Source organism: Pipistrellus kuhlii, unplaced genomic scaffold (genome assembly GCF_014108245.1).
Source record: "Pipistrellus kuhlii isolate mPipKuh1 unplaced genomic scaffold, mPipKuh1.p scaffold_m20_p_4, whole genome shotgun sequence".
Lineage (NCBI taxonomy): Eukaryota > Metazoa > Chordata > Mammalia > Chiroptera > Vespertilionidae > Pipistrellus > Pipistrellus kuhlii.
The window spans coordinates 65805068-65877156 of record NW_023425540.1 but is presented as its reverse complement, the minus strand read 5'-3'; the positions used below and the strand labels follow the sequence as shown (position 1 = coordinate 65877156).

Here is a 72089-nt window from a genome sequence, read left to right as displayed (position 1 = left end):
TCCCTACTCACTCCCCCACTGTTTTGCTAAACAAACAGCAATCAGGCCTCAAGCTCAAGGTAGGCAACAGCATCTAGTCCCGAGGAAATACTATTTTGGTTGCTTGTTTGCTATCATTGAATTCATGCGGTCACCCACCATTTTCATTTGCAGTGATTTTGTTTGTCAATTAAAATTGTGATATTTTATTTAAAATGAAATATTTAGGTTAAGAAAAAATAAGTTGCAAGGAAAGTACTAATGATAACATGAGTGGTAGGCAGATATGGAAAAATCATGAAGGTGGTCTATGAGGGATCTGAAGTCTTGGAAATGCTGCTTTTGAGTGTAAGATAAGCAGAAATATTGGTCTTACTGACTCAGAGCTGTTCACTCCTCAGATCAATAACACTTCTAAGTCTACCCTGAGCCATCACTCTCAGCACTATTTCATCAAAATATTTTTATTGATTTCAGAGAGGAAAGGAGAAGGTGAGAGAGTTAGAAACATCAATGATGAGAGAGAATAATTGGTCGGTTGACTCTTGCACGCCCCCTACTGGGCACTGAGCCTGCTACCTGGCATGTGCCTGGACAGGGAATCAAACCATGACCTCGTGGTTTATAGGTTGAAGCTCAACCACTGAGCCACACTGGCCAGCTTTCAGTACTATTGTGGTCAACACTACTTCCAGGAAGCTGGCTCACTCCCAGAGTGGCAGGCCTTCTCCACTAAGGAGGAGCGTGGGACAGAGCTGCCTTCCCCTTTTGTTCTCCTGAAAACTGCCATTTAAAGTATCTACTGTCCACAGGGCAGGGCTCACTCTTTGGGTCCTTTCCCTTTTCCTTCAGTTCCAACCTTGACATGAGTAAGTCTTTCATCTTAATAAAGGAGCAGCTAAACATAAGTTTAGTCCAGACACTTGTAGACAAAACAACATTTCTGACTTGGATATGAAAACTTCCAGGAAATCCCAGCACATATCTGACTCATACTTATTTCCCAGTCTTGTTCTCTATCTTTGTCACAGTTCTATTTTCTAATTTAAGGCTTTGTTCCTTGCTTCCCTACTGAATTTCTGATTTAATGCTAACTTTAGGACTCAGGTAGCTCAAATAAGAGGCTAGGCTTATATTTGCATTGGACATTCTAGCTTTGTGAAACGTTTTATCCCCAAGAGTAAAATATATCCGTAATCAAAATTGGTTAAATAATCTATAATATAACTATATGGTGGCTTTAGAAAAATTATTAATACATTTAATATTATACAAAGAAAGCAGTTTACAAGACAGCATTCTGGTGAAGTACTACTTTTAAAAAGCATTATATATACATATTGCAATTGACTCATATATAATTGGAAGTTATGACATAATGTTATCAATGATTAGCTGGAGAGATTATGAACATTTTTAACTTAAGTGTTTATACTTTTCTATATGCTCTTAATTGTCTACATTTACTTTTTATTTTGTTTAAAATTCTAAAAAAAATATTAAATTTAAAATAGAGCTCATGTTTAAAATAAAAAAATTTTTTTTCTTCAAATGCTTCCAAGATGAGTCTCTATCATTTAAAATAGTGACCCCTGCTGCCCAGGACTCTGAGAGAAATTCCTTAGCCCTCAGCAGAGGTGCTGAGAAAGGGATAGTAATGCTACATTATTCCTGAACCATTCTCTACCAAGGGACACTGTCCTAGGTGAGATACAGGATCAACAAAACAAGTTTGGCTGATTTCCTTAGTTCTGGGTTAGTGAAATCTCCCTCTCCTTCCTTCTCCCCCCTTCACCCACACCTTGAAGAGATTGAAAAACAATAGTTTTTCTCACAGGATTGTGAAACCAAACAGCAAGTGAAAAGAGGCTGACACCAGGTTGGAATTTCAATAACTGGATACTTTATTTTATTCTTTTACAGCCATTTATTTTGGCTTCTCAATTATAAAGCTTTCTGTATGGCAATGGTTCTCAATCTTTTTAACACTATCACCCATCAGATCCAGCAAGGCTCCTAAAAGAACTAATTTTCAAAGGGATAAGGAAGCTAGCTAGCCTCATGCAGGTGCAAATCAGAAGGGAATTTTACTTGGATTAAAAATGCTCCTCAATGTTTCTAGTCCGCTCCCACACACACTTGGATAATTACTACTCTATAATATTTTATTGCTTTTTATTGAATATTTAGATCAACATCATAGACAACTATGTACTTAAAACAGCTTTACCATATTCTGCTAAACATTGATAGAGCTCCTCCCTTCTCCCTCTGCCTTCCTATATATACCCTAACTTTCTTTTATGTTTTTAAAACCCATGTGCTTCAGAGGAAGATATATTTCCTCTTCAGCTACAGAGCTAGGTCTGGTTGATTTGTAGGTTATCTCAACCCCTTGAAGCAATGACTGGTTTTGAAATAGGGCCCAGGCAAATCTAGCATTCCCCTGGCCATAGGACTGTTCAGAGATGAGCATGAGAACCAATGGGAGCCAATGAGATGCCAGCTGCTTAGAAAGAAAAGTCCTTGCTTCTAGGGTAAAACCCCTGGAAGAGACACACTCTTTCTCTGGAAGTCACTTTGAACTATGGGGAAGCCTGGGACTGTCACAGCCTCTCCCCACTGAGGGAAGCTGCCCTGAGAATGAAACAACTCCATATAAATGGGGGATTTGCAGAGACTGCCCCAACCAGGAAACCCTTCCTACTGCTAAAGGGCCAAGTGCATACATTTCCTTCTTCAGTAAACCAGTTGGGGTAAAGTGTTCCATTTTTTTTGCAGTTGAAAGGATACTAATACTGACACAACATACGTTACATTAAAGATTTCCTCAAAATACAGATTTATGATCTTAGTGTGAACTGAGTTTCACTTCATAGGTTGGAGTGAATAGGGAAAGAAAAGTTGCTTTAGTCTCTGTAATTGTTGATTTAAGTGAATTGCCTCAAATAGCATCTAAAATATGAATTCTAAAGTTTCCATTAAATGCAGCATAATAATATGGTTGGTTACAAGAGTTGAAGGCTTTCAGCAATCACAAAATGCCAATGACCTTAAAGCAAATTTCAATAAGAGAATTTGTGCTTAAACTGTTTTTACCTGTCTTGTCCTTGAGATCTAATCCTAAAATATCAATGCTGATAAAAAGTAATCAAGATACATTTCTTTGTGAATAATTTATGTATCATAGCATCAGGTTGAAGAATGGCATTAAGAGAGATTTCAATAACTATTTATAGTATTATAAAAAGAATCCCAATACTTTTTAAAAGTGGTGCTTTTTCAGACAAGTCATTCCTTTAAATAAATTGAAATATTTTAAAATTACAACATTAAAATTATAAAAATCAAAGTAGGGCAACTTTGAAAAAAACTCATCTTCTTCCTTCTCCGGTGAAATCATTTTAAAATATATATATATATTTTTTTTTTATTGATTTTTTACAGAGAGGAAGGGAGAGGGAGAGAGAGTCAGAAACATCGATGAGACAGAATCATCGATCAGCTGCCTCTTGCACACCTTCTACTGGGGATGTGCCCGCAACCAAGGTATATGCCCCTGACCCGAATAGAACCTGGGACCTTTCAGTCCGCAGACCGACGCTCTATCCATTGAGCCAAACCGGTTTCGGCTGGCGAAATCATTTTATATTTTGTTTTGTAGCTGGTATGTTTAGGAAATCAATACATTTAGGGGTGTAGGGAGAGGAGCTGGATATAAAAAGAGATGCAAGATAATCCACATGATTATTTTCTAGGAGAAATGTAACTGCATTGGAAGTGAATGTTTCTGAAGATTACTTAGGTACCAAAATAATTTTGGGAAACCTGTGTTACATTTTGATAGAAAAACCTCCTGCCCTTCAAATATATTCATTTTGGGGTTTCTACTTTTTCTCCATTAAATCCAGCAGTATTTATTTTGCAGAATACAGATCCATAGGCACTTTGCTATCCATCCTCCATTATTTACTTATATTTAATTTGTTATTTTCACACATTCCTACACCTTATCATAGCATGTGGCCACAGAGAAAATAATTGGTCACTTAAATTTAAATTGATTTCTATTTCTCTTCCATAGGAAAATAGGAAAGAGAAATAGATATACCAAAATAGAAAACTCTTAAATTAAGGGAAAATGTACTAAATTAACTCTGTTCTTTTTGTGTGTATGTGGATGTTTATGTTTGAGACTTTAGAATGGAAAGGGAGTATGTGATAAGGTCCAAACAAACCATTTGAGACAATTTGTAGGTTCTATTTCTAAATATTCAAAACATTTTAATCAAATAAGAATGTTTTGAGGGGAAGATAACTCATTAACAAAATATCTTAACGAGTGAAATTTTGACCAAAATAAATGACATCTCTTTGAATATAGCCATGGTTGGTTTGAGGGGACTGGGAGAAAAAGGAACATGAAATAACTTTGTCTGATTACTGGGTGCCAGATTGAAGTATGTTCTTTGATTTAAATGGATTTAAAGTTAATGAATTCAAGGGAACTGCTATGTGGTTCCACCTTTTCATATCAAAATGATAACATTAGGCACCCATACTCTTGAGAACCAGGTTTGGTAGGGAGAAAGCTAATTGATCTAGGTAGAAACACTTTAGGGAAAAGGATGAGAAGAAAAGAAACCTGACCGTGTATGTAAAACGAGCACTCCCTAAGCTCTACTCTTAGAAGTGGCAAGTTACCTATTTAGATGGGATGATAGTTGGGTTCAATGCATTTGTTATATCATTTAATACTTTTTAAATGGAAGCAAACTCAAGTTCTGGAATGTCTGCTCAGTTGTCCTAAACTTTGAAGCTTACTTTAATTTAAAAAGAAAGATAGAAAGAAAGAAAAATCACCAGCATACTTGACTGAACATAGATATATGATAAATTTATTCAATTCCTCTTATTAAGTTCGGAGGTAAATTTTCCAAGGTAGATAGCAAGGTTAATTTGGGTATTTGAAATTTAAAGAAACTCCTAGGAAATTATGGTTCTATTTTGGTCCAGGTAAGAAATAGGAGAAAGTCCTTGAAAACTTCTGATTTCTACATTTAGAAAAAAATTGAAGTATACAGTTTGGCAAAAGTAGAAAGCTACTAGCCAAATATAACAAAATAATATTATAGCATTTTATTTTAAAGAAATGAATATTCCAGTAAATTATTTAATATCTTGATAAATCTACTCAATAATAGTGTTTTCCCCTTTCATTGCTGCAAACAGCTTTTAAGGTGGATCTGGCTCAAGGATATAAGTGAGGAACTTTACAAAGGGCCCACTATGTGGCCTTTTAACTGGGGAGGAGTTAAGGGGTCACACGAATTGGGTTTGAGTGAGGTGAAAACTGAAGATAATCCAAAACAAAGTTCTTTGAAGGGTTATATTTTATCTTTAAATTCATGCTATTGTATCTATATTGCTTCAAGTTTGTTTTAATATAAAAACAATGTTTTAGTTTATTACTATTGACTAACTAGAGGTCATATGAGTACCCCAGCTTGAGAGTCACTGGGGAAGCTTAATACAACACTCAGAAGACCTGAGCTCTCTTACCAAACTGCCCACACTCCACAACTTCAGTTTTCTCCTCTCTTAAACAGTCTACAATTCCTGATTTTCTCTCCACAGTTTTGCTGGAAAAGTTGGAAGTCAATAAGGCATCACTATTATTATTAATAATAAATAACTTGTTTGTTCAACAATCTGAACTTGGGTCAGTACAAATAAGAAATGGTTCAATTTTTCTCCAATTACTGCTTTCAACTGTGCTTCATTGAGTGTCCTTCTCCCACCCCTTAGACAGCTGAGTCAGATTCCACATCTTTCTGATCTGTTCAGGCCCATTTAATCCAATTTAAAATTCCACCTTGTTTCTGTTTGAAATCTCTTCTTTTCCTATCCTCCTTGTTCCAGCAAAGTTCCCATCTAAGAGATTGAAGATTAGGAAACAAATGAGACCAACTTTTTTACTCCCTCTCCTCTCTTTCTCTTGGGACCCTACTCTTCCAAATTGGGGTCAGATGTGGAGAAAGACTGCAAAAAATCCCTACTTGGCAGGGGTAGGTGTGGTTCTTTATTGCCTGTTGCTCTTTTTCTGTTCAAGATCCATTGGCCTCTGATGCACGTTGAATGGCTCCCAGCCAAATGCTGAGTCTCCCCTGGAACACACGTGTGAGTTATTTCTGTGGGCAATGCTGGTGGAAGGGTCATGGGAGTGGTGGGCCCCCAAGGAAATTTGTTCTGTTCTGGGAATCCTGCCTAACTCACTCACTTTTTACACCTCCTAATCAACAGCTTCTGAAACCAGATCCACTTCCATCTTGGATTCTATTCCCCCTCAGCATCTTACTGCTGCAATCTCTGCTCCTGGTGGCCTGTCCTCTTGGAAGTTCCTTGGGATCACTCCCTTTCACTCAGCTTGGGGTGAGGAGGAGAAGCCTGCCACGCTCTATAACAGGAAAAAGCTCAGGCTTATCATCTTAAAATATAGCGTTAAGTGGGCTGATGGTTGTGGGTAGCAAAGCCAGTGTGGTCACCTTCTACAAGCCCAGAGATGAGTCTGGGCCTTAGCGGGTGTTCCTCCTCATGAGGAAGACATGACACCTTATTTTTCATCCTTTGGGTCATGGGTGATGACTCCAAGGCTGAACAAAGTCCATGTTCAACATCCTGTTGCCTGTTACAGGTTCCTTAACCTGCCGGGAACTGTACACACTTATGCAAATAAAAAGCATTATGTTGGCAGCACAAACACATGCAATCATTTGGGAAAGACAGTTTGTGATGTACGCCACCGTCAAGGCGTAACAGCTTGGCTTTCTCATATCACTCGTCAAAATGTGCAACTAAGCTGCTGCCAGGGGAGCTGTTAGTACTATCACTGCGGGGGAAATGAGTGAGAAGTGGAGAGAGGCTTCTATCTTCTCTGAGTCTGGGCCATATATTTAGAGCCTTTCTTTACATTCAAGGGAAGTTTTGTTTGTTTGTTTGTTTGTTTGTTTTGTGTGGGGTTTTTTTTTTGTGCCTATTGTTGTCATTATTGTTATAACATAGAGGTAGGGAAGCGTTTTATACCCTTTGGGTGTGCTTGGAATATCAGCATTAAATAGAACCAGGGGTATCCTGTGTTACAGCAAACTCTGTGTTTCCATTTGGCAGGGTCAGACCTCCATGCACCAAAACGCTCCCCCAGAAGCTGGGGAATTTCTCCAGCAGACAGCTGAGTAGGCTGGCACCAGCTCTTCCTCCACCATTGGCTTCAGTATTTCAAAGGGAAGCTTTTAAAAGGAGGGAAAATCGACACACTTCAGACATTGCGTAATAGGTGAATCAAAGTCCCACAACCTCACGTAGTGTTTCTCAATGTCACAGTGGCAGGTCTTCTGTTTGAGCATCTACTGTCAGTTATATCTTCTCCCCCGGAAAGGAAGCCCTCTCAAAAGCTCCTGCAGGTACTGTGCCCATGGCCTAGTCTTTCCAAAGCAGCAGAGCAGCCTTGTCTGATGGCCTGCAGCCCTTTCCCACAGTTCCAGGATTGTCCCCAACTCTGTTCTCTGTGGAGTGGAGGGCATTCTCACACCCTCTATCCAGTACCTTGCCTCAGAGAGAGCCACTGTGACACACTGATGGGACAGCAAAGAGCTCATCCCAGCCCACGGTAACCCCATGAAGCTTAGGCCTCAGGGGAGGGAGTGCAAGAAACGCTGCTTTTCTGCCTGGCCAGTGTGGCTCAGTGGTTGAGCATTGACCCTATGAACCTGTTTAATTTCTGGTCTGGGTTTTGGCTCCATCCCTAGTGGGAGGAGTGCAGGAGATAGCCAATGATGTTTCTCTCTCATTGATGTTTCTCTCACTCTCCCTACCTTTCTCTAAAACAAACAAACAAACAAACAAACAAATAAATAAATAAATAAAATCATATAATTATATATATATACTAGAGGTCTGATGCATGAAAATTTGTGCAAGAGTAGGCCTTCCTTTCACTGGCTTCTGGCACCAGCGTCCTTCCGGCACCCGGGACCCAGGCTTGCCTCCTCCAGCTGCCTGCAGGCACCCAGAACCCGGGCTGGGTTCCCTTTGGCCCAGATTCACCAGGAAGGACGTCCAGCAGACATCCTTATTATGCTATTTAGACCAGACGTCCTTCCAGACAACCTTCCAGATGAAGCCAAGGCTGAGAGGGAAGCTCAGGTCCCGGATGCCAGAGGGAAGTGGGTGCCAGCAACCAGGGGAAGGAAGGCCTATTCTTGCATGAATTTCACTCATTGGGCCTCTAGTGTGTGTGTGTGTGTGTGTGTGTGTGTGTGTGTGTGTGTGTGTGTGTATATATATATATATATATATATATATATATATATATATATATGAAATGCTGGTTTTCTTTTCACCATTAAATTCAACCCAAGTGCCTTCTGCGAGGCAACAGGTGACTAAATCTCACTCATCAATGAGGCTCCCTCCTCCACACACACAGTGCTGTTCCAGGTGCTGTGTCTGATGTGGAGCAAATATTTGGGAAGGCCTTCCACATTTCTGCCCGGGCTGGTCACTGACAAGCTGCCCATCATCTGTGCCACCATAGCCCCCTGAAGTCTAGTGAGCCTGTGAATTCTGTGTCAAATTAGAGGCATAAGAACCTACCTAAAGTCTCACTAGGGATCCCATGGGGCCAGTACCCAACTCTGTCCCCTCCCAGATGTTCTCCAGGAAGTGAAACATGGGTCCTCGTCTCTCTCCTTCCCAGTTGTAGGCATTCTCTATTTCTTACCTTACTACTCTCAATTCTCTACCCTTCAAGGGGATATAAACACTTTAATGAATTTAAGTCGGAGGTCACTAACCTGTGGCTGGCGGAAGTTTTGGTTTGATTCATGCAGTATTTTTTGTTTGTTTAAATGAAATTAGTTACCAGCATTTAAAAATTGGATGAGTTCACATAAAAATCTATCATTCTAATTTCCTGTGGAAATTTGGCAAAAACTGGCTTTTACTGCATGGCAATTACCAGTTGGGACGGAGAAGGGCTGTCCCACCAGGAGCTCTGTCCCTGCTCAGGCCTGGCCCCGCCCACGTAACCAATTGGTTAACAGCACCTGCCTGACCCGAAGAGCATTAGACTTAGGGGTGCTTGGCTGTGGTCTTTCTCAAGAGCCAGGGAGAGGGGCTGTTTGCCCCTAGAACATGTGTATAGGCCAAGGTGAGGGAGTATAAAGTATGGCTATCTTTGCTCCACATTAACAATAAAAAATAGCTACCACATCCAGGAATTGCATCGCAGCCTAGCCCCCTCCCAGAAGCAATGCCACTTAATCCTTACAGAAACCCTGTGACAGAAGGACTATTAATCCGATTTTATGGATGGGAAGACTGAGGTTCTGAGGGGAAAAAAATGACTTGGCCAAGTCATAAAACTAATAAATAGTGGACCTTGAAATGCAAGTATATGTGACCCTGCTACTGGGTTGTATGGCCTTTCCTACCATTGACATCTGTGGCTCTTCTACAAAGGATTAAAGGCACGGAAATTAACTGCCGAGTCGAATGAGATCATATCCTGAATCAGAAGTCAACCCAGCTTGGCACTAAGTGAAAACTAGTGCCTTCCTTCACTCCTGCACCCTCTTCCAGAAGGAGGTTATTTTCTAAACACCTCTTGAATAACAGCAGTTATTCAGCAGATGTGTGAATTTTATTAACCCTGGGTGCTTGCCTTAAATTTTATTTTATTTTATTATTTGAAAAATATTTTTATTGATTTCAGAGAGGAAGGGAGAGGGAGAGAGAGATGGAAACATCAATGATGGGGGAGAGAATCATTGACCCGCTGCCTCCCGCACGCCCCCTACTAGGGATAGAGCTTGCAACCTGGGCATGTGCCCTTGACTGAAGTGAACCCAGGACCCTTCAGTCCGCAGGCTAATGCTCTATCCACTGAGCCAAACCAGCTAGGGCAGCCTTAAATTTTAAAGTGAATACTCATGATTCCTCTTATGGTGGGCAACAGCGCTGTTGAAAAGATAAACATACACATACTACAAGAAAAGTGTTTTCCAAAATGTAAATTAGCTACTAGAAAAGAAAGCCTTAAAATGAGTCCAAATGCTTTGGGTTTTGCCTTAGCCAGTTGCTCAGTGGTTAGAGCGCTGGCCATGTATTTTGATTAGGATCAAGGGCACCTACCTGTTGCAGGCTCCATCCCAGCCCGCGGGGGCATGTGGGAGGCAACCAACTGAGGTGTCTCTTTCACATTGATGTTTCTCTCTCTGTCTCTGGCCCTCCCTTCCATTCTCTCTAAAAATCAATGGGCTCTAACCTGTTTTGGCTCAGTAGATAGAGTGTCGGTCTGCGGACTAAGGGTCCCAGGTTAATTCTGGTCAAGGGCATGTGCCTGAGTTGCAGGGTTGATCCCCAGTAGGGGGCCTGCAGGAGGCAGCCAAACAATGATTTTCATCATTGATCTTTCTATTTCTCTCTCCCTCTCCCTTCCTCTCTGAAATCAATAAAAACATATTTTTTTAAAATCAAAGGGAAAAAATATCCTTGAGTCAGGGTTAACAACAACAACAAAAAGCTTTGAGATTTTTAATTTGTTTGTTTGTTTTTTGGTATGTATGTAAATTCACAGAAGTAGAATGCTATCTAATATGATAAGCTGTAAGGTTGACAAACTAATGAATTCAGAATCAAGCATTTAATCAAACTTGAAGGTTTAAATTTGCATATTTATAGTGTAATGAATCTCACACTGTCTAATGGACTAAAATTTATTTTATTAGCATTTAGTTATATATTTTTAAACAATAATTGATGCTTCATAAACTTATAATGAAATTTTCTCTGATGAATTTAAGCTAAAATATAATGAACTATGTTGTGGTTAAGTAATATGTTATGATATTTTTTAAATTGTTTTTTTTAGAGGTACATATTGAAAGAGATAAATTGATATGCTATTAAATTGATATCCTTCAAAACAGTGCAACTGTTTAGTATCACACATAAAAGAAAATTAGATTATTGAATAACAGATAAGGAGGCTATAGATGCTGATGGAATTATAATTCCATTTCTAGATGAGATAGATGGGAAACTTCATGCAACTAATTTTGTACAGCCTGTAAAAAACAACAACAACCTAACAACACCCTGACAACTAGATTGATTTTTTTCAGTACCTATAAATGAGGTGATTTTAGAAGTACAGCAATAGTGTGTCCTTTTTTACTATGTGAAAAAGTTCCTTAGTTAATTTCAATGATTTGTCAGTTGTTGTTTTTTCTGACTGAGGTTATTCTCTGTTATTGAATGAATCTAGATTTTAAGCTCTGTTGGATATCCTAAAGCAAAACAACCAGGTCTATTGATGGCAGTTCCTAGTTCTTTTATAACAACTACGAAGGTCTAATATTGGTCATATAAAAAGATAATAACTAAATGGTATTTACTACATTCATGTATATTACCATTGCATACCAGAAACTGAGGCTCGGAGAGGTAAATGACTTGCCTAAAGTCACCCAGCACGTAACTGGCTGAGGTCGGTCCCAAACCTTGAGCTCCTGGAGCAGCGGTCGACAAACTCATTAGTGAACAGAGCCAAATATCAACAGTACAACAATTGAAATTTCTTTTGAGAGCCAAATTTTTTAAATTTAAACTTCTTCTAACGGTACTTCTTCAAAATAGACTCGCTCAGGCCGTGGTATTTTGTGGAAGAGCCACACTCAAGGGGCCAAAGAGCCGCATGTGGCTCATGAGCCTCAGTTTGCCGACCACTGCCCTGGAGTATTCTTTCCACTGGAGACACTGGTCTCATTGCTTTGGCCTCCCTTTGCCTAGCAGCATCAAATGCCAACTAATGTTTTACACCACTGATATCCTTGTATTTTGCTTATTGCTAATCTTTAGTGTTGTCTATGTGGACATATTTACCAGAACTCTCAACAAAGGACATGTTAAGTAACAACACTAGTATGGGATCAACAAAATTTAGACTGTGATAAATTCTACATGACCAGTTGCTTCAATAAAGTTTTAAGGAAAACTAAATAGGAGTGAGTGCCTATAGATGAAAAGAGACAAGAGACAGACCAACCAAATGCATTGTGTTTTGAAACTTGTTTGAATCCTGATTCAAATAAAACAACTGAAAAAATAATTATTAACCAACCAGGAAAAGTTAGATAATGGACATTTAACGGTATCAAGGAATTATTGTTAACTATTACATGTGATGCTGGTATTGTGTGTGGTTAAGTATCTAATAGGTTAAGGTATTTTTAAAAGTCGTTATTTATTAAAGGTAGATATTGAAAGAGATAAATTGATATGCTGTTAGGGAGTGCCTTCAAAACAGTGCATCAGGTGGCAATGATTGGTCTTTAGTTGGTAATTGTTGAAGCTGTGCTTGCGGCACTTGAGGATTCATTATGCTATCCTGCCTCCTTTTGAGTCTGTTTCACATCTTCCACAAAAGAATGCATTGCAGCCCCACTGGTGTGGCTCAGTGGTTGACGGTGGACCCACGAACTGGAAGGCCAGTGGTTCAGTTCTGGTCAGGGCACATGCCCGGTTGCAGACTCACCCCCGATCAATGATTCTCATCCTTGATGCTTCCATCTCTTCTCCCTCTCTTTTCCTCTCTGAAATAAATAAAAACATATAAATTTTGTTTTTAAAGACTGCATTGTTTAACTATGAACCCAAAGCAGATCATTCCTTTGACTTTAAATTGTATAATGCCTCATTTCAGGAATGCCTCTGAGGGGCTCTGGAAGTAATCTAGTCCAATCTCCACGTCCCCTTCCCTTACTTTTGGGCACGAAGTGGGAGGTGAGGGAGTGGTGATGGGGAGTGGAAGCTGTCCTCTCCTCTTCCTCCCTCCAGGCTCCAGTTTCAGGCTGGATAACCTCCAAAAGATTTCTCATCTTTCCTAAACTAAAGCCTGAATGAGGGGGCAGGAGGGGAGGTGGTCGATGCCAAGGGGGAAATGTCGGTAGACGGCTTTTAGATGCCTTGTTTCATCTTTGGTCTTGGCTTTGCTAATTAATCACTTTGTGGTCACTGCTCCCGACGAACGTGTACCTTTAACGTTCCTGCTCACGTGACAATGTTTTTGTTTTAGAATCCCTTCTGCTGCAACAGGAAATTCTCGGGGAGCTGACGTCACCGCCACCGGTTACAGTTATTACTGTATTGACGGCAACTTGTTTTCAAAAACATTGCAACGCTGAGGTGCCGCGTCAGGACAATTTTAGAGTTCAGACTTAAGCCAGTATTTTCCTGTGATGTAATCTTTAGGCACTATTGACCCTGGAGCCCTGAAAAAGAGCTGGATTTTTTTTTTTTTTAATTTTTTTTAGATCTCTGTTGATAAATTTCCCAGGTTGTGCCCGGGGCATAAAGCAGAGCATGCAGTACCCACCCACCGCCGGTAGGGGCACCCCTGGCAACGTTTGCTGCCGCGGTGCGCCTGCGCAGCTGGTCCCCACCAACTCGCCCGTCGTCCCCCGACCGACTAGCAGGGGGCGCTGTGAGGTAACGGGCCAGGCCTCTCTGCCTAGCGTTCTGGAACCGAGTGCAAAAGGGCACGGCATGCGGCGGGCGGAGGGGCGATCTAGCCCCTGACTGCCGGTCTCTATCGCCCTTTGTCCTCCAGCCTCCCCGGGCGCTGGGCCTGCGGGCCTGGTTGCTAGGCGGAAGCGGGACGCGGCGGCGGCGGCCGCGGCAGTAGCGGCCCGGGCGTTTGAAAAGCGGCTACGCCGGCGGCAAAAGGTCCTCAGGCGGCGGGGCGGCCCTGGCTGCGGACTGGCCCGGCGGGCGCGGGGCAGAGCCGCAGTTTGCCTGGAGTCGGGCAGGGTTAGGAGCCGGGGAGCCGGGCAGCGGGGCCGGGCCGCGGAGCGGGGGCCGGGCGGCGGGGTCGGGAGCGGGCGGTGGGGGTCCCGCCGGAGTGGGGGGTGTCGCGGGTTCCCCGAAACTCACCCGGGCCCCTTCCCTCCCGCAGACCCCGCCTGCGGGCCGCAGACCGCGACCATGGTCTCCAAGTCCGACCAGCTGCTCATCGTGGTGTCCATCCTGGAAGGTGAGCGGCCCGGGACTGCCTCCGGCCAGCGCTGCCTCCTGAGCGGTCACTGCGGTGGTGCGAACCCCCAGGACCTTGTCCTCCCCGCGTCCGCGGGCCCCAAAGGCTTCGGAGAGTCGTACGTGCCGAGGCCCGTTAGGCCTTGGCTTGGAAGGCGCCCGGGGCGGCCGGGGCTCTGCCCAGGAGGTGGCATTTAGCGCGCCGCCCCGGCCCCGGAGCGGGGGAGGAAGCCGATTTCCAGCCGCAGCCTGTCGGTGAACAGGCGGGAGAGGGCGCCGGGAAAGCACTCTGTTCAGCTACCTCCCGGTGAAGGCTTTTTTTTTTTTTTTTTTCCCCCCCGCAAGAATAATCTCCCTTTGACGCGTTCCTGCCGATTCCGAGCATTGCGGAGGCCGCTGCCTTTGCAGGTCTTGCTGGAGGACCTGGAGGTTGTCTGGAGGGCCCGGTGCTTGTTGGGGAGTCCTTGAGTGCCAGGCTCTGGGCTGGGGATGGGAGGGTCCACTAGGGCTGGTTCTGAAAGCTTAGGGATGGAAGGTGTGTCAACGAATAATTCACGGGGTAAGGAAGAGGGAGTGACCACCTTCTGGGGAAGCGGGGGGACGGAACCGGGGGTGGGGGGTGGGGGGTTCCCTGAAGAAGGTGAAGCTTACTTGGTTCCTAAAGGGTGGTTAGGGATTTGTCAGGTGAAAAATGGAAGGAAGGAAGGGGCCTTCCGGGCAAAGGGAAGCGCCAAGTGCACCTGAGGTGTCGAAAAGCAAGGCATGTTCTGTGATTTTTTTTTGGGGGGGGGGGGGATAGGGGGTGAGAGGAAAGTAAACACTGTAAACCCCCGATTTTTGAGTTTTGGAACAGGAGGATGACAAACCATAAAGAGCTGGGATAGTTTTAACTGTCAGGTTACTGTTGAAAGTCACAGGACTAAAATCCCATTGTCGTTTTGTCGAAAGCTTTTGGATTTAGCGCTGTATCCCATGCAATGAGGAAATGGAAATAGAAGGCACCCTCTTTCCATTCAAGGATGCGGGGGTCTTGTCTACTTGGGAGTATCAAATCAGTGTGCAGGCAGGACACGGTGTGTTGGGGTATATACTATATTGAACATGTATGATATGAGCTATAAACATAGGCTTGGGGGATGGGTGGGAAGGATGGCTGAAGTGCTCTGGATGGTAAGCTTTAGATAGGTGGACAGAAGAGTCATTCCAGGCGATTGGACAGCCGGGGCGATGAGGGCCTGAGCATGGCAGGTGGGACGGTGAAGAGGTAGCAGACGAGCAGGGTAGTAAGGGAAGGTGAATATTGAAGAATGTGGTGAGAAAGAAGCTTGTGTAACTAGAGCGAACAGGCCTTGAAGGATCTTGAAAGGCAAATAGTTTGATGTGCCTAAATAACAGAGAGGCGTGATATATTCCCAGACAGGATAAAGTTTTTTACAAGTTTAGTAGCAGCGTGCGGGATCGAGAACCTGGACTCAGGGATGTCAGTTAGGTGTTGCCACAAACAAACCGAAAGCTGGCATTTGGTCCTCCCTCCAAACTGTTCCTCTTGTGTTTGTATTTCTATTCATCATAACCACGCCACAACCACGCCGTTGCCCAAGCCCAGAGCCTGCGAGTCACCCTCTTCCTCCCTCTCCCAACTTCCAAATGGTCACCAAGAGTTGTTGCTTTTATTTTTTAAAATAATAGCAGATGGTTCATAGAAACTTTGAATAAACGAACTTCCATTGTGAGTGCCCTGCTTTGGGGTCCTCATTATCTAATCTGTTGTAATATTTCATAAGTGTTTCCTTCCTTTCTAGAAAATATCTCCTGTCCACCTTACTACCTGGGGATACTCTTTCTGAAATGCATATCCCATTTTCTTAAAATCCCTCGCTGTCCTAAAGGATAATGTCTGTATTTCTTAGAATAGCACACCCTTTATGGAAGACCACTTGCATTCCTTTCCACCTTCTCCCTCCCTGCCACCTATTCATGTGTTCCCTGCCCTTCCACTGTATGTATTGAACTGCTTGCAATTTTTTGACGACACTTCTAGAAATGCCCTTTCTTCAAAAGAAAATGACTGGGTTTCTACCACGAGCAGAATTTGGGCCATGTACTGAATTTTAAGGATGAGAAAGACAGGGTTTCTGTTCTCAGGGTGTTCCTTGTCTTTGGGGTGAGGCAGGCACCTAGTTATTGTACTGCATAGCCTCTGTTCTCAAGCTTATTGGAGGTCATCCTTATGATAGTCTGAAAATATAGGTTTTTTTGACACGTGAAATTCATTTGGGGAACCTAGTGATATTTTAGAGCAACTGAAAATGAGGTCCAGAGAGAAACCTGTGAGTGCTAATTGGGAGAGCCAGGCCATATGTAGCAAGATTTCTACTGGGGAGTTCAGTGAGAGCCTCACGAGAAAGGCACAGGTTTGCGATCAAGGTGTTTCTTAGCTTACTAATTGCTAACTAAGCTTGTACCAGGGTGAGGAGCAGCAGGGATGAATTTATTTAAGAGTGATTAAAAGACTAAAACATTTTAACCGGGGAGTTCCCTTTTTAATTACGCAACGTATAATGGGCGCATACTCTTTCACTAGGATGTGTCAGTACGTCACCCCCGGTGGACGTAATTTCATATTATTTTTTTATTTATACTTAATTAAAATAAATGAAATATATTTTTTCGTTTATTTATATATAAAGCACAAAGGAAAATACAAAATTACAAACAAATAGAAATTACAACAAAAAAATGGAAACATCGAATTAAAAAATTATAAATTTTACAAACAATTATAAAAATTACAAAAAATATATACCGTCCCTCTCAGGGTGCAACATATATTTCAAGGACTTATTCATATGTCCTACCCGTTCCCGATAGTGTTTACGTTTGACGTATTTATAAGTCCCGCTCGGTTAACAGGTTAACCAGATCTGTCTCACCAGACCTACAAACAGGTTGACTGCAAGATTCTTGCTGCTGCTTCCTTAGTTCTTTAGCCTCCTGTTTCTAGGGTTTTCTTTCTTTCCACCAGACCTTCTATTCCTGGAGGGCAAGTACTCCGTTTTACTTTTTTTTGCATCCCATCATCTGACATAATCCCTGTTTCTGAGCATGCTTATGGTAAACAGTGAAAAAACAGTGTCAAGAAGTACTAATGAAATGTGATGCATAGATAGAATGCTTAATATTTCTTGCAAATATACAACATTGTCCTTGAGAACAAAATGAATGAATACAATTTCCTTTAGCTAATTTGGAAAAGTTTCTTAACTGTTAACAAAAAAAAAAAAAATCAATATACAGATACATTTGCTTTATTTGCTAATTTTACCATTTCCTAACTCCCCAGATGACTTTCTTCTATACCAATTTTAGATATTACTATTGGTATAGTAATATCTAAAATTGGTATAATGACATTTTTCTTCATTTCTAAATGCTGAGATTATTGCTGCTCAAGGTGTGAACAAAGGGCAACAGCACTGACATTAACTGTGATCTTGTTAGAATACAGACTCTTAGGCCCACCCTAGACCTATTGAACCTGTCTTTAGTTTTAGAGGGTCCCAGGTGATTCATAGGTACATTCACAGTGTTTGAGAAGCAATAGTTTATAAATTACTAGAGGCCCGGTGCACAAAATTCCTGCACTCACTCCAATCTGGGATCCCTCTCGCAACCCAGGACTGCTGGCTCCCAACCACTCACCTGTCTGCCTTACTGATTGCCCTTAACTGTTCCCCTGCCGGCTTAATTGCCCCCAACTGCCCTCCTTTGTAGGCCTGCCCCCCCCCCCCCCAGTTGCCCTCCCCTGCAGGCCTAGTCCCCCCAACTGGACACCCCTAACTGCCCTCCCTGCAGGCCTGGTTGCTCCCAACTGCCCTCCCCTGCTGGCCACCTTGTGTCACATGGGGACAGCTATCTTTGACCAAATGGGGGAAGCCAACTTGTGTGTTGGAGTGATGGTCAATTTGCATATTACCTCTTTATTATATAGGATAGCTTTAAATTTGATTGTTTTTTATGAACACTGATTTTGAGTGCATATGTGAATATGTGTGTTTGTAAGGTAGTTTATTGAATATATGAAAAGTCAACTACTCTTAATATATATATCAGTTTTAAAGTACATGCTAAATAATCATATTTGACTTTTGTATACTTTTTTTTTAGTTTTGTTAATCCTTACCTGAGAATATTTTTTTATTTTTTATTTTTTTTTAGAGAGTGGAAGGAAGAGAGGGAGGGGGAGACCATCCTCCTATCTAATAAAGAGGGAATATGCAAATTGATCGTCACACTGTAACAAGCTGGCTATGCCCACAGCAGAGGCAGGGATCCTGTAACCCAAGATGGCTGTGCCCACAGCATAGTCCAAGTTCCCATAACGAGCCTTAACAAGCAATTATCAGGGACCTGAGGCTGCCCGCCTCCATGCAGTGGGGCATGATAGGGGACCTCAGGCCACACCCCCCCTGCCCCGGCACCAGGCTGGGGGACCTGAGGTTGCACCCGACGTCCTGGCCCCATGCCCTGGCACTGGACCATGGGACCGGAGGCCATGCCCTCCACCCAGCGGGGCTTGATGAGATTGGGGCCGGCTGGGTCTGGATCTAGCCCTATGGGGGTGAGGCCAGCTTGGTCTGGGTCTCATGCGATTTTGAGGCGCATGTGGGTGGGCAGGAACTTGATTCTGGGTCCCTTGGTGTGCCCCAGACTCTGACAGGAGGAATATTTTCATATACGATACATTTTACTAATTTCTTTCATCTCTGATACTTTTATTACAGAGAAAGGGAAAATAGCAATATTAAAATATTTCCTCTAATCCTATTTAATGTGCACAAATTTTGTGCACTGAGTCACTATGTGTGTGTGTGTGTGTGTGTACAAAAAATGCCAGGTTTAGTGGCTAAAAACTTAGGTAGGCTCTGGTGCTGGGTTGCCTGGGCTCTACCACTGTCCGCTGACTGAGGACAAGTTACTTCACCTCTTAGGCCTCAGGTTGCTCATCTGTAATGTGTGGGATAAGAAATATGGAGACTAAGAGAAACATGGTGTGAGCAAGACGTCAATTGGTTGCCTCCTGCATGCCCCCAGGAATCAAACCCAGGATTCTTCGGGGCACAGGCCATTGCTCTAACCACTGAGCCGCTGACCAGTCAGGGCTGAGTTTTATAGACTTTTATTAATCTATATACTCTTATTTTTTTCCAGGTCGCCATTTCCCCAAACGTCCAAAGCATATGCTTGTAGTAGAAGCAAAGTTTGATGGAGAACAGTTGGCTACTGATCCTGTGGACCACATTGACCAACCAGAATTTGCTACCGAGTTAGCCTGGGAAATTGACAGGAAAGCACTCCATCAGCACAGGTGGCTGTTACTTTCAATTTGTTCTGTTCTTTTTCAGGGTATTGTAAATAAATTTATATATGTATATTACTAGATTATAGTAATAAAAAACACTCAAATATGATTATTAATGTGCCAGGAAATTTTGAAAGTACTTTGCTACAGTAATTCATTTAAAAATCAGAACAATTTTATGAAGTGGATGCTGTTCTATCCCGCACATTACAGATGAGAAACCTGAGGCCTAAGAGGTGAAGTAACTTGTCCTGAGTCAGCGGACAGTGGTAGAGCCCAGGCAACCCAGCACCAGAGCCTACCTAAGTTTTTAACCACTATATACGGTTTTTTTTGTTTGTTTATTTGTTTGTTTTTTTGCTAATGTCAGAATAGATATTCTAGAAGTGCTATGATAATGCCTACCCAATATTAAATATGCTTTGGAATTCATTGTAATTTCTGTTTATTATATATTTTACCTGGCTTGCCAAGGACATATAAATATGTATATAGTATAATTATATAAAGGACTCTAATTTTATACTTAATTTTAGACACTTAAACACTTTTTAGTATATAAAGCAGACTATAAGTTACAGTCTCTTATTTTATGAATTCTCATGATCAGAAGCAGGCAAGAACACTGATACTTTTATTTTTAAAAGGACTTAAAATATATTTCCCCTGGGAACACACAATCACTTCAGTACTTAGTACTAAATCAAAACAAAATTCAAAGTTAAAAATTAGAGCAATAAGAAATTTACTTTTTTTGCTAGATCAGTTCCTGGGTTTATTATAAGGGAATAAAATTCTTAGAGAATATAAAAATTTTGTATTTGCTTTCAGTGACTTCTGGAATATTTACCTAGACAGAGTCCTGATATAAATCGATATTTGTGTCTACATTGGTGATTGTTTTTACATTTTTGTTAGTGCTCACCAGTACCACTCTGAATGAATGTATAGGCTAAGAAGATAATACAGATAAAATGAATATATTAATGATGATTTTTGTGCAAGTGCAGGTTTCAAAATCATCACACTAGATAAAAATAACAAAATTTAATCAACTTACCGCAAGAGTCAATATAGAGATTCCAGGGGCAAAAAAGCCCATGCTGTACCAGTCAGGGCCATGCTTACAGGACATTGTCTTGTATTACATTACATTACTGTTGATTTTAAGAGCTTATGATTTTATGGTATCTAATTCCTTACTTTATTTTGGTTTTTAGCTATCAAAAGAACTGTAAACCTATGTGTATATGTGTATATTTGTAGTATGTGTGTGACAATATAAGAAAAACAATTTAAAATCAATCTTAATGAATAGTGGTAATTTTTTACTTTAAAGGATTTCTATACATTACATAAGCTTGAAAACATTGACTTATGATAGCCTCTTAGATGAGACACTAAGATTTTGACAAGTTTTGTAAATAGTTGGGATATAGATAAGTAGATTAATAGTTCTTGCCAGTGAGTTTTTCACAAAATATGGAATCTTGATAGTAGTAGGCAGCTTTGTCAAGGGTAGTATAAAATCAGCTCAATATTAAGTGAAAGCCGTTTTACTTATCACCTGAATTTTTACATTACAGGCTACAGCGTACTCCTATCAAACTCCAGTGTTTTGCCTTGGATGCTTTGACTTCAGCCAAGGAAACTATAGGTTACATTCTTCTAGACTTAAGAACTGCACAAGAAACAAAGCAGGTATTGTCCTTTTGATATTTGTTACTGATTATGTTAAGCAGTTGTTTATTTTTCAAAATGTACCAATCAGATTGATGAGAAGGGCACGGAATACTGGGCCTGATGGATTATGGGCTTGAAAGGCAGTTCTTATGTTCTAGTTTGTGAATTTGGTTTAGGAAATCCTGATCTAATAATAATTTCATTGACCTAGAACTATCATTCTCAAGCTTTTCTCAGAGCTCAAACCTGTGTTACCTTGAGCTTAACATCTCAACTCCTGGGCTTTGCTTTCAAAGGTGGTCCTCTTCCACTGTCCCTTGCTTCAGTGAATGGTCACCATCTCCTTTCGTTCTACAAGCTAGAAATATAGAATCTTCCTTGTCAACCCACTTTTCTGCCTCTTAGTTAGTTTTTTCCCCCTCCCACTTCACCTACTATTCTGCATTTTCCCTGTTGAACCTAAGCCACCATCGTTTCTTACCTTGGCTGTCATACTAGCCTTCTAATTGGTTTCCCTGCTTCTTACTCCTTGCCTTCCCTACATAATAGAGAGAGTGAATTTATTGTAGCCCACTTAATACAGTGTAAACAGCAGCCTCTTCTCATCCTGTTAAAACAAACAAACAAAAAACAACAAGAGAATTCTGGATCCTTATTTCTGTGCTAGTGCTTTTTGTTATTGAAAATATTTTTTTCTTATTTCTGTTTGAGTATCTTTTAGCCTTTTTGTACATTATTTAAATATGTTTATTTTTAGTTTTTCTTCATGTCTTTGTTTTGTCTCAATTTTTTAAAGTAAAGTAAAAATTAATATCTTTTTTATTTTAAAGTTCTCTCTTATCGATTTGAATCTTAAATTAGGATTTCCTGAAGAAAAATTTATCTGTTACTAACATTTTTGATATTTGCAAATGAGCCAATCAAGCTGGCCCAAATTCAGAATCATTCAAAAGAAACTGGAATTTTTAAAATGCTTTAAAAGAGGACTTGTTTATTCCCGATCCTTGGATACTCATCACCAATCTGCTCTTAGGTCTTAAAAAGGTTTTCCTTATTTAGTCTTAAACTCAGAACAAGGGGCCATGCTTGCACCCCAATGTTTCTCTTATCCTACTTCTCTGCTGCAACTTACAAGTGTCCACAAGACACTTCTGCAGTCACTTTGGTTACAGAGAAGGCCACTCCTTTTAGGAGGAGGGTATCTGAGAGGACATTATTCAGAGGAGCCTCTGAATGCTCTTGGCATTTCTTTTCTCCGTATCTTGTTCTTTTTTAAAATACAGTTTTATTGATTGCAGAGAGAGAGGGAGAGAGAGAGAGAGAGAGAGAGAGAAACATCAGTGATGAAAGAGAATCATTGATTGGCTGCATGTCCCCTACTGGGGATCGAGCCCGAAACCCAGGCATGTGCCCTTGACCAGAGTTGAACCTGGGACCCTTCAGTCCACAAGCCGAAGCTCTATCCATTAAGGCTCCTTTTCTATTTCTTGAGGAAAGTTCATCATCATATTAGTGATTGGAAGTTAAGGAGAAATGTTTTACAATTACATTATTTTTAGGAAAACCAATTGTTGTCTTGCTTATTCTTTTGTTTGCCAGCAGAAATATATGAAGTTGGTCAGTAAAGTATTTGAAATTAAAAATAATGTTATTTTCTGTAAACAAATAGTCATATATATAAAAGCCCAGCAACCAAACGGTGGAACAACCAGTTGCTATGATGTGCACTGTGGTAGCCAACTGCCCAATCCAGGCCCCAATCAGCCCTCCCAATCGTCTGCGGCCCTTCGCTCCCCTACGCCAATTGGGAATAGGGCCAGCTGGTCAACTGCTGATGGCCCCTCCCCCCACTGGCCCCGTCCCCTACTGGCCCCCATTGGATCCGGCTGGCCTGACCCCAACCGTGCATGAATTTGTGCACGGGCCTCTAGTAAGCAGAAAAATCCAGATTTATTTTTCTGAGTTATATAACTAAAATAGACCTTAAAGTCTACAAGTAGATAAAAATATTTTTTTTCAGGCATATACTAAAAATTAGAAAATATTTGTCTCAAGGATAATAACAAATTTTTTTTCTTAAAAAGTACCACATAAAAGTAACTCAACAAATTAGGAATTTTTGTCTTAAAAAAATACTCAACTTGTTTGTGAATTTTTAAAAATCTGTGGCCTAGTTAATCCTATTTTGCTTACAAACAACTTACTGAACCAAAACAGCATTTTTTGGTTTTGATCAGTGTAAGCACCAGACCTTGCCTTGATAGAACAGTGGTCAGAGCAAGAATGCTGTTTCTAGGTATGGAGGTGGTGCCCTGCTGACCAGTGGTTCCTGCACTCGTATACACGTGGTCCTGGGCCATGAAGTTTTGAAGGCTGGTTTTGGTACTAGAATTTCTGAGGTTACTCTGGGTACATAGGAGTAAAGATAGAAAGAAATATATTTGTCTTCTTTAACATATTACCTGTTGAAGCATAGGAATAGGAGCAAGAAAGACACCCTAAACTTTTACTTCAAGAGGAAATTCTGTTAGCCTCATAAGCAGGATTAATTTCTTTTGAGGAAAATGTGGAAAAAAATATTTTAATAGAGGAGGAAGTACTGAGAAATGACAGGAAATCTATTTAGAACCTTATAGAATATTTCCCACTACTGCTTATTCCCTATTAACTATTATGGTTTTTTGTTGTTTTGTTTTGCTATTATTCTCCAGGCACCAAAATGGTACCAGTTGCTGAGCAATAAATACCCCAGGTTCAAGTCTGAGATACAGATAAGCATTGCTTTGGAAACAGATTCAAAGGCGCCAGTGGATAGTTTTAAGGCCAAAGGAGCTCCCCCTCGAGAAGGAAAAGGTTTGTGCATCATCTCTAAGGAGCATTCGCATCTGTGGATTAGAGCTTTAGGAAGGGTGGGGGGGGATGTGTAGGAAGATATGTGCAGGAATGTCAACTGATTTTACTCTAGTCTGTCAGGCAAATGTTGTGGCATTGTTACACAAGCAGCTGTTGCTGCTCTTAGCTCTTGTTTTAGGAAGGCTTAGAAATTAGGAAAGATTTTCTTTTTTTAATTTTTATTTGATTCATAACTGAACAAAGTAAAATTTTGCAATGTTTTTAAAAATTGCTTGGGAAATTTTCTTCCTAGGATGAATGCAGGAAAGCCAAAAATAATTATGCTCTTCTCTATCAACTATAGTTTAACAAAACTTTCATTTGTTTTTTAATTACTAAATTATATTTTTTAGAACAGTTTTAGGTTCACAGAAAAATTGCAAAGTATAGAGTGTTCCCATATAACCCTGTCCTCACACAAATACACCTCCCACATTATCAACATCCCTCACCAGAGTGGTACATTCATTACAATTAATGAATCTACATTGACACTTCATTATTGTCCAAAGTTCATAGTTTATACTAAGGTTTATTCTTGGTTTTGTACATTCTATATGTTTTGACAGATGTGTAATGACATAGTATAGGTTATAGTATCTTAATAGAATAGTTTCAATGCTCTAAAAATCCTCTTGCTCTGCTTGTTCATCACTACCTACCCTCAACCACTGATATTTTTTTTATCTCCATAGTGTCACATTGTTAATTATACTGTATTAGCCTTTTCAGATTGTACTCTTTCACTTAGTAATATGCATTTAAGGTTCTTTCAGGTCTATTCATGCCTTGATAGCTCACTTATTTTTAGCACTGAATAATATTGCATTATCTGGATGTACCACAGTTTCTTTATCCACTCACTGGACCAAGTTTTGGCAATTAGGAATATCCATTCAGCTGCGGTACGCCTTTTGATTGGAGCATGTAATCCATTTACATTTAGAATTATTATTGAGAGTTACTTATTTATAGCCATTGTAATTCTGTATGGCTAGGTTTCGCTCTCTCTTCTCAGCAATCCCTTTAGTATTTCTTGTAATGCTGGCTTGGTAGTGATGAACTCCTTTAGCTTTTTTTTGTCTTGGAAGCTTTTTTTTTTTTTAAATTAATTTATTTTATTGATTTTTCACAGAGAGGAAGAGAGAGGGATAGAGTCAGAAACATCGATGAGAGAGAATCATAGATCAGCTGCCTCTTGCACACCCCCCACTGGGGATGTGCCCGCAACCAAGGTACATGCCCTTGCCCAGAATGGAACCCGGGACCTTTCAGTCCGCAGGCCGACGCTCTATCCACTGAGCCAAACCGGTCCCGGTTGGGAAGCTTTTTATTTAACTGTCTATTTTGAATGATAGCCTTGCTGAGAGTAATCTTGCTTTCAGATTCTTGCTTTCCATTACCTTGAGTACTTCATGCCATTCCCTTGAGAAATCAGGTGAAGGTTTTTATGTGGATATAAGTTTTCATTTCATTTGGATAAATACCATTGAATATGATTACTAAATCATATGGTTAGAGTATTTTTAAAATAATCCTCACCCGAGGATATGTTTTTATTGGTTTTTAGGGAGGGAGGAATGGAAAGAGAAACATCATTGTGAGGGAGAAACAGTGATTGGTTGCCTCCTGTAAGCACCCCAACCGGTGATCAAACTGCAACCTACCGTGTTTCCCCGAAAATAAGACATCCTTCGAAAATAAGACCTAGCTCATGGAAAAATAAGACATCCCCTAAAAATAAGACCTAGCGCATCTTTGGGAACAAAAATTAATATAAGACACTGTCTTATTTTCGGGGAAACAAGGTAGGTATGTGTCCTGACCAGAAATTAAACCAGCCACCTTTTGGTGTAGGGGACAAGGCTCCAACCAACTGAGCCACGGCAAATGTGTTTAGTTTTATAAAAAATTGCCAAACTATCTCCCAAAGTGAATGTACCATTTTGCATTCCCACGGGCAATGAATGATAAGAGTTTCTATTGATACACATCCATGCCAGCATTTTGTGTTGTTGGTGTTTTGAATTTTGGCCATAGATGGATAGTGGTATTTCATTGTTTAACTTTGTAATTCTGTAACGATACATGGTGTTAATATCTTTTCGTATGATATTTCTTCATATTTGCCATCTGTATATTTTGATGAGGTGTCTCTTCAGGTCTTTTGCCCACTTTTATTTTTTTAAAATATATTTTATTGATTACAGAGAGGATAGAGAGTTTCTAACTCTGTATCCTCTCTGCATATGGCCTCTATGTATCCCTCCAGCCCCACCTCTTTCATGTCAGTCCTACAGCACATCAGTCTGTAACCACATGCTTTCTCTTGCTTCTAAGTGTACACACTGCTCCTTCTGCTCAGAATACTTTTTCATTCTCTCATTCTCTATTCAGTCACCTTTCTCTTTTTAGCCAAATTTTGCAATGCCTTTTCTGTGTGGATTATTAAATTGGAGTTTTAAAAAGGCTGTCTTGCCCTAGCTGGTTTGGTTCAGTGGATGGAGCATCGGCCTGCAGACTGAAGGGTCCCAAGTTTGATTTTGGTTGGGGGCACATACCTGGGCTATGGGCTCGATCCTCTGTGTGGGACGTACAAGAGGTAGCCAATCAATGATTCTCTCATCATTGATGTTTCTATCTCTCTCTCTCCCTCTTCCTTCCTCTCTGAAATCAATAAAAATGTATTTTAAAGAAAAGGTTGCCTTATTTAAAAAATATGACTTTTATGTGCAGAAAGAAAATCGTGGTTATACTTAAAAATCAATGGAAACCTTACTGAGATATGAAGTGTTTTCAGAAAACTAGGAAACAAATGAAACAGTATAATCAGCTTTCAGAATCTTTTAATGGTTTATGGCAAACTACAATGTAATTTAATTGTGTTTTTCTACATGAAGTACCTGCTAGCCTGCCTGGACTTGACCCCAAGGACATTGTGGCCGTCCTGAATGAGGAAGGAGGCTACCATCAGATCGGACCGGCAGAATCTTGCACTGACTTCTTCCTTATGTCAGTGACCATAGCATTTGCCACCCAGTTGGAGCAGGTGACACTTTTTTTAGTCATAGCTTAATAATTGTTGGGTCTGGTATTTACAGATTAGCCTGTTAGTGTTTCTTGGATGTAGTACAGCAAGCAACCTGAATATCGGTATGTTTTCTTCAGTCCCACAGAGGGGACACAGGGGCCCAGGTTGCTCTGTGAATACAGTTTGCATCACAGCTGAGGGACATAGAACTTGGAGAACGCACCACTTTTATTGTTTGCAGTCCTGTTCTTTGTCCGAAAGACATGTTACCTTAGCTCAAGTACTTGCTGCATAAGCAGCCCTAGGAAATGGGTGAGGATGGTCAGGGACTTGCAGTCTTGGCACAGTCAGAAAAAATGTGCAGGGGTGCTTGGGGCCCATGGCAGATTGCCTCTTCCCCAAATGGTTCAACATGAAATTCTGTTATTCCATACATTGTCCTCAGGATTAAGCCCATTGTTTTTTGAAATTATGTTGGCCTAGAGCAGCTGAAAGAAATTAATATTTTCAAAACTCTAATATGTATATAAATGGCTAATATGCAAAGTGTCCCCTCAGGAGTTTGACCAGAAGACAGTGAGTTTGGTCACTTGCTATGATGTTCGCTAACCACTAGGGGGTGGTGCGGAACAAAGGAAGGCCCTGATTGGCCCTGATCACCAGCCAGGCCTAGGGACCCTACCCATGCATGAATTTTGTGCACCAGGCCTCTAGTAGAGAATACTGCTTATGACTGAACTTTTTATTAGATTCCTCACTTTCTTAGAATTGTAAAATTCCCACATAGTTCAGATTTACAAGTGAAATGAGTTAGTGACCACATATTTATCTCACTTGTAAGATTTATCAGGTAAAGATTTTTTTGAGGAAATATGTTTAACTTAGTCACACAATTCAAGCCCACTTTAAAAAGCACTTTTATTTTAAGAGCTTTACTCGTTTTCTCCTAATTTGATACTTTTATTTTTCTCATTGACACTTTGTGCTTTTGTCCTTTCTCCAAAAATAATTTTTTCCCTGAGAGTAATTTGTTCAATTTGTGCTTGTGGATTACCTGAGAACAATATACTACTCTGGTTTGTGAAAAGCCAAGTCCACTCTCGTTTCATTAAACACATCAGAACACACATTAGATAATAAGTTTACTGTATTTTTACTGTGTTGTTAAATATTCTTGTAAAATATTTTAAATAGTTCCTTTATTCTTAATTTATATTTTAAAATCTTTATTGTTGCAAGTATTATAACTGTCCCCCCCCAATTGTCTCCCTCCACCCATTTGCCACCCCACCCTATTGTCCATGTCCATAGGTAATGCATATATGTTCTTTGGTTAATCTCTTCCTGCTCTTCCCTCTGAGTTTCTTCAATCTGTTACATTTTGGTTCTATTTTATTTATCAGTTTATTTTGTTCATTAGATTCCTTGTTCATTTACTTTTATATTGAATTGTTGAAAGATATGTATTTATGGCCATTTTATTTATTTTTTATCTCTTTTTTCTTCTTCCTCTTAAAAAATACTCTTTAAAAGATTGGTGATGAACCCCTTTAGCTTTTTCTTGTCTATGAAGATCTTTATCTGACCTTCATTTCTAAATGATAGCTTTGCTGAGTAGAGTAATCTTGGTTGTAGGTCTTTACTATTCATCACTTAGAATATTTCTTGCCATTCCCTCTAGTCTGCCAACTATCTGTTGAGAAATCAGCTGATAGTCATATGGATGCTCCCTTGTAGGTAACTAACAGTTCTTCTCTTGCTGCTTTTAAGATTCTCTTTGTTTTTAACCCTTGGCATTTTAATTATGATGTGTCTTGGTATGGGCCTCTTTAGATTTCTCTTGTTTGAGGTTCTCTATACTTCCTGGACTTGTAAGTTCTATGTCTTTCACCAGGTAGGGGAAGATTTCTGTCATTAATTTATTCAAATGGGTTTTCATTCCCTTGCTGTCTTCTTGTACACTATCCTTTCTTTATTTCTGTTAATCCTCACCCAAGGATATTTTTCCATTGATTTTTAGAGAGTGGGAAGGAGGGAGGAAGGAGAGAGAAGAGAGAGAGAGAGAGGAAGAGAGGGGGGGGAGAGGGGGAGAGAGAGATAGAGATAGAGAGAGAGAGAGAGAGAGAGAGAGAGAGAGAGAGAGAGAGAGGAAGGAGAATTTGCTTTAGTAGGATCGTGGTGGAACAAAGTCCGCCCTCTGTGTTTGTTGTTTGTGGAGCTGGTTCAGTGGTGCTGGGTGTGTTGGTTCTGAGGTTTCATTGGAGGGCTCTGATGCAAGCCAGGGTCAGCCACTGACCTGTGCCTGATCCCAGGCCACATCCCTTGTTAGCAGCTACAACTTGATATGCAGTTGATTGCCACTTCTGTTAGGCTTGTAGGCTCCTGGGAGAGGTTATGCCATGAACGAGGTTGGCTGCCACTAGTGCTGGGCTCGGGGACACTTAGGTGGAGGTACAGGGCATGCTAAGGCCAGCTGCTGCTTGTTTGGAGTTGTTGGACCTCTGAGAGGTTTCAGGAAAGTCCAGTGTGAAGTGAGGCAAGCATCTGGTGTGGAAAAGCTGCTAAAAGTGTTTTGGACTAGGCCTGGGAGTGGGGTGGGATCTAGGGGCATCACCAGGGAGGGGTGAAGGCTGACCCTGAAGCCAGACATTTATTTCCTCCCTGTATTCCCCTAATGATGTTTGAGCTGCTTCCCCTGTGCTGGAGCTCAGAGCAAGTGAGTTTCAAAGTCAGTCTGGCCTGGACCTTTTAAGACCTGCAGCTCCTAGGTCTCAAGCAACCCATTGTCTTTCTCAGACTCAGTTCCCTCTGGTTTTCACAGTCAGGTATTATAGCAAGTTCTCTTCCCAGCACTGGTGTCCTGGGCTTGGGAACCTGGTGAAAGGCTGGGACCTTTTGCTCCTTGTTGGAGACTTCTGCAGCTGAGATATTCCTCCTGATTCTGAATTGCCCCCCTGTAGGTTTGGGACCTGCCTATTTCACAACCTGTTCCCCTCCCACCAGTCTTTTTATCCTTAGTTATAGGAATTCTGTTCAGCTACTCCCTGGGTGGTTTTTAGTGATGGTTATTCTATAATTTTGATGTGGTCATGGGAGGAGGTGAGCAATAGGTTTACTTATTCTGCCCTCTTGACCACCTATATTACTTTATGCTTTATCTAATATGCAAATTGTCAAGTTTGACCAGGAGACCAATTGCTCACTATGAAATGTGCTGACCACTGGAGGTGACAAGGAATGAAGGAAGGTCCTGGCTGGCACCTGACAGCCAGAGAAGGAAGGCCCTGATCAGCCCTGATTGCCAGCCAGGCCTAGGGACCCTACTTGTGCACGAATTTCGTGCACCGGGCCTCTAGTATATAATTAAAAAATAATAAATAACTATTGAATATTTACTATGTGCTCACTATGTGACTTAAATCTTATTCATTTTAATCTATTTTAATCTAAGTGGTTATAGTACTTTCATATAAACTGTCCAAACTGTCCTATAACTTTTTTATACTTAACAGTATATTTCATGTTACTGTATCATCATTTAGCTATAACACTTTTAAGCCATCACCTAATAATCAATTGTTTGTAGTTTATTGTTATTTTTAACAATGTTCTAGTGAACAATTAAAGGTCTGATAGATATTTTATGAGACAAAAATCCTATTTATTCATCCTATGTATCCATGAAACTACCAACTTTGAGAACACTCCTAATGCAGAAGGCATCCATTGGCATTTGTTAATTTATAGGTCTCTAAATTTTTATACAGTAGCTAAAAAGCTTTATTTATTTATTTATTTATTTAATGAAAAGCCTAGACAAGGTGTTATATTGAATAGCCTGTATTAAGATTTTTTTTAAAACATCCTCTCATTTATGAAGAGGATGACAAAGTAAGGAAAAGATGAAATAGGGTATGTGCAAATAAGGAAAGCTTAATTTAAAACATTCATTTTCTTCTAAAAGAACTTTGATGTATTCACAGATCAGTTTAATGAAATGTAAGACAATATAAATCTATAAAATTATTTTTGTCTCTGTTCTTTTCTCAGATAAACTTCTCAAAATTAAGTAAACTAATAATTTGGATGTATTTTTTCAGAGATTTACACACTTTGAGTGATTGATTTAATACATGAAATTTTAAAAAAGCAGTAACATTTTTGCAAATATTTTTGGAGTTCTTCAGACTATTGTGCATGTTTGGTGGTTTAAGAAGTAATCCTCTTCTTTTCTTAAATGTTTAGTTAATTCCATGTACTATGAAACTTCCAGAAAGACAGCCCGAGTTTTTCTTTTACTATTCTTTACTGGGAAATGATGTTACGAATGAACCCTTCAATGATTTGATCAATCCAAACTTTGAGCCAGAGAGAGCATCTGTTCGAATACGAAGCAGTGTAGAAATTCTTCGTGTTTACCTGGCTTTTCAATCTAAACTACAGGTATGTACTGCAGAAAATTGTTTTTTATTAGAGATGAATTTTTTAAGCATTAGAGAGGTACTTAAATCATATTATTTCAGTGGTAAAGGTCATTTTTCTGCCACATCTTTAAACTTTTTAGTAATTATCCTGACTAAAGTCGTAGCATAGTAGTTACTTCAGAATTTTAAGAGATGTACTTCTTTCCTAGTTATTGTAAAAAAAAATTGTGTCAATTATCAGTCTTTTATAATAAAAAATTATACCTGGAGCCTAATGCTGTGAGCATAGTGAAGGTTCTGTTACTATGGAGGTGGTAGCCATAGGCAAACAGATTCCACTTTAGAGTTCAGAATTTATATTCCTATTGCTATCAAAAGCAAAGAGATAATACAATTTTTTTAAAATCTGCCTCTGAATTGAATATTTTTTTAAAACGAATTTCAAAGTAGACTCTAAAACTGAACCTTACCTAGTGAAAACTACTGTTTTATTTTTATTACAATTGCTTTAAATCAGCCTGACATGGGGTGGTCATCTTTAGGGTTAGTCATTTTTTTATAGTAAAGTGATCAGGCGTGTGTTTAGGGTGGGAAGTGAAAAGAGACAATAAGGAATTTTAGTAGAACTAAATTTTAGAGGTTGTTCTGCTAAAGCCAAGATATTTAGAAAGCTGAAGACTTTATGAAATAATAAAATGCAGGGAAAAGCACATTTAATTTTATTGTATATCTAACATATCAATACTTATCTAAAGTCCTGACTTGTTAGTCTGATTTTTATGGACAGTGAAGTCATTAAAATTCATTCTTTCCAGCCCATTAAAATCATCACATTAAGTCTAAGTTTCAGGTAATTTCTAATATTAGAACTAGAAATATTTTTGTGCTGTGATTGCTTATTGTTCATATGAATGGTAAGTTTGCCAATGCTTTGATATAGTAAGGGAAAAGAATATAGTTATATAAATGCATCTGAAATTGCCTTTTTGTTGTTGTTGCAAAAGGTGGTAATGCTGAAGTTCTGATTAGCTATAAGTGGTTATTAGTGATTAACAGTACATTTCATCCAGGGATATTGTCTTTCACAATATCCCTGGATGAAATGTACTGTTAATCACTAATAACCACTTATAGCTAATCAATAAATAAAGTCTGAAGAGCAAGAAAAGAGAAAAAGAAACACTCCAGGTATTTTATGGGTGAATGAAACAAAATTATTTGAGGTTCTTTAATTTCCAAATATGACTGGATCTGCTAACTTATTTTTTAGAGCTGTGTTTAAATGGAAATAGAAAAAAATGTTGAGGTATTTATTTTTTATTTAAATTCATGTACACATAATACAATTTGCATATGTATATAGCATAATAAAATATTAAAGTTACCATAGTTCATCAAAGAGACAGAAAAAAAAGAAAAGGTTGTATCACATGTGTATAGCACTGAAAGAAAAAAATGAAAAGGAAGTAGTAGTTTTATTACTGAGTTCTTGGTAAACTGTGTGCCTGATCAGTAGTTTTAACAATCGCATAGAAATAGATTACTTAGTTGCTGCAGGTTAGTAAGATGACCTGCATTATACTTGCCTTCTGTGAAAGTTAAGTTTTTGTTAATTTTTATAACTTTTTAAGTTTGTATTTTAGGAGAAAGAAGAAAACATAAAACTCTGTCTTGATTTTCCCTTTCATATTAGATCCATCTCTGCTGTGGAGACCAGTCACTTGGAAGTACAGAAATACCTTTAACAGGATTATTGAAAAAGGGTAGTACAGAAATCAACCAGCGCCCAGTCACAGTTGAGGGTGCTTTTACCCTTGACCCTCCAAACCGAGCCAAACAAAAGCTTGCACCTATTCCTGTGGAGCTGGCCCCAACTGTGGGAGTGTCTGTGGCTCTGCAGAGAGAAGGCATAGATGCAAAGGCAAGTAGTGACCCTCCTTCCCCTACAGCAGCTTCTCCAGTTTCACTTAGGATTCTTCACACAAGTTGAACTTCAGAAGAGTTACGCAGCATTAAGGAAGTGTTTATTACTCTTAATCGGTAGCCTACATTTTATGATAGGTCCTCTCGGAAAAGACATTTCTGAAAAGCATTGTTGCTTCCCCTGCTGTGGTATAGTGACTGTATCCAGAGCCTTTGGGTATAGTATAATTATGAAGTGGAAACCATTCCTCTGCCCCCAACTCATAGTCAATGACTATGGCAGAAAAGGAACTCAGAAAAAGAGAACATTTTCTGGAAATCTGTGTTAATGGTATTTATTTGGGTTGATTCATCTGAGCTAAGATAATGTTCTTGATCAATTGGGGTTTATAGTTCCTATACTCTTCTTTAGGCAACAGAGATGGGCATTTATTTGAACATACATGATTTTTTTTAGTGTATATATCCCCCAACCAAGTTTAGAATCCTGTTCTTTTAAAGAATTTATCTTTATATAGTTTATGAATTAAAGATTGAAAAACTGAAGTGAAAGCTTAATATATATTTATTTAGTGAGAGAGAGAGAGAAGTAGACAAAGGAGAGGAAGAAAATCCTAGAAGACATTGATGTGTGTTTTTTGAAGGAATTTAGGCCTTAGTAGAAATAACCATTCTCAGGGACACCTATGTCTGACTACTTTTATCCAGTATTCCTCTTATCCATTAGTATGCATTTTGGTTCTTAGCTCTGGATATATTTCCTTCCTGTTCATCTTCCTTTTTCTGGTCCTAGATGCTATAAGGATATTTGCAAATTATGAAGAAAAATAGACTAGGAATATCCCGACTGGGAAAGGAAGCTTATATTTTTAAAAAACAACATCATTTTTGCTTAATTATGAAGGAAAGTTCTTTGCAAATTATACTTTATTTAAAAATTGTTTTTAGTCTTTAATTGAATTAAAGACCCAGAATGAACATGAGCCACAGCATTCAAAGAAGAGAGTTTTAACTCCCATAAAGGAGAAACTTACTGAGCCAAAGTCACCAAGTGTGTCCCCTGTTATGCCTCACAACCAGTCACCTCCAACAAAAGAAGATGCAACAGAAAGTGAAGTGGAAAGCTTACAGTATGATAAGGACACAAAACCAATCCCAAAGGGTAAGATTCTTTTTTTACAGACCTATTAAATATAGATTTTGTAGCCGATTAATAAATGATTCAGACTTTTCAAGGGATCTAAATAAAAACTGACTTTTTTAAAGAACGAATAATGTGTGGCAATGTAAAAAAATTCAATTAAAAGTAATTGTAATTTATTTAACTTCACTATAGAATTTGCAAAAAGGTAAGAAAATTTTTCTTTCACTTTTGCACTAGAAATAGTAGCCTGTTCAAAAGAAAGAAAAGAATATAGTTCTTTCAAATAGTTTTAACTAGTAAATTCTCAAATATCTTGAATGCATTTGGGTTTTAGAGGAAAGAGTTATTGTTTCTTAAAGTAACTTTGTAATAATAATTTTTTATCCTAACAGTTAAGAGAGAGCCTAAGAAAACATATTTACCTGGCTTTATAAAAATTTTCCACCCATTACATAAAGATCCACAATCATGCTTAGTAGTGTAAGTAAGTAAAGTAGTGCTGGATTATGAGTTAGAAATTTGCGAGTGAGTTGTAGCTCTGTCACTGAGCAACTGTACAACTTGGGCCACTCATTAAAACACTTCTGGCCTATAACAGGAGTAAACTAGATCGCTCTGTTTTTTCAAGTCTTAGATCTTTGTTAGACTATGTCATATGTACCTAAAATAACTAAAACTACTTTAAAAAGTATTGTAATTATATTTGCACTGAGTCTCAAAAACAAACCCTTTAAATGCTAAGTTCTGTTCAGCTGCCTCCTGGAAATAAGGTAATGCCTGTCAGGCTGTTGGCATACATAATCGCACTGGTGCTGCATGCTTTTATGTTGCAATGCACATAAAGAGGAAGCTCTTTTTCCTACACAGTTCTACAGTGGGAATTAAAGCTTGCATAATTTGGACAAGTCACTCATGCCTCAATTCCTATGTTTATAAAACCAAATAGTCAAGTTCCTTACATGAGGGTCAGGAGATATCTTTAAATTATTTAGATAACTTAAGAGAAAGTGTTAGCAAATGGAATTTAAAACCAAACCAAACATTTTTACCTTTATTTTAGCCATCAGTTCTTCTGTACCCGCTTTGCCGGCCCAGCCGGTGACGGCATCCAGCGCTCCGGAAACAGCTTCAGGACAGAAGATTGCTGTTCCAGCCACGTCACACCATTTTTGCTTTTCGATAGACCTACGGAGTATCCATGACTTGGAAGTTGGTTTTCCAATCAACTGTATTTTAAGGTATGATTTGATTTAGTTTGGTTTCAAAGTATTTTCCAAGGAGAAATGCCTTTTCTCTAATGGGCAAGTTGCAGAGAAAGAAATGCCACCAGAGAAGTTATAACGTTTGTTGAATCAGAGTATTAGAAGTGGGTAAGGCTGTGTCCCAGTGACTTCAGAGTTAAACCAGTCTGGCATTGGTGGTGTGAGAGGCAACAGTCTTTACTATGCTAGTGTCATAATTGAAAGCATATATAATAATTTATTAATGGTTCTATTAAAATACAGTGACTCTTGAACTTAAAGTGTGTTGTTCCTAGAAATAGTGCCACAGATCAAAATAATGGAAGGCACCTGATTTTTCTGTAAAAACTGTATCATAATGTGAGGTTGTATTCCCCAAAACTATATTTTAAAGCTGTGACTCTAAAGACCATACTTTGTGAACTGTAAGTGGAATGTGTCCACACTCTTCAATATAAAAAATTGAAAATATACATTTTGGTCAGTTAAATGGCTTTATACAGTAGTTTGTTTTTAGTAATATTACATTTTCATAGAATGTTGTAGCTAAGATATAAATTAAATATGCAATACTGTGTTTTAGTTTGGAGTAATTTCTTCTCATACATTTTTTTTGGAGCAAGCAGTGGCATTTGTAATAAAGGTGTTGGTCTTTCTGAGATTAAAGTGAGGAAGTCTTTCTGTCTCCTTGGATTACCATTCCCAGGAAATCAGCAACTGCACATTGCTTCCTGCTACTACTTGAAGCAGACCTGCTTTTCAGATGCATAATTCAACTCATATTTGCATGTAATTTTTCACCTCTGATTTCTCATGAAGTTGTTTCCAAAATCCTCTGAGCTTTGGTGTGAATAATGGACAGAATTAAAGGGACCCAGCGTGTAGTGTGATGGTGAATTCATAGAATGGAAATCTTTTATTGCAGCTTAACTTGTGCATTTTATTTTACCATGTTAGAGGCTGAGTCTTTGCTAAAGTATTGTTTTTATTTGAAAATTGAAGGTTAAAAAAAGCTTTTATCTCACAGCCATAACTATTCTCAGAGTTTGTATAACATCTCTTAAATTAGTTTTACAAATAGAATTACTTACTCTTTATCTCAGTTTTTTGTCCTTACTCCTTTAACTGAGATATCTCTGCTGCCGCTAGAGGGAATCTGATCTCAGAATACCTACAGAGGACTGTGGTAGGAGAAGAGAAACAGGGATGATCTAAAATGAGATACTGTCGCCAAAACCGGTTTGGCTCAGTGAATAGAGCATCATCCTGTGGATTGAAAGGTCCCAGGTTCGATTCTGGACACGGGCGTGTACCTTGGTTGTAGGCACATCCCCAGTAGGGGGTGTGCAGGAGGCAGCTGATCAATGTTTCTAACTTTCCCTCTCTCTTCCTCTCTGTAAAAGATCAATAACATATATTTTAAAAAATAATTTAAAAAATAAAAAAATAAAATGAGATGCTGTGGAGGGGAAGCCTAAGAAAGTACTGATATTAGCTTTTGTATTTCATTTTGCCAGAGGGCTATTTATTTAGTTATGAAGTGCCAGCACTATGCCAGAAGTGTGCCTGGTTTAGGGGTACACTACACTGCATGTTTGTCTGTCTGTATACATACATTATACTGTATGTATGAATTCAACCTAGTAAAGGACAGTTTAGCAATAAATCAGTATGTGAGGGTGGCTAATAGTCACTTAGCAAAGAAAAGGGGAAGAATATTCTAAACCAAGGAAATAAGTGTGATCCGCCCAGCACTCTGTGTAGAATTCACTTGTTGATAGGACTAATATACATACCTGAACTAATATAATGTTGTATGCCAGCTTTAGTTTAAAATAAAATTCAAAAAGACAATTGGTTCTGTCTTTGGTTCATTTTAAGTTATTAAAAATGCTGATTGTTTAACCTTCTCTGATAAATTGTATGTTATTCTCTGCATTGAAATTGTTATGCTCTGGTATGAATAACAATTATAATTAGTAGTATGTAATGGAATTTGTGAGGTAGCACTGGTATTTGAAAAAATTTGTGTTTGCTTTGTTTTTTCTTTTTTCATCACAACATGTAGCAGGGTGGTAGAGGTTTGATTTCTAGGGATTTCTGATATGTCCCAATTACAATGCATAATCATATTGGCATTGAATGAATGCAAAGGATTCTTCTTAAAAAGGAAAGCAATTTTTACTAGTGGGTTAAAATTCCAGTTTTCATAATGGATAATAAGATATAACATGAAATTTAAGTGAGCATTATAATCTATATATATTATATAAAAGCCTAAGCAACTGCTTGATCACTTGACCACTTGCTATGATGTGCACTGACCACCAGGGGGCAGATGCTCAATGCAGGAGCTGTTCCCTGGTGGTCAGTGTTCTTCCAAAGTGGGAACGCTGCTCAGCTGACCAATAGGCGCCAGAGGCCAGGCTCATGGCTAGTGAGTGCCACTGCCGCTGCAGCAGCACGAGCTTCCTGCAGTCACTCCCCCTGCATGCTCCTCCTGCATCCAGACCAGGATTGGGATTGACTGGGTGCAAACTCCCATCTGTTTCTCGGTCACGGACACATGGGTATCACCTTAGGACGGGCACAGGGCACAGATCGCAGTGGAATGGCAGTGAGCCTACCACGCGGTGGCTGCAGCAGGGCCAGGGTGAGTGGAAGCAGCGCAATGCCAAGCCTAGTCTCGGGCTTTTCCTGACACTTCGCTCACTACTACATCTCTCAGGGAATGTAGGACTGCCGGTGTTAGCCGATCCTCCAGGCCAGGCTGAGGGACCCCACTGGTTCATGAATCTGTGCACCAGGCCTCTAGTATCTTTATATTTGGCTTTAAATATAAAAAAAAGTTTAGCAGTAGTCAGGCATTCTTTCATTTAATCTGGTGTGGTTTTTATAATGGAAAGAAGAAATAACGTTATGTCACTCTTTGATTCACATATCTGAATTGCTTTCATCCTTGATTCTCTGTTGAATGACAGTGTACCGAAAATGCACCCTTTTGGAGTTGACTAAGGGCTCTTTAGCTCATAAAAGATGAAGACATTATTCTATAAAGGAAAATAAGTTTAGAAATTAAATTTATCAAACATCTTTTGAATATTTACTGTGTGGTGGAAACTGCTTATTTGTTCCTGGGAGTGTAAAGATGAAAAGATAGGACTGGAGTCTTCAAGGAGCTCTTAATGGGAACCCAGTGTTTGTTTAATGGAGTCTTATTTGGAGTGCTTCAAAGTGACTCTCTCCCTTATTTTTGTCATTGCCTTCAAAATACTAGAATTCTCTTTCTCCCCCAGAGCCTCATTAAGAAATTATCTGTAAAGCAACTTGGGAAATAGTTCTGTGCTATTAATGCATTTGCTCTATAACTTCTATAATTTTCATATCCACACTGAAAACATTTGTATAATTTTTAAAGTCGGTGATAAGAGTAAAACTATAATGTGCTTGTATCATTTATCTATTTAAAAATTCTGTTTGCCCATAACCATATTATATTTTAATATACTATTAATTTTATCAGTAATTTTATCTAAGATTTTGTTATTCTGAAATTCTAGGTACTCATATCCATTTTTTGGAAGTGCAGCTCCTATTATGACTAATCCTCCTGTTGAAGTTCGGAAAAACATGGAAGTTTTTCTTCCCCAATCTTACTGTTCATTTGATTTCGCAACTATGCCTCATCAGCTGCAAGATACCTTCTTAAGGTAATGTATGCACTACACTGTGTGTATGACATTATCTTCTCAAGTCAGTTCTTAAAATTTTGTATCTTATAAGCAAGAGGAATTCCTATAGGTTTAAATCCATAGCAGTTTATGCATTTGAGAATCTATTATAGAAACAAATATACTAATAATAAAGTCTGTGACATTTGTGCTTCCGCCTCAAAGTTTTATCTTACTTGCTTAGATATTAGAACTTTGTTAAAACAATGTAAGTAATGAAGGAACTTTGAAAAGTAGTTTTGTTCGTTTTTATTGTTGATTCACAGAATGACTGTAGTATATTGTTTTATTTCTATTTTTTCATTTATATGAAATTGAGGTATTGGTTCAACTACTTGAAATATAAGGAAAATGAGTTCTGTGAAGTGTCACTTTACGTGCTCAGAGTATCTGTATTTAAATTTTATATTTTAAAAGGAAGAATGAAGGATAATTAAAATTTATTTGTGGGACTAGTAGGGTTTGAAGGGTTTCTTTATTGGATAGAAAGGTATAGAAGATGTAATCAAATTTTTTGTTTGTTATGTATGGTATTGAGCATTTACATTCCAGTAACAAACACATCTTTGACTACATTAAGGAAATCCAAAGATTTTAGTCCAAAAAAGACTTTGTTCAAAGTTGAAAGGTATGGTTACTTGTTTCTCTCTTCCTCAGGATTCCATTGCTGATTGAATTATGGCACAAGGATAAAATGAGTAAAGATTTACTTCTGGGAATCGCCAGAATCCAGCTTTCAAACATCTTATCTTCAGAAAAAACTCGCTTTTTAGGTTCTAATGGTGAACAGTGTTGGCGTCAAACTTACAGTGAAAGTGTGCCTATTATAGCAGCACAAGGGTAATGCATTTTGCAAAATTGAACTTAGCTTTGCTTTTTAATTTTCACTAGCTATAACTATCTTTTCATATCATTTTTTCTCTGATCTTTCTTGACCTGTGGGAACAATATCCTAGTTTGCTCTTTAACTTTCTGATACCCATTATACCCTCACAAAGTTAAGAATCTATGCTCTTATATACTGTAATATTTACTCAGACTGGTGAATATTTACTTTCCTCTGTGTAGACTGACAATTTTAAATTCAATTTTTTAAAAGCTTTATTGTTAAAAGTATTACATATGTTCCCTTTTTTACCCCATTGACTCCTAGCCTGTCCCTCCCTCCACCCCAGGCCTTCACCACCCTATTGTCTGTGTCCATGGGTTATGCATAAATGCATACAAGTGGGTTATCACTTTCTACCCACCCACCCTTGCCTTTCCTAATTTAATGTAAAAATTACAATGTATTTTTACATTATTTTGCATTGGGAATGACTTTTTCTACTTAAATATTTTAACTTTTACCTTATTGCTGAAGTCTGAGAATGCTTTGCACTTCTAAAGACAATTGTGGTGGGGTTTTTTTGTTTTGTTTTGTTTTTGGCCCTGAAATTCATGTCACAGTGAAAAAAATGGAGTTCACATATTTCAGACAAATATATTTGATGCATGATTTAAAAAATTTAACAATAGAAATTTAAATTCAGTTTGATATTTTATACAACATGCCTTTATTTTTAAAGCATAGTAGGAAAGTAGAAGGAAATCAGGCTCAGTAAAAAGCTGAAATCTAAAAGTTTTATTGAAATTTCTTCCCTTACACTTCCCCATCAATAGCTACTTCCAGAGAATGAAGGTTTAGTAAAATTTTTATTCACTTGGAAGATCTGGGAACTGGTGTTTTAGTGAACCAGATATTCCAGGTAAATGAAAATTCTTTGTTTCAACTCCTGTTATTGAAAAATCTCTCTTAAAAATTAACACTGTCATAAATAGTATATAGTGAAAATAATCAAATCCTTACTATTGAAGTTATTTTAATTGTTTGTTGTAAATGTTAACTTTTATTGCCTTGCTCTGTAGACTATTAAGAAATTTTCAATTTATCCAAGTGAAAACTTCAGATGTGGCAGTGCTTCATTACACTTTTTCTTTAGTTGATTAATGAAAGGATCCTTCACAATTAGAACTCTTAAAGTTTTGTTTGATCAAGGGTTTGTAGGATATATTTGATTCAGACAAAGCCATGGGTTTTTTATTGTTAAGGTTTTATTTTTTCTAACACTTTAATTATTACTAATACAGGGAGGTACTCATATCAATAAAAATATAGTTATCCTACTTACAGAAATTAGCTTGAGGCAATGCTCATATCTAGCAGGATATTTTTGTACAAGTGTGTTCATTCCAGGAAAAGTAGAAAAACAACTTAGAATAACCTGTATATAGTCAAGAATAGGGGAATTAAGTTTATTTTACTACATAAATGGTTTAGTACATTTTACAGGCATTAAAAGTTACGTTTTTGAATTAATGTTTATGACATGAGAAAATGTCTTTTCCTATTTATATCAAGATCGACAAAATGGTTATGGTCTAATGTTCATGATTACATATGTATTTACATATACATAAAACGGGAAGGAAAGTAAGTAAATTTCAGCAGTAATAAGTTACGAGCAGGGAGATTAAAATTTCTCCTTTATTTTGTACAATACTTATTTTGTACTTTTCAATTTTTCCAAGTAATCTATAGCTGTTGTAGGTCCTTTTATAGTAAACATAGGTATGTATTTAATAGGGTGTTTGTGATCAAATCAAATAAAGTATATATATGGAAGGTCTTGAAGCCCATAGAAGCTGCTGCAGTTTCAGTAGCAAATGTCAGATGTAGGAAATGTTGTCTACTCAATGCTATCATGTTGGAGACATAAGAGGAAGAATAATTTAAAATGTTTCTATGAGTTTCAATATATTTCTGACTTCATTTGTAGGTCAAATAACAGGATAATAAATCTTTCTTACACCATGACTCTAGAAGATTATGGAATATTAAAAACACGTGAGATTTTTGTCTCTGATTCATCTCAGGTAAATATCATTGAATGTTATTACTCTTTAAAATGGATCTAATGTGTATGTATGTGAGTGTATTTGTTTCAATATATTTTTTTTATTCATATGTTAGGGTTTAATTGCTGTACAACAGAACTCATCTTCTCTTCCTCCCGCACCTTGTCCTTCAGAAGTCCAGACAGAGCCTCGTGAAACCTTAGAATACAAAGCAGCACTTGAGCTAGAAATGTGGAAAGAGAGGCAAGAAGACATTTTTGAAAATCAGGTTACCTTTTACAAGTTATTTTAAACCTCTATTTTTATCTACTTAGTATGTTTTTCCTTTTCAATACTAGGCTTTAACTATGTTCTATGGTCCCTTACCAGTCCCTTTGAATATAAAAAATACCTTATGCGTAAAGAAAAATTGAGAATAAAAAAACACCCAGAAGCCACTCAGAAGGATTCCCTCAACTTTGTCTATGATCTTAAGCAAATCAGAACTGAAGGTTACAGCTCAGAGATTGAAGGTTTCTTTTCATTCCGGTCCTCATTTAGTATACTCTCCTGCAACATGGAATTATCAGTCTCTAAACAAGAGAGTTGGAAAATCCAGCTTACCATGTACTCCCCTGAAGTAAACATATCAGTGATCATTTAATTTTTAACTGAAAACAACTGATTTATTTACTTGAAATATTTAGGATTTTTTTCTGACTTTATTTTTCTTCCTTTTGTAGCTAAAACAGAAAGAACTAGCTCATATGCAAGCTCTTGCAGAGGAATGGAAGAAAAGGGATCGAGAGAGAGAATCACTAGTAAAGAAAAAGGTAGTAACATGTATAGAAATTGAAGGGGGGAAGGAATAAAGTTAATGATAGTGTCTTGTGTATGTATTTTTGAAATTGTGTGTTTTGAGTTTGGGAAAAAAGATAAGGTAGCTTTTATTATTTTAGGTGGCTGAATATACTCTTCTGGAAGGAAAACTTCAAAAAACCCTAATTGATTTAGAGAAGAGAGAGCACCAGCTGGCCATTACAGAATCAGAGGTACTGTATTTGTCTATCAAATGCCTTATTTCACAGAAGCCATGTTAGATTAATATCATTCATTCCTTTTTAAAAATAATATTTTTATTGATTTTAGAGAAGAGAGGAGAGGGAGAGATAGAAATATCTATGAGAATAATTAATTAGCTGCCTCCTGCATGTCCCCCCAAACTCAGGCATGTGCCCTGACTTGCAATCAATCCAATTACCTCTTGGTGCATGGGTCGACCTTCAACCACTGAGCCACATAGACGGGGCTTCATTTCTTTTTTCTTTGTATTTATATAAAATCACAGAGAAATTGTCTTCCAGATATTATGGAGAAAATTCTTCAACTGGGTAAAGAATGTTTTATGTTTTAGAAGATGAGGAATAGAAAGCACTTATTGTTTGAAATGGTTAACTATTATTCAGCCAGTTTGATTGACTTCTGCAATAGTGGAGATATTTGGTTAACTTTCCCATTATCTAAACTTTAAATGGATAGTTATCCTACCTAGAGAAGAGAGAAAAATGTACCATAGAGTCAGGGGTCTAGAATCATCTTTTTTTTTTTTTTTTTTTTTTTTTTCAGTAAGAAGGAAATAGCCCAGTGTTTTTCAACCTTTTTTGGGCAAAGGCACACTTGTTTCATGAAAAAAAATCACGAGGCCCACCACCATTAGAAAATGTTAAAAAATTTAACTCTGTGCCTATATTGACTATATATAAAGTAATTCTCTTGAATAGGAATCAAATAAACACAAAGAAAGTATTTTATAATTACTTTATTATGAAATATTAAGCAAACAAAATAGTGAAAAATTATAAAATTCTTGTCTTGTCTGCACCTACAGCACACCAGGCAACATCTAGTGTGCCGCGGAACAGCGGTTGAAAAACGCTGAAATAGCCTACATTCTTGCCCATTAGAGATTAGATCCAAAAACAAAAGAGTACTAGGCTTAGTTAATATTTTTGTTAGGTCCTATTAAATTTTACCCTAAATACTTTTTTAAATTAAAGTTGTTTCAAAATAATAAAAATTCTTCCACATTAAGTTTATATACTTCTTCCCTACCCAAATTTGTTTCTTAAAATTTTCTCAGCATATCACCCTAACTTATCTTTATCCATAATCTGGGATTTGATTTAGATGTTTAAACCTAAATAAAATAAAATGTATATTTGTTCCTAATACTTAGAACCTGTTATCTTCTGCGTGAATGGGCGGAAAATAAAACATTTCTGAAAGAAGAAAAGGAACTTGGGTTTAATTGCTTACATATTAAAATGGGTTTATTAGGGCATTTTCAGTTGAATTTATAGAGATCATACATGGATTTTTGTATATTAGAATTAAATGACTGAAAATAATGTATATTAGAATTAAATGACTGAAAATAATGTAACTATTCTGAACATTTGTCTATATATATGGATGATAGAATATTGAACAGTATAATGTAGCTCATAATAGGCCAACCTCTTAAAGATGCACTTGTTTTAAGCTTCAACGAGAAAAAAGGGAACTGAAATCAGAACGTGAACAGAACCTGCAGGAACTTCAGAACTCTATCCGTAGGGCCAAGGAAGATTGTGTTCACCAAGTAGAACTGGAAAGGTTAAAGATCAAGCAGCTGGAAGAGGACAAACACCGACTTCAGCAACAGGTTGGATGAATACCTATCATCTCTTTATACTTAAGAGTTTATTTGCATCTAGAAATAATTGATACAGTTCACTAAAATGTTATAAAAACTCACAGTAATTTGGATGATTAATATTTAAGGTGGATCCTCTTCCTAAGTCAAAGCTAAGGACCATATTAGAATAATTTTTCTTCCCTTACAATTATTTGCATGAAATTGTACTATATTTTAGAAATTTCTCAGCTTAAAATTATTTTCTGATATATCTCTTAGCAAACATGCATAAACTTCATAAAATTGGACTGAATTCATTTAAGAATCAAATTCTGTGAGAGAATTTCTGCTCTCCATTTCTTCTGCTCTCCATTTCCTCACCTTATACTCACATCCCACAACCCATCCCCATTGTTCCAACCAGCCAGTTGTCAGAGAGGTCACTACATTCAGTGGGCATTTTTCATTCATCTTACTCAGACTTACTGACAACAACACCGTTGTCCTTGTTTTCCTTTACTTTTCTGTCCATCCCTTAGGCTCCTTTGCAGGCTTATTTTCTTTTAGTAAATGTTAGACCTCCTTCAAGTGCAAAACTTCCTTAGTATTATACAATCTTATTAATGTCCATGGGGATGGAGACAATCTGTACCTCTTGGACTTTCACATTTATATCCCAGACTTTTCTTTTGCACTTAGATCAATAAATCTAATTGCTTTTTTGATATCTCTATTGGATGTCTAAAATCATTTAAAACCCAGTATGATCCTCCCATCCATGCTTGAGTTTTCTGTAAAGTCAGGCATGTCAAACTTGTGGGACATGCTTGCAATAAGTGTTCTTTATTTCTGTTCTTCCTGTTGCAATCAGTGATATTTTTAACACTTGGGAATTATGAACCCTCCTTAAAACTTTTCAATGCCACCTCGTTGCTCAGAATAATTACCTTGCCCTACAAGCCTCTGAATCGCCTGGAACCAGCCTTTCTCTCTGACTTTTGCCCTGTACTCTCCAGCCTCACTGGTCTCCATTCAGGTGCTCAGGCATGCTGAGTTCACCATAGGATATCTGTGTGTGCTACTTATTCTACACTCATCTTTCAGTTTTCAGCTGAAGCATCAATTACTTGGGGAGCAGGGACAATTTCCCTAAGTTTTTGTTATATATAATTTTATAGGATATTATTCTCTCATTCTTTTTCTTTATGACATGTTAGAGCAGTTTTGTTCTTTTCATTAGTGTGATAAGTCAATCAGTGTCAGATTGTTAACTCCATAAAACTGTTTTGATTTGTAATCTGTATATCTAGAGCCCAACTAGTCTTTATCAAATAATTAGGACTTAATAATTATTTGCTAAAAAAAAAAAAGAGAGAGAGAATTAAGCTTATCTTTCTTGAAAATTTCATTGTAGATTACATGTGTATGATGAATGCCTCCAAAGTTTTCAGTAAATTCTGACATGAAAAATAACTTCCAAAGGAGTTCAGGTCACATTATTTAGTGGCTATAAATATGAATATGATTGTTATTATGGAGATCTCATTTAAGATGAAGTTGTAAAAGTAAGCAATGGTGATGGGATTCACCAAATGCTTTTCCCACTTGTCAGGAAGATTCAGCCATCTAGAACCAACACTTCTAACGTGTTAATCACCAGAGGAGTTCTTGAAAAAAAAAAAAAAATCTCGGTCTCCACCTTTCCCCAGACTGCTATAATGAGCTTATGGGAAGAACTGGTATTTTAGAATTACCCAGGGAACTCTTAAAACATTTTCTAAAGATCTGGGCGGGAACCGGGGGGACTGCAGAAATTTCTGAGATGCCCAGGTTGCTGAGCTCATGACTGTAAACATTATATTTTCTTTGTATGAAAACAAACTTCTTAGGCCCTTACTCTTGAAGCAGCTTACATGTATTATATGTATAATTCTAACTAGACTGATAGAAAGGATTGATAGTAGTTACCAGAACTCAAAAAAAATCAATGTAGTTTATGGACCATTTAGCAAAGGAAAAAAAGCCCACTATGCCCAATAGCTTATTGCTTTACAATCTGATTGTAACTGTAATAATTGTGTATGATAATGTCCCTGAATGGTAGGAAAAAATATTACTATGAAGGGATTGGGTCAAATAATCTTTAAATTACCTTAAATTGTAATAGAGTTTGAATTATGAAATTCATATAGTATCTAAGTTTAAGAATAAATACTATATTTAAATTAAACTTTTCATTGATAATAATTGGCTATATCTAATCTTTCTTACATGTAACATCTTAAGTGTCAGTATTTTTATAAGGTAATTAACAAAAATGGTCTCATGATACAGGTTTTAAAAGAAATTCTGTACTCTTAAGAAGTTTTTGTATATTGTCAGTCAGCTGATTTACTAAATTTTTAGGATTACTAGAGATCTTTGTACTGTAAACATGTTTAGAATAAGAAAAAAATGGGATTGTTGAATTCTGTAATATTTAACTTGACATTTTTTTAAAATGGCTGTAATACTTTTTTTAAATACAGCTTAATGATGCTGAAAATAAGTATAAGATTTTGGAAAAAGAGTTCCAGCAGTTCAAGGATCAGCAAAGCAACAAACCAGAAATCCGCCTACAGTCTGAAATAAGCCTTCTCACCTTGGAAAAGGTACCCATGTCAATTTATACCCACTTAACTAGTTCTAATGATCAACTTATGAAGTCAGTGATGACACTTACATATACACTGTAACATTTCACTAAAGTATTCTGATGTTTCCCTGGTCCTAGTGTCTTTCATTAAAAGTATAACCAGATGCCCATATTAAATGGTCTAGAGTAGGGGTGTCGAACTCAATCAGAGAAGGGGCCAAAATCTAAAATCCAGCCTAAATCGTGGGCCGAATGGTTTACTGAACAGTCATAAACTGTCATTGTGATCTAAACGCAGCGGAATGCAGTGATGACAGCGCGGTGCGGGCCACATTGCAAGGCCTGGCGGGAAGGATTTGGCCCGCGGGCCTTGTGTTTGACACATGTGGTCTAGAGTGATTTCTGGTTTTTTGGCAGGATGCTGATTGATACAATTGATTTTTCATTAACCAGCAAAGATGTGTGCTATTTATGACATGCTATTATGAATGATTCAAAAATGTTCAGGATAGAGTCAAGTAAGTTACAAAAGGAAACAAGGAACTTACCCAAATAATTATAGTGAAAGGCAAATGGTATCAAGTGTCATCTCACTTTCTCTTAATAAATGCTATGACTCCAAAAGGAAAACCAAGTCAATCCTGCAATTTACACATTAAGTAAATGAAAAGGAACCCAAAGGAAATTTTAAATAGGTAAATATGTTGGTAAGGTTATTCCAAGGAGAGGTATTGTACTGAGGTTAAAAAGTCTGTTGCATACTTGGAAAATAGCTTGACTAGAATCTAGAGTTTAACCAGTATAGTAGTGGTTTAGAAGTGGTTTCAAAATAAAAACAAGACTGATAAGAAAATTCGGGAAGTCCCTAGATGCTAAGTTAAAGAATTTGTATTTTATCTGTAAATAAAAGTCAGAGATTATGTGCAATTTGTAAATTAGTTTAATAAATATTAATAGAAATGAATTTTAATGAACTTTTGGTAGAAGTTATAGAGAATTCTGATTTTAAAAATACTACGTTTGAGATATTAGCAGACTAAGTGGAGAAATTCACTAAAAATGAGAAAATATGGTAGGAAGAGAGAAATGGGTTAGATATAGAGACTTGGGAGTCATTTGAATAAAATAATATTCTTAGAATTAGATGAAATTGTTCAAGGAGCATTTAGTAAGGAAAACTGAAAATATAACTTAAAAGAAAGTTCAGCTTCATAGACAAAAAGCAGGAGTCAGGGAAGAAGGCTAACATGATTTAGAGAAGTAATAAATGCAGTCTAGTGTGGCACCCAAAAAAGGAGTTTTTAAAATGAGGAAGTAAAAGAAATCTCTAATGAATGGAAGGAAAGTCAAGAATTGTTGAGGAAAGATCATGGGTTTGACAGTTTAAGTCACTACCTTTTAATAAGCCAAATTACAGAGTGGTAAATGTGGCATGTTGAGAAAAGCTTATGGATAAGAAATTAATAGGAAGGAGAAACTGATGGTTGTTAGTCTTTGAAAAAAAGAAATACCAAGAGTCAAAAAGCATAAATGTCTAGAAAATGTGGAGCTAGGAATAAGTGTGGTAAAGAAAATCTTTTGTAGTGTTGTAACTGGTTTCTTATAGTGGTTCTGCAGCCTGTCAATTGCCTTGTTCTTCTTGGTTCCTCTTCTTACCCCACATCTACCGTATTTTTCGGACCATAAGACGCACTTCTTTCCCCCCAGAAGTGGGGGGGGGGGAAAGTCCCTGCGTCTTATGGTCCAAATATAGCCTACACATATACTTTTAAAAAAAAAATTTTTTTACTTACCCGGCTCTGTGTGGTCTCTGTGCTTGCCCGGCTCTAAAATGGTTCTAAATGCTGCTGTTTACTTTACAGGGTTGATTACATGTGTTTATAACTGTGATGTTGGGTTTTAATGCACATAAAATATTTTAGAACACTATTTGTTTCAGAATCTTTTTTTCTTCATTTCCCTTCTCTAAAAACTGGTGCGTCTTATGGTCCGGAGCGTCTTATGGTCCGAAAAATATGGTACTTAATTGCAAAGTCTTGTTGGTTCTGCTTTTTACATAGGTAGGCAATTTCATTTCTCCATTTTTGGCCTTCTCATTTCTCTACCAATGAACTTGAACCCAGTTAGCCATTTCCCACCCCTATTATGAAAAATCAAGTATTAAAGTATTTCCGTGTTTATAAATATGAATTTGTGGTACCAGAGATATTTGAAGCATTCAAATAGTATCTCATCAATTCTCTCGAGCTGTTAAGTAGATGTCAAAGAATATTTCCATTTTACTTGGGAAAATTCAGAGACCAAATATCTCAAAGTTGGAGAACTGTAAACTTTTTATCTTTTATGAATATAGACTAGATAATATCTACTATATAAATTTGATTTTTAAAATTCCTTCTTCCAACTACACTTCTACCAAAAAAGTAAAAGTCAGTAAATATTAAAAATATAAACAGCATCATGAATTTGAGAGAGGGAGAAAAATACATAATAAATCATTAAATCCAAGACCTAATGATTTTATTCGGCATGTTTCATTGCCTAGTAAAACAAGGTTGCTCCCTGGCCCCACCTCTCCGCTGTTCTTAAAGTTCTTTGTAAATTTGTTGGGGGGCCAGAAGAGGGCAGAATCTTATTTCTTAAATAGTAACAAAGACATAAAAGTACAAAAAGGAAGACAGTGAAAAGTATCTGATTAAGTCTATAATCTTGTGATTATCCATTTTCTTCAGTATAACACAGATTTTCCCATTTTGACTGAAATGGCCTAAAAATAAATTAAGGTACATTTTTACTACATTCAATTCTTGATTCCATTTATTATGTAAGAAGTGGATATTATTTGCTTTTAGCTAGGAAATATCTTTTAGATTGCTTAAAAATAATTGGGACTTTTAAAAATAGCATATGGAAAGCATTATAATTCAGTAGGAGGCATATAAGTTGAAGGTAAAATTTAAAAATATTTGATGAGTATCTACTGTGTATTTACCCCTTAGGACAAAGGGGAAAATGAGAGAAAAGAAAAAAGCTTGTAATAAAATTGGAGAAATGGCTCAGAGGGCCTTAAACAAACGTGTATAATAAAGTACCAGAAAATGTAATAGAAACGTTTTGCTGTTCAGAATACAGTAATTTTAAGAAAGCTCTGGGTCAAGGTAGTATTTGAACTTAACCTGAAGTTTAAGTTAGCAGAGAAGAAAAATAAAGACTTGTTAGGCTGAGGAGGTAATTTGGGCAAAAAGAAGGGTTGTGTAGGGGACTCCAACCTGGTGGTTGGAGTAAAGGATTTCCTGTTGAGGAATACCAAGAAAGTAGGTTGAGCAAGTAGTATGGAAATGATATTTTGGAGTGCCTTGTAACCTAGCAGAAGAGTTTAGGCTCAATATTGTGGGCAAGAAGTATCTATTGTAGATTATTTAGTAGAGAGTGAATTGATCTAATAGTGGTTTGCAAGATTTGTGAATAGATTTGAGGCCGAGGAGACAAGAGAAGAGCCTGAGCTAAGGAAATGGCAGTAGGAATATAAAAGAACAAAGCTGGAAATATTTTAAGGGAGAAATCTATATGACATACCAGTACAAATGCTTCCCCAAGCCTCAAATTTACTCTCAATAAGGGCCCTTAACTTGTGTGCATTTTTCTGGGACTTGGGGTCCATCTATTTAGAATATAGAAGCATCTGTTTTCTTAAAAAGTTCCTAATCATTGATTTGCTATAGAAATAAATCAGAAAGTGAGGTTTGTCTCAGATTTGCTATCTATAGTCCTTTTTATAAGAATAAAGAAATTATATGTATTGACTATACATGTGTCTTAAATTAGTTTGAATCACTTTTTTAAAAAAATATATATTTTATTGATTTTTTACAGAGAGGAAGAGAGAGGGATAGAGAGTTAGAAAATATCGCTGAGAGAGAATCATTGATCAGCTGCCTCTTGCACACCACCTACTGGGGATGTGCCCACAACCAAGGTACATGGCCTTGAACGGAATTGAGCCTGGGACCTTTCAATCCACAGACCAACCTCTATCCACTTAGCCAAACTGGTCTCGGCAACATGATCATTTTTATTGCTGAAGGCTACTTTTTTACCTCACAGCTATAAAATGATTTTTTCTATTCCTGTGACATATGTCCTTGTTAAATTACCAACTAATATGTATAAATCTTTAGGTGTAAGTGGAAGAGATCATCTTTGACAATCTTAGTGTATTATTCAATTTAAGAGGCATGAGTCTAGTTGTGAAATGTCAACACATTTAAACCCAGGCACTAGGGATTTGTAAAGCCGAAAAGACCTTGACTCCATTAAGTCGTATATTACTGCAGAGAATGTTCTGGGCTCTTGTGAAGGGAATTTGGCAATCTGCTCTTCCTTTCATTTTGTTTTCATGAGTTTTCTGAAGTTTGAATTTTTGGATAGTGTCTTTAGTTTTATTTTTCTGCAAAACATTAGGAATTGTATGGGAAAAAGTCAACTTCATATAAAAAAAATTAGAGCAGTTTAGAGTAACAGTATTTTACTCTAATTCAGGCCCATTATTACATTATCACTTAACTAGTAAAACTGTCTGTTGGCTCCATCAATTTGTTTGGTACTTGGGTTGAAACACAGAGAGGACATTCCAAAACATAGCCAAGTTGGCTTCAGTTCATGCACAACAGATTGCCTGCTGCAAGTATAAATAACCTTATTTTTTTAATTGAATCACTTTCATGTTTTTCTTTATATAGTTGAGGAAAAATAGAAAATAAAATAGAAAATAAATGTTAGATAAGTGTTACTAGGAGCATTATTTGTCTTTCATTTGGTTTATTTTATCATTCTTAAAATATTTTTTCACGTTGTCCTCTTCCTTAGTAAACTGCATTCTATCTATGATTTTTTCCAAAATATAGTTATAAAAGAATCCAATATCTTTTTTGTTATATCTAAGACAAAATTCCACATAGTGAAAGGCCTCCAAAAGGAATACTTTGTTTTCTAAGATTAGAGTACCAAGTAAATTGAAAAGTTAACAGAACTGCTTTATGTTAAAAAAAAAAAAAGTATTTTTCATTCTATCTTTATGCAATATACTTGTTTTAAATACATTTATAGTAACTGTCTGGAGGTTAAGACTAATTCAGTTCCTTTTAGTATAGGCTGTTAGGCAGTAAAAATACGACTATATTTTAAACAAGAAAATGTTCATGTGCCATAATATTTATAGTAAATTATATAACAGTTTTAGATGATGTCGTATGTTACACTACATAAACTCTTTTCTTAAGCCAGACTCTTTGTATATATTATCTTTCAGTGATTGTACACAGTGGTATAGTGTTTCACTTGATATGATTTTAATCACTGTTAGGTTGAACTTGAAAGAAAGTTGGAATCTGCAACTAAATCTAAACTGCATTACAAGCAGCAATGGGGACGAGCTTTGAAAGAGCTTGCCAGACTTAAACAGGTATGTAGTTTATAACTAATGATGGATTATTCTTTTTATGTCCTTTTCTCTTGATTCTTTACAAGTTTGCATATTTGGCAATACCTGTTATATCAGATAAATGTCTGCATTTGAATCTCCAGTGCTATTTTTGAGATTGGGGCTTTTTGTATGTGTGTTATATATATGATCTTACTTTTTTAAATTAAAAATTGAAACTTTTGGGCTTATTTTCTTTAATTGCCAGTTATTCTCTTTCTCAGAAGAAATTGTTTAATTTATTTTACTTATACAACTACCATTCTTTAGTATTAATTTCTTTCTATTGCTAGTACGTTTGAGGGGAGAAATTTCAGGGTAACTTAAATTGAGTCTGTCCTCAAATTTAAGAACATATTGTAAATGTTATTCCTAGGAAGACAGAGGTAACTTACTCAATTAAGGAAGGAATCACAGGGAATATATGCATAACTTTATGAGTTTAAAAGTGATAGTTTCCTGAATTCTTAACTGAATTTTTACATTTCCCCCCCCTCCTGTTGTTAGATAGCATATGCTATTAGCTTCATGAGAAATATATCTTAATTTTGGGTATAATTTCTTCAAATGATTAAGATAAATTATTAGCAAGATTTTTAAAAATCTACTTTGACCTAAAACTCATAAGCTAAAGCTAACCATTATTGATCCTTATACATTTTGCTTTTCTTTAGTGTCAGTTTCATTATAAATGAAATTTGATAAAGAAGGTCTTTCAGATTTATGTCTCCATAAACATCAAATGCTATTAAATATCTTTGTAATATTGTACTAAGTGCTTACCACCTTCTTCTCATGTACTAAACTGCATAAGAATAAATAAAATTATGCTAACATAGCTTGTAGGTGAGCTGCGATTATAAGTATAAAATATTAGTCTTCCCTTAATCCTGGGGGTTACATTCCAAGACCCCTAGTGGGTGCCTGAATCCACAGATAGCACTGAGCCCTATATACAGGGCTGGGCAAAAATAGGTTTATAGTTGTTAATTACTATATTATTTTCCATATTAATACAAGAATAAGCTTTCTGTTTTGCATATTCACAACTGTAAACCTATTTTGCCCACCCCTGTATATTATTTTTTCCCCTATACCTACATACCTATGATAAAGTTTAATTTACAAATTAGGCATAGTAAGCGATTAACAGCAATAACTAATAAAATAAAAGTTATGTGATTGTGGTCTCTCTCAAAATATCTTATTGTATTCTATTCACTTTGTGGTGATGTGAGAAGATACAGTGCCTATGTGATAAGAGGCAGTGAGGTGAATGAATAGGTACTATGCTATAGTATTAGGATTACTTGAACACAAGACTGTAATACCACAACTGTTGACCTGATAATTGACTAGTGAGTGGGCAGTATATACAGTGTGATATGCTAGACAAAGGGATGATTCACGTTCTGGGTGAGGTAGAGTTAGGACAGATGTGATTTCATCACACTACTCAGAATGGTGGACAGTGTAAAATGTATGAATTGTGGTGTGTGTGTTTTCTGGAATTTTCCATTGAATGTTTTTCGATCCTAACCATGAATAATTGAAAACAAAACTGCAGAGAAAGGAGGGACTACTATATTAACAATAGTTAATTTTTATATGTTCACAAGACTGAGGATAGATGAGTGAATAATATTTTGTACTGAAAGTCTCCTATATTCAAGGTACTGCCCTAGATTTATAAACATAAATAAAATAAAAGTCTTTCCCTCGGGGAAGTTACAATTTAGTAATAGAGAAGAAAACTATAAATATAACATTTGCTGCCTAATATTAAGAACCCTAAAAAGAGCCATAGAGAGTACATCTATTTAATGGGACTTAGAAAAGGTGTCATAGAAGATAATGTATTTGAGATGGCCTCTAGGGAACTGGTTGTGATTTAGGAATGTAGCAGGTTGGAGATGGGGGTGTTACAAATACAATGGCTAGAATGATTATAACAGACACGAATTCAGTATGCAGAACTCTACTTGGAGATCAAAGGAGGGCTATTTTAGAGGTCATTTCAGGCAGTAAGGACTGGAACTTAAGTGGTAGCATTGGGAAAAGGTTGAGAGATTCTTTTAAAAGATATGTTTTGGTAGATTCTGTGTAGCACAATATACCTGATTGGGCTGCAGAGTATCGCAAATGTGGTTATTAAGACAAAGAATTGATGGTGGGAAAAGGGGTAAGACTTGCAAGTGTGGAGATTTTAATTTTTACAGAAAAATTCAGCAAACAGAATTGTGAATCTGATGTTGGGAGGGTGATTGGGCTTAAAAACAGATGGAAGAATCCTTTGCAACGGTGATTGATTTGACCGATGGCATTTAGAATTCTTATGTTTAAGAAAGAGAAAGGGAAACTGGCAAAGGAAATAACTAGAGAAAAAGAGGAGGATAATTACAATGATATTGATAGAGCTGTTAGCATTAAATTTAGTCTCATTATATGCTAGGTGTTGTGCTTCATGTCTTTTCATTTCATTGTAATCAAGATCCCTATGTAGTAAATAATATTATTATTCCCATGTTTTACATGAAAGAAACTGAGACTTAGAGAAGTTAGTTGCACACAGTCACACAGATTCTGAGTGATAAGAGTTTAGGATTGGAACCATTTGACCAGAGTCCAGGCTTGAGTTTTTTCCCCTTTATAATGTTATGGCTTCATTCCATAGAAGCCAAATAATGAACAAATTCCCAGGAGAAGAAAGTGACACGTTTCAATTATTAAATAATTATTGAAAGAGTAATTTCATCAGTGTCATGTTTCTTATTAAGAAATATCCATGCAAGACCTTTTTACTTTGAGTAAGCTGATTAAGTTATGTTCATATGTGTATATTGACAAATGGCATTGTTTTCACTGAGGTAGTTTTTAAAAGAAAGTGAATAGAATCCTTTAAGTTCATGGCTTTTTGTTAGTGTTACACTGAGTCTCCTTTAAAAGTAGATTAAGAATAAAATGTGTCCATATAATTAACCCTCCTTACTAACATGCATCCTGATATATTTACAATCTTCATCATTTCCTATTTACTCTATTTTCTGCCCTCTTGCCTAAAAACCATTGACAAAGTAATTTAGCTATTTTTTTTTCTAATAATAGGATCACAAAATTTCAGATGCCTCCTTTCTCTTGAGTTATTGTAAGAAGTATTAAGAAGAAAACAATGTTAAATTAGTGGTTCAACTCTAAACTTGTACTTCATGAAAACAAATAGTCTCATTCTTTGAGTGCAGTGAACTTTATTACAGACCAATTCTTTCCTTGTCCCACAAACTTTCTACTGTAGAAACAACTCTGTAAACAGATTTCAGCTTCACTGGGAATCATTGATGTTCTACAGACCACATTTGAGATGTAATACTTGAAGAAAAAATGTAATAGACCTTGAGATTACCATAGTGAATTGTGCTCTGCCACAAACTAACAACTTTACCAAATAGGCACAATTCATATATGTGAAAATTACTTAAGTTTTTTTTCTAAAATGTTTTATTAAAAACATTATGGTGTTTGAATGTAAAATTGAATTCTCTGCTTTTGTTCAGAGACTTGTTTGTGCAACTTTTTGTTTAAATTGGATTAGTACCATGTTAATTTTACATTGCCTCTGGTGAATAGCCACGGGACTATAATCTCTGCCAGTAATTTGTCACAGTAAAATCCTCTGGAGGGCCATACAAAACATTTGTGTAGAACAGATTAGACAGCAAAAGCCATATCTTATATTGTTAATAAATGTTAATGACAAAACCCAGCTGGTAAAGCTTGGAAATAAGATCTAATGCTTAGTGCATATTGCCAGAAAAATGTTTAAACAGATTTCCATTACTCAAAAGTGATCTAGTGTAGTCAGTATGTGAATTAAAAAGTCATAATCTATTTAGAAAAAAATATATTTTCTTCAGATTCACAATTTTAAAGTCTGTTTCCAAGTTGTAAACTTTTTTTTTTTAAGTAAATGGGGAAGTGACAGCTGTAGAATATAAGTAAATGTCACATAAAATGGTTCATAACTTAGAAAACAAGAAAGTGATATCCATACATCCTGGATTTGTGAGATATTTAAGGGGTAACTTCATTTTCTTTTTTCTGCCACTTCCATGAAGATATAGTACAGAAATATTTTTAAATCAAAACAAATACTTAAATTGTACTAAACATATTCAAATTAAGATTAACTCTTTACTCCTTGGGTACAGGACTAAGAACTAAGATATTGGGTAGGATGTGCGTCCCTTACCATATTTGTGCACAGTAGATCTGTTTAAAACTAAGCTGATATATTTAGTTAAAACAACACAGACTTCATTGGCTGACATCAGCACTATCTTGTCCAGCCTCCTGCTTATCCACTCAGAGTAATTAATTTGATTAATTTATAAGTAATTTAGCCAAGGATAGGATGTAAATCTTTGTTTAAGAAAAACAGTTGGAGGTCCAAGTCTTGGTTAAAAACTGTGTCTTGAAACCATCCAGGCCCTCCTCCTGACTTGTCAGCTCTGGGTTATTTTCAGAAAACTTTACTTGAGTTCCTTAGTTTAGTTGGGAGCTTTTTTCCCACAGACTTACATGGTATGTGTGAGTGGGAGAGTATGTAGTGGCCACTTTTTAGCCGCTGTTTAGTCTAGTGTATGTATGTTTACATCTCCTTTCTGGATTTATAGGCAGCCAAGGCAAAATAAAGATTATACTCACTTGATTGAGGAGCCTTTAACCCAGAGCACCTGGCAGCAGAGAGGATTTCTTTCACTAACCTCTAATTTTTGTGTGTGCATGTGTGATTATTTTAAATGCTGGATCCTTGATTTAAAATTCAAAGTTTTTCTTACGTTTTAGAATTAAAATGTTTCAAGGTTTATAAAGCTAAAATTTTATAAAGGAACCTAAAAATAATCAACTTTTTATTATTTTTTTCTGCTTGCAAATTTGACAGCACCATATAACATAGAAAATAAAAATCACCAGTAACCCTCCTCAGCCAGATATAACAATTTGGTGTACTTTTCCTAACGAAATAAATTGTACATTCCAGAAATAAACAAAAGATTCTTATACAACGTCCACCTCCTAGGTTAAGAAACAGAGCATTATCAATGCTTTGGAAACTTGTGTACCTTTCTCAACTGCATCCTTTCCTAAGGTAGTTACTTTTTTGAATTTGGTATTTATTACTCCTTTGGGTAGGATGTAGGTCCCTTACCATATTTTCTTTATAATTTTATAAGATATATTTAAAATATTGGTAAATAGCACTATTCACTTTTGTATATTTTTATGTTTTATATCCATGAGATCATTTTCCTGGGACCACCAAGACTCAGAATTGTTTGTGATTTAGCTCTTTTGATGCAAGTAACTATAGTTAATTTATTGCTTTATAAAACTTGTACATATGAATATACCACAATTTATTTATCCAGTCTTCTCTCAGACATATTTTTCCCAAGTTTTATTTTAATAAGACAACACAAAAGTTTTGGACATGTAGAAACATGTAAGAATTTCTGTAGTGTTTATATCTAAAAGTAGAATTTTTGTTAGTAGGGTTTGCTCATCTCAACTCCTACTCTAAATATTGTCAAATTACTTTCTAAAGTGGTTGTGTAAATCTGCAGTTCCCAAGAGTGGTATATAATTGTTATTCTTCACACCATGTCCAATTATTGTTTAGGTGTATTAGTTTTTTCCAGTTTGGTGAGTGTGACAATAGTATGTTGTGGCTTAAATTTTCATTTCCCTGACTTTGAGCATCTTTTCATATGATTATTAACCACTTACATGTCCTTATTGTGGAGTGCTTTTTTATGGCTTTTGCTCAAAAGAAATCAATCAATAGGTAATCTGGATTTTGGCATCACCAGATACAAAGTTTGAAATAAACCTTACTATCACTATGTTCTAGAAAGTAGATGACAGAAAAATGTATTAATGAAATGGAATCTTTTGAATCGTGTAGAAATTCTGGAATTGAAAAGTATTGTGAGTGAGATGTAAGAATTCAGTAGGTGGATTAAGAGCAGATTGGGCATAGTAGAAGCAAGGATGTGCAAACTGAAGCAGAAATGAGAAAAGAAAAAAAAAAGGAAAATACAGCAAAAAACATATGGGATAAAGTATATGAGACTGACTACCTTTTGTGTAACTATAGACTCTTGACTTAATCCACGTGGGCTGCTATAACAAAATACCACAGACTCCATAGCTTATAAACAAAAATTTTTCTTACTCTTCTGAAGGCTGAAACTCTGAGATCAAGTACACACCTTGTCATGTTCTATGTCTGGTGAGGGTCTGCTTCCCAGTTCCATTTATGTGTCTTCATCTTTCTACTGTCTTCATATGGCAAAAGGAGCTAGGAAGCTTTCTCAGACCTATTATATAAGGACATTAATCTCATTCATAAAGGCTTGCCTTCATGACCTAAGCACTTTCCAAAGGTCCCATCCCCTGACAACATAATATTGGGAATTAGGTTTCAACATAAGAATTTTGGGAAGATGCAAATATTCAGCCTATAGCAACATTTAGGAGAAAATAGAAAATGTGGAGGGATGCAATATTTGAAGAGATCTGGCTGAGAAGTCTATAAAAGTGAAAAAGAACAAGTCTTAAGATATCAATGAACTCTCAGCAGGAGAGTTCAAAGTAAATCATATCTTATATGCATCACAGTAAAGTTGTCAAAAAACTAAGAAAATCTTAAAAAGCTGTGGGGATGGAGGCAGACATTACCTTCATAGGAGCAGCAATAAGACTGACAGATGACTTTTCAACAAAAGTGAAGGAATTCATAAGATTGTGGAAAAACAGCCATAAGACTGAAAGAAAATAACTACCAACCTAAAATTTTGTACCCAGTGAAAATGTTTTTCATAATGAAATAGACATGAGACTTAATGAAAGCTGTACTTAGGGGACATTTATAACCTCAAGTTCACTTAGAAAATAAGAAAAACATAAAGTTTTCTCTAAATATCCCTTTCAAACAGTCAATGAAGGAAATTAGAAGATAGAAAATAATCAATACAAATAGAACTTAATGAAATAGGAGCAAAATGTACAACAAAATAAAGCCAAAAGTTGGGGGGTTTTTTTTTTTGTTTGCTTTTTGTTTGTTTTTTTGAAAGGAACTTCCCCCTTAGCAAAAAGTGTTCAAGGACAAAAAGAGAATAATTATTAGGTCCTAATACCAGGAATAAAAAAGGGGGACTGGGCTACACATTCTTCAGACATTTAAAGAGGTAAGAGGATGGTCCAAAAATTTTTATGTCAATTTGAAAAAACAGAACTTACAAAACTGACACAAAAAGAAACAGAAAATATAAAGTTTTTCCTTGAGATCAGGAATAAAAATGCCCTCTATCACCTTTAGAGAAAAATGCCCTCTATCACCATTTCTTAGCAACACTGTACTAGAGGTTTTAGCCAGTGTAATAAGGCAAGAGAAAGAAAGGGTGCATCAGCTACAAAGGAAAAAGTAAAACTGCCACTGTTTGCAGATAACATTGTTATATACTCAGAAAACCAAATGTCTACATAGGACGTACTAGAATTAATGAATTTAGTAAGTTTGTCGGGCACAAGGTCCATATGAAAAGAACAATTTCAGTTCTCTATACTAGACACAGTTAGAGAAGAAAATTTTTTTTAAATCTTCCATAGCATCTTAAAACACAAATATTTGTGTTAAATTAGTTTATGGAAAAGGATAAAGTATTAAACAAATTAAAGAAGACCTAAATAATGGGAGAGGTAATAAACCTTGTTCACTGATTAAAGAATCAATGGTTTTGGCCAAATTGATCTGTAGATTTAGCATAATCAAATCCCAGCAGGACCTTTTTTTTTTTTTCAGCCCTAGAAACATATTTATATGAACATGCAGAAGTCAAGAATAACTAAGAATTTTGAAGAATAGCCAATGAGAGAAGACTTTTTCAGATATCAAGATTTATTATATGAGTTATAGTAACAGACAGTGTACTTTTAATTCAAGGATAGAGAAATAAATCAGGTTACAGGGCCCAGAAACAAACCTAGTATACATTTAACGGACAGAGGTGACATATGGCAGGTGATATTGCCAAGCAAGGGGTGTCTTTTAGTAAATATTGCTAGGTCAATTTGAGCTCTATATGGGTAAAAGAAGAATTTTCATCTTATGCCACACACAAAACTAATTGGATATGAATTACTGATCTAAATGAAGCCTTAAAAGGGTAAAATAAAGACTGAGGCAGGCAAAAACTTGGACATAAAGGCACTATCCAAAAAATAAAAAATAAAAAAAATAGATAAATTTGGGCTATATTAAAATTAAGTAAAAAATACCATTACAGCACTGAAAAGGCAAGACAAAGACTAGTGGAAAATACCTGGAATTCAAATAAGTAACAAATGACTTATCTAGTATACAGGGTGGGTCAAAAGTAGGTTTACAGTTGTAAGTATGGGACTTAAGAGTTTATTCTTATATCATTTATTAGTTATTGTACTATTTTCCATACAAACAACCTATTCTCCCACCACCCTGTGTATAAAGAACTACAGACATATTAAGATGGATAGCAAAGTAGAGCAAAGTGCCAAATGGTTGAACAGGAACTTTATAAAAGAAGATGCCATTAAATGCCAAAGACCATATGCCATTAAAAATATTAAAACATGTTCAACCTCAGTTGTCTTTGAAAAAATGCAAAATAAAATCACAATGAGATAAATTTAAAAACAATGTTAAGTGAAAGAAGCCAGTCATAAAATAGCAATACTGTCCAGTTCTGTTTATGTAAGTTCAAAGCAGTCAAAATTTGTGGTGTTAGAAAATAGTATAGTGGTTATCTTTGGGAAACGAGGATATCTAAGATTCTTATAATTTTTTGTTTCTTACCTGGATGATGGTTGAGTTGTTCATTTTAATCAATAAATGTTTACTTTGACAACATACCTATTGGCCTACCACTCCCATTTTGGGGGTTGTGTCCTAAAGAAAGAAAAGCACCTATCCCTAAAAAAAAATATAGAAATATTTGTGATACTAGATGATAGGGTGTTTTATTGTAGCATTGCTTATTGTAACCAAAAGTCTTTATTATTGAGAAGAGTGGTTGAAAAATCATGGAGTATTCATTCTGTGGAAAGTTACACATGTATTTTAAAGAAATTGTGTCAAATGCATAGGTTTTTGTATGATCCTGGAGAAAAGAGGGAAAAGAAATATTGTTACCTAAGAGAGGAGTGGAATTAGTGACCGTTACTGAATTTTTCTTGGTACATCTTTGTATAATTAACCATTTCTTAGATGCTGCTCTTGCCACTGATCCTTGTAGCAATTTATTGTGTTGTCAGCAGACTCTTTCTTGCCTTTAACTTCTTTTATCTTATGCTATTCAGTTAACTTCATTGATTGGGCCGGTAAAGATTATGGCTTATAACAGAAAAGTAATGGAAAGAGGTGTTTTTTTAAAAAAAACAAAAACAAAAGAACACACACACAAAACTGGTCATTTCTGGATTTTATGTATGTCATAGAATTGGCAGTGTGTGTCTATATCATGGGTATCATCAAATAGGATTATAATCACAAGTTAAGGTATATTCCTAATATTTTCTATCTGGATTGTTTGTTTCTTTCCAGCGGGAGCAAGAAAGTCAAATGGCTCGTCTTAAAAAACAGCAAGAAGAATTGGAACAGATGAGACTACGTTACTTGGCTTCTGAGGAAAAAGATACAGTAAAAACTGAGCGACAAGAATTGTTGGATATAAGAAATGAATTAAACAGGTATAGTAACTAGAACATTACATTGCTTTTTCATACAAAAGGAAAGTTCTAATAGGACAGCCTTTTAATTGGTCATTGGTCCAGGGAAATTATGTCAAGTTTTTCAATAAAGTAGATCATCTATAATAAAAGCGTAATATGCTAATTAGACTGGACATCCTTCTGGACAAAGTTGGGGCTGCCAGGGAAGCCGGTGCCAGCAGCTGGGGGAAGGAAGGCCTACTCTTGCATGGGTTTTGTGCAATGGGCCTCTAGTATACTATAAAATGGAGCTGATTTGTACAATAGAAAACTTAGGCCAAAGACCATTATTACATAAAATTTTTGTCATGAATGTTCTAATTAATTTGTAACACCTAAAACTATTGAGCTTTTTCATTTACGTTTATAGCATTGTTGTCTTAATTTTTATTTTTGTATAACTACTTCGGGATCATTGCTACTATTTCAAGGTAATTGATTATACTGAATTCTTAATTACAAGAAGTATATGACATTTCAGATTTATAGTATTAATATAAGTGATAGTCCTTATTTATTGAGCCCTAACCATATGGCAGCAGCTATATTAAATGCCTCAGATGCCTGTCTGATTTTCTTTAACCTTCAAAGTCACTTTCTGAGATACTCAAGAATTAAAGAAAGTACCAAGGTCACACAGCCAGAGTTCAAATCTGATTCCAGAGGTTGTTTTTTTAAATACTATGTTACACTGCTCTTCTCTGTGAGGCCTGTTTATCTGAGTTAGAATTTTAGTAGTATTTCATGTTGGGAAAGTCATCTTTAGGAAGCAGCATAAGAACAAATTATAATCTTTTTAGAGGTGAGTTGGGGGAAGACTTTTTAACTTAGTTTTTCAAGAGATAGTATTTTTGTTTCAGGAAAGCATACTGTCTTAGCTTGGGATGCCATACAGTACCATAGATTGAGTGGCTTAAACAATAGTCATGTATTGTCTCTCAGTTCTAGAGGACAGAGTTCAAGGTCAGCATGCCAACATGGTTGTTTTCTGGTGAGGACTCTCTTCCTGCTTTGTAAGCAACTGCTTTCCCACTGTCCTCACGTGGTGAGAAGAGAGTGAGCAAGCTCTGTGGAGCTTCTTCTCACAGCGGCACTAATCCCATCATGAGGTCCCCATCATTATGATCTCATCTAGACCTAATCACCCTGATCATCTTCCAAAGTCAGAGACCATCACATTGGGGGATTGGGCTCGGCATATTAATTTGGGGGAATGCAATTGAGTTCATTTGATGAAATATCCCATGAAATCTCCATGATGTGGGGAAAACTCAGTTCTATATTAGGTAGGTTTAGAGCTAAATTAAATAGCTACGTTTAGTATATTAATGTATAAGTATCAGTTGGAAAAGTTCACGGTCTACAGTGCCATGCTATAAGGCTTTTATTTATTGATTGATTGATTTTTTTACTGAGAGGGATAGAGAGTTAGAAACATCAACATCGATGAGAGACACATCGATCAGCTGCCTCTTGCACACCCCCTACTGGGGATGTGCCCACAACCAGGGTACATGCTCTTGACTGGAATCAAACCCAGGACCCTTCAGTCCGCAGGCTGACGCTCTATCCACTGAGCCAAACAAGTTTCGGCTATAAGACTTTTTAACTCAGCAAATATTTATTTGCTGCGTTGCAGACTTGGAAGGTGTTACAAATTAATTAGAACATGAACCACGCATTTGCATCTATAGAATTTCACTTCCTATAGTAATTAGTGAAATAAACTTTTTAACAGTAAGGACTTTTCTTTTTGATTCATTGCAGTATCCCCCAAAACCAGCCCTGTTTGGTAATATAAAAGTTTTCTTGAGTGAATTTAGAAGGAAATGTTATGTTAAAATTGTAATAATATCAAATTTACAACCTAAAAGTCAACAATAAAGGATGATTAAATAATGGGGCATCTAAATGATGGGATGTTATGAAGCCATTTAGAAGAACACTTAATGATGCCCTGGCAACATTCATTATATTAGTAAGTGGGGGAGGGGGAGTGTACAGCACTCACTGCATGTAATATTAATTTTTCAGAAAAATATGTATTTAAAACATATATGCATTTTTATTGAAAAACAAAATTACTCAGATTGGTTATCTCTGGATAAGATTATGATGATTTTCTTTTTAACATTTCCAAAATTCCTATAGTTTTCGTGTATTTTATAATTAGAAAAACAAGTATTGTTTTTAAACTGTCCTTTATAAGTGTGCTAATTGACTTGCCAAGTATAACACTGGTTTTCGTTTTCTTCCTGAAAATATTACTAAAAATGTGTTTTACCATTAAATCATTTTGTTTTAAATGGCATTGTTAAGAAAATCAAAACAGTATTTGTTGCCTACTAGAGTAGTGTTTGTTCTTGACTTCTCAGGTTAAGGCAACAAGAACAAAAACAGAGCCAGGATTCCAGAGAGATTGCAAGAGGGAAAGCGGATGGTCCACAGGGCGATGCCCTGGAAGAAGGCTTGGATGATTATTTGACTCGCCTAATAGAAGAGAGGGATACTTTGATGAGGACGGGTGTGTATAATCACGAGGATCGAATCATAAGTGAACTTGACCGACAGATCAGAGAGGTTTTGGCAAAAAGCAATACCAGTAATTAATAACATTTGGAAAATCTTTATAGACTTCAGGTCTAAATTTTAATTTCATTGTGAAACCCTTAAATGAAGGGCAAAATGGATGTTTTAAGATGCAATTTTCAGTTTTTTATAAGCAAAAATTGTATATGCTATTGTATAGTTATTTATTTGATTTTATTTACTTTGTGCTACCTCTCCCGTTCAGGTTTTACTTGTAATTGCATTTTATATACTCATTTAAATGCCTTTTCAGTGTTCCTCGTAATTTATAATTTCATGGCCGAGATTTCAAAACAGCTTTTCATTAAATTTATCCTAGGCGAAATAACTACAGTAATTTCCAGTTACATAATTTTTCATGTTGAGCCAAAAGAGTACATATTGCACTTTAAAAATGTGTCCTATTCATTTTGAATATAGATATTTTAATTGTTTAGACCAATTGCAAATGTAAACAGTTTTATTTAACTCATTTAGATATCCTGTCTTTTTTACTTTTAACATTAGCAAGTGACACGTTTGAAAACAGAAAGCAGAATAAATGCAAAGAATCCATATGGTAATACTGAGAGACAAGTTAGTCATTTATTTAAAGTTTATACAGATTAAACTTGTTTCAAGCCCTATTGAATTTTCAAATTTTCAATGTGCTCCTAACTTTTAAGAATATAAAGTAACAGCTTAATAAGGTCTTTGTCAGCCTCTTGCTCAAAATTGCATCATTTTCTTTTGTTGAAAATAGAGGTTTATTTTTGTTTTCCAGTATTAGTAAGACTAGTTAACTTTGTAATATAGAAGTAGATACTTTTTAAAAAAGACTTTAGCTGGGAAAGTAGAATGAAGAAAATTTTTTTTCTCCCTATAATTTTAATCAGTCTTTTTAAAAAGCACGAGATTAAATCATTGGAATTTATGTAGTGCCATGTTTGTATAAACTTAAGAATTCCTTTACATTATATTCTTCAGAGCACTTCCCTCATCCTTTTAAAGGGTACTGAAAAGGCTTATTAGAAAATTCCCAATTTGGTGAGTCTTTAAATATGTAGTTTGAAATTTTATTCCCAAATATAATAAATTTAAGTATGTACTTCAGATGGGATATATATACTATTTACTGATAACTTCTGAAAAGCAGAATAGGCCATTTGGTACACTAAATTTAATTTCTGTTGCTTTCCAAAGAGATATGTTTCTTGTTTGGGAAATTAAAGTCCCCACATGCATTATATGTTTTTTTTTTTTCTTTATTAACAAAGTATTAATCTAAAAACAACCCAGCAGTAAATAACAGAGAAAAAAATTACTGAATGAGAAAATAATGAATATGTGAATCATAAGAATTTGAAACTTTAATTATGGTTAGGCATTTTCTCATCGAATTTCGTGCCACGTAAATTGAACAGAGTATTCTTTTTGTTTGGGGAGGTCTTGAGTAAAATATAGTGACTGCCTTCAATTGCATTGTGTACTGTGTGTGACTCTTCTCAAACACTAGAGGGGGCCTTAGATTTAAAGAAACAAAAAGGACTTTTCTAAAATGGATGTGTGGTTTATTTTGCCTGCTGTAAAGCTATCTTTTGGCTATGTATTTTAACAAATAAAATGGTAATTGTATGCCTGTTTGAGTTCCTGAGCAGTCTGTTACTTTTGTTCTAAACCGAGTGGGCCAGCGCTTGACACTTGCCCTATCAAGTCATTTTGTATCTTTGGTCTGTAAGTACTTACATTGTATATGCCTTTTTTAGTGTCTTTTTTAAAATTGGAAGTGTGAAATTTTAACACCTTCAGCAACAGCCACTTCATTTGTATGTGGTATTTAACATATTTATATTGCTTGCTTGAGTCCTTGGGACTTGAGTATGACCACAATAGATGAATGAATTGAGCAAGTGAGTGATGAATGAATTAAATTTCCTCATTACTACATATAACTGCAGATCTTTCATTAACTATTTTACTGTGAAATAAAATTCATCTTTAAAATATGATTCCTTTTCATGGAGAAAGTCTTGTTTCCACGTCTAAGGTTGGCACACACTGTATGGGTGGGGCTGTACCATGTCTACTAGGTATGTGTGGTGCCATGTCTGTATAAACTTGAAGAGTTCCTTTACAGGTATATCCAGGACTTTCTATTCGAGAGCCAATTGTTTGAGTATGACTTAAGGATGTATTGGGGCCCAGCACAAACACCTTAAGAGTAGATCATCTAGTGCATTGTTTCCCAAAGTGTACGCATACCCCCAAGGGTATGGGAAGAGTTTGGTGGGGTACACGTTGCACCGGAGTTTGGTGGGGTTATGCACTGCAACGTGCTTAGCTGTGCCTAATTCTACGTTCTCATGAGTAAGAGGGTTACTCAGCGTTACGAAAATTATAGAAGAGGTACATATATGTCAAAAGTTTGGGAAACACTGATCTAGTGTGATCAGATGACTTCCTTGGTCCACTCACTGCTCTGTCCAGATACTGCCCTGTGTGAATCTGAGTTCTCAGATATCCCAATCCATACTCCCTGTCCTCAGCCACCTCTGAATGGACTGCTCTGGGTCTTATAGTCTGTTAGGGTCCTCTGGTAGTATCTGGATTTTTAAAATTTTACCTCACTACTATGTCCAGCTTGACTGAATACTTGATTTTTAAAAATCACATGCCATAAATAAAATTCACCATTTTAAAATATATAATTCAGTAGTTTTTAGAATATTCATACACTTGTACAATCATCATTATTACCTAATTCTGGAACATTGTCATCATCCCCCAAATAAGCCCCATACTCATTAGCAATCACTCCTCATTCTCCCCTCTTCCTACCCCCTAACAACCACTAATCTACTTTATGACTCCATAGATTTGCTTATTCCAGACATTTCATATATATGGAATCTCAAATTGATATTTAAAATTGGAAATATGACAAGTTTCTGCGGTATACAACGTTTTATCAGTGTTGAACTAAATGATAGAGATGCAGGAGGCCGACATAAGGATATAACGTTTGTCCATCATGTAAGAATACAGCCCAACTATTCTATTATCCGCTGCCCAATAAAACAATGACCAAAAATAATAGTAAAAGAAGATAATGTTCTGCTGCAACATCTCTGAGCAAGCCCGTAACGTTGAAAATGGGTTACTGACACCAGGTATGTGCCATTGGTTTCTTATCAAAATGGTCTACTTTCCCACGTTTTATAGATTTTAGGGATAATGAGAAGCATAGTTGACCATAACAGAAAGTTCATGAGGACAGAAACCAGGTCTCTCTTACTTTCTGCTATATGCCAAGACTAAAATAAAATAGTGCCTGCCTCATGTAGGCACTCATTATTTGCTGCATTCATAAAGAACAAGTTCCATATGATTTCATTCATATGTGGAATTTAATGAACAAATTGAACTATCAAGGAAAATAGAGACAGATTCATAGATAACAGGCAGGCAGGTCTGGGGGTGGGGTTGGGAATTGGGGTGTAAGGATTGAGAGGTAAAAAAACAACTCTTGGACATGGACAACAGTGTGGTGATTGTGAGGGGGAAAAGGGTGGAGGAGGCAGAAGAGGGCATAGAGGGGATAAAAGGTGATGGAAAAAAAAAATGAACAAAAGCTTGTATATTGTCTGGATTATGGATAGTGGAAATAGTTCTGCAGCATTGTAAATGTATTTAATGCCACTACATTATTCACTTGAAATGGTAAACATTGTATGTTATATATGTTCTTTCACCACAAGAGAAAAGTTTGCTTCAAACTCTGCCTCAAATCTGATACCCACTATTCTCATGCTAAAAGTTTTCTGCACACGAGTTGCCTGTCAATCCATTTTTGAAGATATTATCTTCTCAGTCCTCGATGCAGGAGTGATTGGCTTAGATTCTTCATTATGTGTTTGTAGCATCTTTATTAACAAAATATGAAATAAGTGAAAATTAATGGCTACATTTTCATCCTGTCCTCTCAAGTAAACTGCAGGGCCCTGAAATGTGGAACTGTATTGCTTTCAGGTTTATAAAGTTAAGGTCTTGTTAACCTTTCAAAAAAGAACAACAACAGTGTTTTTAAAAACCACTGGCTGTTTCATATAGCAGATAGCCCAGGCCATGCATATATATATTAGACAGTGAATTACTAGTTCCCTAACATAGGCTTAGTATCTTTTTGTTGGCTCCAGTCTTAGTGTTGTCTGGTGGTCTTATTAACTGATAAAATGATTTGTGTGGGGATGCTGAATAAAGTCTGGTTGAATAATTTTAATATGTTATGACTTGAAATTTAAATCTGTCTTTGATATTTGTGCTTTGGCAACTGTGACATAGGCCATGGAGCCCAGACTTTTCAACATGTCCTTTTCTGCCACCTGCCCTAGAGCACAATCAAATTACACTTCTTCCTATCCCGTGGGCCCTCCGCTCCCATTACTCAGAGAAAGATGTAACATCTATCCTGGTGTAAATGGGAAATACAGATTTGTTTGCACCTACATGTTTTCACTGAAACCAAAAGAACCAGAGGGCCCACTGATTCTGTTATATAACCTCTATTTGGCATCAAATTAGAATCCACTGTTAGGAATGTACTTGTAGGAAGGCTGCTATATACTTAAATCTCATTTTATTTGCTTCTCTGGGATTGTCTTTGTGTTTTCATTAGAAATGTTTTTACAGATGTAGGCGCCTCAGATATAAAGTTGCTGAAGTGGAGACTCAGAAGTTGAGCTTTCAAATGGAAGGGGGTGGAAATTAGATTAATTTATAGATAAATAATTTGCTGACTCTGATACATTAATGTACAATAATCCCTGGAGGCTTTGAAAAATACAGTCACTATATTCTTAAGGTTCCTGAGAATGTTAGGTTTGTCATTCAAAATAGGAAAGAACTAAAATAGGGTCCATTTGTAATTTCTTCTTAGGAACATTTCATCCACAAATTCATAGACAAATATTTTTTTTTTCCCAAATAGCTTATCTAATAGTTGGACAGCATAGCCCTTTTCTTGATTAACATGTTAACCAGTCAAAAGCATACAGACACGTTAGACAAGTGCTGAATTTTCCTCAATATTTTAGAGCAAAACTTGGCAAGACCAAATGAAGTATTACTGCAAAATCCTACTTTGACATTATTGTAAATTTTAGTGAATGCCAGCCCAGTAGTGAGAGAGTCTGCCTTATACTGTAGGTTTGCAATGTAGATTACTCAATTCTTTAGCAAATTATCAGATTAGTAAATAGATTGAGCAGGATTAGGCATTAAAGAACTGGTTTCATTTCTACACCTTTCTGTAATCTGAAAAATGGAGAAAGGTTTTCTTACTAAACATTTCAGGGTTGTGTTGTTTTGGGGGTTTTTTTTTAGCTTTTTTTTTTTTTTTTTTTTTAGAGAAATTATGAATTTCAAAGCAGGACTATATTTGCATTACTTGAATTCAGTTCAGAATGTATGAATGCAGTTTGAAAGTGATGGCCTGATATGGTATGTCAATTTCTGAATTAGAGGCATTATCCACATATCACTGTCATCCTGTTTAGACTGAATGAGACGGTATTACTGACTGTGTATTCACTTGATCATTGACTTGAAGAAGGAAATTTCAATTCCTGAGTTAGCTTCATTGTTGGCAGATGAGAGTAATGATCTTGCCTTGGTTACTAACAAGATTTTTAGGTAACTAATTGAAATTTGTTAAATTTGCATAAAGATATCTTACCTAATAACAGACAAACACGTAAATTGACTGTACCTCCGCTATGCCTACAGCCAATCAGAGTGAGTATGCAAATTAGAAGACCAAAGATGGTGGCCACCCAGCTGCTCCAGGTGCAGAGTGGCCAGGCTGGGCAGGATGCCTGCTATGAGGGTGAAGGAGGGGGCATGCAAAGGGATCTACAGGAGTGGAGTGCGGCAGTGAAGACAAGAAGGCAGACTCTGGCCAGAGCGAAGGCCTGGATCCCAGGTGCCAGAGGAAAACCAGTGCTGGAAGCCAAGGGAAGGAAGGCCTATTGCACGAATCTCTTTGTGCAACAGGCCTCTGGTAAATTTTATAAGTAGTCTTTAGGAATAATCTACCCCACAGTCTTTTTCACAAGGAAAGTTGTATTTGCCTGTCCACATTTGGCCAACCATCGAATCCTCTATTATCATTGCACACTTCTTTCTCTTACCTCCCTGTGAATAGACGTTTGCCTGAAACAAATGACATCCACAATTTGTCTTTGAAAGATTCTTTAGAAAAACCTCAAAAAAAGGAGAGAGAGAGGAAAGTGTGGAGAGAAGAGTTCATACCCTGATTTTCCTTTGGTCTGTCTTTTTCTTTTTTCTCTCTCCCCTCACTTGAGGGTATTTTTTTTCCCCACTGATTTTTAGAGAGGGAGAGACAGAGAGAAACATCAATGTGAGAGAGACACACCAATTGGTTGCTTCCTGCATGTGCCCTGACCAGAATCAAACCTGTAACCCTTCAGTCCGAGGGCCGATGCTCTCACCACTGGGAAAAATTGGCTAGGGCTACCTTTTATTTA

General features: G+C 36.7%; 1 protein-coding gene across 6 annotated transcripts; it reads left to right on the top strand.

Moving 5' to 3' along the window:
* Positions 1 to 13603: 13603 nt before the first annotated feature.
* On the top strand, positions 13604 to 67182 carry CEP120 (centrosomal protein 120). Of its 6 annotated transcripts, none has more exons than XM_036409682.2 (21): positions 13604 to 13764; positions 13994 to 14071; positions 19282 to 19438; positions 21019 to 21133; positions 23827 to 23968; positions 26908 to 27056; positions 31284 to 31481; positions 33156 to 33383; positions 34466 to 34547; positions 35590 to 35767; positions 39331 to 39480; positions 40159 to 40341; positions 42321 to 42417; positions 42515 to 42667; positions 43122 to 43211; positions 43338 to 43430; positions 44921 to 45082; positions 47584 to 47706; positions 53053 to 53151; positions 62810 to 62955; positions 65352 to 67182. In XM_036409682.2, the coding sequence occupies exons 2-21, from the start codon at positions 14023 to 14025 to the stop codon at positions 65584 to 65586; spliced, it is 2829 nt and encodes a 942-aa protein (XP_036265575.1). In that variant the 5' UTR covers positions 13604 to 13764; positions 13994 to 14022; the 3' UTR covers positions 65587 to 67182. The 6 variants fall into 6 exon arrangements, with proteins under 6 accessions (XP_036265575.1, XP_036265574.1, XP_045427842.1 ...); XM_036409681.2 differs by having other exon boundaries at positions 34334 to 34547; XM_045571885.1 differs by lacking the exon at positions 13604 to 13764 and adding an exon at positions 13830 to 13848 and having other exon boundaries at positions 34334 to 34547.
* Positions 67183 to 72089: the final 4907 nt, after the last annotated feature.

What these genes read in the sequence shown, in the direction of transcription:
- CEP120 (XM_036409681.2), top strand. Translation starts at nt 14,023, where the DNA reads ATGGTCTCCAAGTCCGACCAGCTGCTCATCGTGGTGTCCATCCTGGAA. An exon ending in AACACCGACTTCAGCAACAG is followed by an intron (nt 45,083 to 47,583) that starts GTTGGATGAATA and finishes TTTTAAATACAG; the next exon opens with CTTAATGATGCTGAAAATAA. An exon ending in GCCTTCTCACCTTGGAAAAG is followed by an intron (nt 47,707 to 53,052) that starts GTACCCATGTCA and finishes AATCACTGTTAG; the next exon opens with GTTGAACTTGAAAGAAAGTT.